The 72,089-nt window shown below is 45.5% G+C and overlaps 1 protein-coding gene across 1 annotated transcript; it reads right to left on the bottom strand.

The window, feature by feature from the left end:
* Positions 1 to 11,836: 11,836 nt before the first annotated feature.
* On the bottom strand, positions 11,837 to 44,195 carry LOC138569502 (myosin-4-like). Its single transcript, XM_069647534.1, has 40 exons — positions 44,132 to 44,195; positions 37,262 to 37,477; positions 37,008 to 37,151; positions 34,965 to 35,121; positions 34,851 to 34,878; positions 34,628 to 34,742; positions 34,447 to 34,539; positions 34,287 to 34,350; positions 34,098 to 34,196; positions 33,564 to 33,667; positions 32,614 to 32,752; positions 31,911 to 32,029; positions 31,358 to 31,507; positions 31,095 to 31,265; positions 30,695 to 31,001; positions 30,509 to 30,585; positions 29,587 to 29,674; positions 29,366 to 29,483; positions 28,947 to 29,070; positions 28,715 to 28,851; positions 28,372 to 28,627; positions 28,042 to 28,284; positions 27,761 to 27,937; positions 26,758 to 26,903; positions 26,157 to 26,247; positions 25,680 to 26,069; positions 25,466 to 25,592; positions 23,905 to 24,023; positions 18,808 to 19,004; positions 18,537 to 18,720; positions 18,279 to 18,444; positions 17,715 to 17,839; positions 17,301 to 17,609; positions 16,888 to 17,091; positions 15,951 to 16,076; positions 14,968 to 15,138; positions 14,775 to 14,879; positions 14,457 to 14,552; positions 13,096 to 13,230; positions 11,837 to 11,992 (listed from the first exon to the last, which is right to left on the bottom strand). Exons 2-40 carry the CDS (start codon positions 37,460 to 37,462, stop codon positions 11,975 to 11,977), a joined length of 5,820 nt encoding a protein of 1,939 aa, XP_069503635.1. The 5' UTR covers positions 37,463 to 37,477; positions 44,132 to 44,195; the 3' UTR covers positions 11,837 to 11,974.
* Positions 44,196 to 72,089: the final 27,894 nt, after the last annotated feature.

The raw sequence follows: 72,089 nt of genomic DNA, 5'->3' as shown, positions 1-72,089 counted from the left end.
GCTGGCTCCCGCCTCCCGGTTGCAGCCATTGGCTTAAGGGGCCAAGGCAACCAATGGGAGGGGGGGCAGGGGCTGGCCCACAACAGGAAACAACATTGCATTCACAATATTACGACAAAGGCCATCTTGGAGGGCCTGCAAGCATGGACAAAACGTAGCAGATGAAAATCAACCCAAGTGGGTAGTGCGCAGAGCGCAACATGCTGGCCACGCCATGCCAAGGAAGTGCCAGCACGATGTATTTGTGCAGTTTACAGGCACACACAAGGTCGCACACCATAATAGAAATGAAGTCAAACAAAAGTCTTGATCCTTACCCCCAGCAATGCGCAATAAGGTGGTAGTCGAGCGTGATGTTATCCGATGCTGGGGAGCAGATACAAGGGGCTCCGTCTGGGTGAGGGAAGGAAGGAAAGAAGAAGAATGGAGGCGGGTCCCATTGTGGGCCTTAGATGGTGTGGCCGGCTCCCGCCTCCCGGTTTCAGCCATTGGCTTAAGGTGCCAAGGCAACCAATGAGAGGGTGACAGGGGCTGGCCCACAGCAGGAAACAACATTGCATTCAGTCAGAAGCAATTTCTTTTTGATAGAACAAACAATCTGAACCTGTTGCCAGTGTATCCTGGATCTTTTTTCATTTTCTTTTTTTTTTGGGAATGGACAAAGCAAAACAGCATTTATTGCCTGGTTGCAACCATTATAAACTGATAGTATCCTATCACCCCACTGCCCAAACTAATATCACCGCTCATCTCCAGTTTGCCTTTCCTTCTGTCCCATCAGTCTTGTCTTGTCCCCTTAGATTGCTCATACATCTTTTTAAGTATCCCACCCCCTTTTATGACAATAGAACACATTGTAAACAATCATAGTCCTTCTTCAGTTTCTGTCTGTCCACCTGAGACGCATGGTTCTTCACTTCCGGGACAGTTGCTCTAGTCTGAGGATATCCAGTGTTGTCGTCCACAGGTGAGGGGTGTGGGGCTGATACCCCTGACACACATCTGATCGAGAATAGTACCCCATTATCCAAGCAGGTTTAGGCCAGTAGAATCCAAGATGGAGATACAGTTGGCCTTCACCCAGTGCACCCGAGAGCCTCTTAAAGCGCTGCCTCAGTATTACTAACAGCCAATAGGCGGGGGGTGTTGCTATCCAATGTCCATTTATTTTTATTTTTTTAAACTTAATGTTTTCTGCTGACAGGTAAATAGCATTAACAACAGTATGTAAATGTTACAGATCATTAGGTGTGATAGCAAGGCAGGTAGTAGTTTTAAGAACACGTAGAGGATTGTGGGCTGCCTCTGGGATCTCTGATTACTCCGCTGTTACAGAATCTTGGGTCGCTGAGTTCAGGCATTGCCAGAGGGGGGCACAGTTGTCTTTAGGTCGGCTCATAGGTGTTATACCTCTTGCCTAGCTTTCTTCACAATAATATACATCGATCAGATCCCGAAAACAGGCATGATTTGTGGGGGCTACCTTCGCCTTCCAGTTTCTGAGAATATTACGTTTGGCCACTGCCATTGCAAATGAGAAAAGCCTTTGTATCTTAATGGGAGCCTTTCCAATGTCTCCCAGGAGGTATTTTAGAGGTGCAGCCAGTATTTAAATTTCGAGAATGGTGCTGAGGTTAGAGGCCACTTCTTCCCAAAATTGTCTTGTATGTGGGCATTCCCAGTACATGTGGAAGTAGTTGTCGTCTGGGAGTCTGCATTTGGTGCACAAGGATTGTGTGGAGCGGTCGATTTGGCGATTTTTCGCGGGGTGATATGCAGGTGATTGAGAATTTTGTATTGTACTAGCCTAAAGTTGGCATTAAGAGATATGGTTTTGGTATATTGGCATTATCTGGCCCTTTGTGTGTTCTCGATTACTACTTCCAGGTCCCTTTCCCATTTGGATTTCATTGTGTTCTGGGAGGGGGTATGGGACTAGAACGTGCTATATATCTTTGAGATGCTTCCTTTGAACCCGTCTTGATCCATAATGTTCAGTATGAATGAATGAGGTGGTGGCTCCATGGGGAACGATGGCCATTTGTGTTTAAGTGCTGCTTTTAAGCAGTCGTATTGTAGGGTTACTGTGAGCCCCTGTCCATCTCCTTTGAGCTTTGTCTAGTGTTAAGAATTCCCCATCGGGAAACAGGTCCCCCAGTTTCAGATGTTTCCCAGGGTCCCAGTTCCTTTGCATCCTCGTGTCTAGTGTGGGGGTAATGCCCAGATAGTGCCATAATGGGATGGGGGCCCAGTAAGGATGTGTGCAGCCCACTGTGCGGTATAGTGCCGCCCATGCCCAAGTTGTGCAGGACACTGGGTCCAAACCGCCCATATTTCCGTGCTTTTTGGTGAATATCATGGACCGTATGTCGACCAGGGCAACGGCATGTTTCTCCACTTGTATGTGGGCATACGCTTCCATGTCATGGAACCAATATTTGGCATAGTGGGCTTGTGCTGCGTGGTAATATTGGGTGAAGTCCGGTGCGCCCGTTCCCCATGTATCAAATTTCTTACTTAGTTTGGCCCAGTTCTACCTGACCGTTCCCCCGCCCCATACGAAATTGGATGCCATTTTTTGCAGCTTCTCGAAAAGCGCTTTGCCCGGCCATATAGGGATATTACTAAATAGGTAGAGTAACTTGGGGACCACTACCATCTTAAGTAGTGCTATGCTGCCATATATTGAAATGGGGAGTTTGTTCCATAGTGTTAGTTCGTTCTCTAGCTGTGAAATGTAGGGACCATAGTTGGCATCATAGAGCGTATTTCTATCGGTAGCTATGACTATTCCAAGCGAGCTGAGTTTGGCGACCAGCGGAATTGTGTTATGGTGACTGATTTCGTGGGGCTCGGTGTCAAGGGGATAATTTCCGATTTAGCTTGATTGATTTTATAGCCCAAGAATTTGGCAAACTCTGTAATGTCTTGCATGACCGGTATCAGATTAATTTCTGGGTTTAGTAGGTACAGTAGGGTGTCGTCTGCATGTAGCGAGGTGAGCTGAGGGGGACCACAGATCTGAATACCCCGATTTGAGTGCTTGTGGCGTAGATGTGCTGCCATCCCCTCTATTGTGAGGGCAAAGATTAGGGGAGATAGGGAGCTATCCTGACGTGTGCCTCTTTGTAGAGTGAAAGGAGGGGACAGAGTGTGGTTAGTCTGAATTTTAGCTTTGGGATCTTTATAATAGCCGGATAAAGCTTTGGAAGTGTGGGCCAAAGCCCATATAGTTCAGTATGGCATACATATATCCCCAGGACACTGAGTCAAAAGCTTTTTCAGCGTCGAGCGAGACCGCCACTGCTTCAGCGTCCAGGTCAAGTTGTGATATTTTCTCGAAAAACCTCAGCAGGTTTAAAGATGTGGATCTAGTTGGTATGAACCCTGATTGATCAGGATGTATCAATTTGTTCATATGTGGTAGGAGCCTATTCGCCATGACCTTCACTTATATTTTGGTGTCAGTGTTGATTAACGAGAGGGGGTGATATGTTTTGGGATCTTGTGGGGGTTTTGCGGTTGAAATAGAACGGTTATATTGGCCTCCCTCATGGATTCCGGAAGTGTGCCGACGATAGGGCTTCTTCCCAAAGCTCTAGTATTTTGGGGGATAGCTCGGTTGAGTAGCATTTGTAAAGGTCCGCTGGGAGGCCGTGCGGGCCTGGGGCTTTCCCAGCTGTCAGATCTTTAATTGCCTGACCGATTTCCTCCAGCATAAAGGGTTTTTCAAGCATTTCCCTATCCATCTGTTCTAACGTGGGAAGTGGAACTGAGGATATGTATTGGTCAAGTTCTTGTGCCGTTACCTGGTCAGTGTTTTTGTACAATTCAGAGTAGAAGTCTAAGAAGACTTTGTTGATCATGTCGGCCTTTGTGTGGACTGTTCCATCTGCCCCCATGATGGACGTGATCGGCTTGATTCCCTGTTCGGACTTTATTAGGGTTGCCAGCATCTTCCTGGCTTTGTTACCCTCCCCATATCGTCTGGCTGGTTATGCAATGTATTTTATTTCTCGTTCTGCCAGGTCTCTGTATCTCTCCAGCTGTTCCTTCAGTGGCTTAAGGGTCTTGTTGCCTGGCGCGTGTGCATGTGCATTTTCCAAGTAACGGAGGGTGACTTCTGACTGGTTCAAGTCATTCCTGATGGCTTTTAGTGTGCCCAATGTTTTGGATAGGAGGTGCCCTCTTGTCCAGACTTTGAATGTTTCCCAGATTGTGGCTGTCGAGGCCACCGTGCCCTCATTGAGTTCAAAGAATTTGTTGATTTCTGCTCTCAGGTATTCTATGATTGTTTCATCTCGCAGAAGGGCCGGCGGCATCGGCCATGTGCGTTGTGTTTTTTTCTGCACTGACCATATTTATTTCCACTAACACCGGTGAATGATCCGATAATGTGCGTGGGAGGATGGAGCATCTGCCCACCTGTGGGATGATTTCTGGTGAGAGTAACCAATAGTCTATACGTGAGCTGGAGACGTGCACTGTTGAGTGGAACGTGAATTCCTCCAATGTCGGGTGGAGTTCTCTCCACACATCCACCACCGGTATCTCAGACATGCCCTGTATTATTGTCCCGGTGGCTTTGGCGTAGGATCTAGGGGGTCTGGATGATCTGTCTTTTTGGAGATCTAGAATTGTATTCAAGTCTCCCCACTATATAACCCTGGCATCCCTGGGGGGGGGGGGGGTATTTGTGACATGACGTGTATGTAGAATTCCGGGGTGTCGATGTTTGGGCCATATGTATTTATTAGGATTACTTCCTGGTTCTGTAGTGTGTCCCATATGATCACAAATCTCCCCTATGTGTCTGTTGCCGATCTTGTTAGTTGGAAGCCCTTGCAGTGATGTATGATGGTTAGCACCCCTCTGGACTGCGAGGAGTATTCTGTACCAATTCTCAGGGGTCCCCAGTCTCGGGCAAAAGATTGCACAACCTTACCACGGCATTTATTTCTTGCAAGTAGAGGATGTCAATCTTGTGTCGTCTGGCGTAAGCCAGTATTTTCCTGGCCTTTATGGGGTTTGTCGGCCCTCTTACATTCCATGATAGGAGGTTCACTCTGTTCGTTGGACCTGTTGTCGCCATGTGTGGTTGAAGAGTATCATAGTGATGCGCCTGTTGCCAATCTTATGTGTGTCGTTCTTGATGCTGCTGTCAGCTTTTTTCGTTGTATCCCAACTCCCTTGTCCCCCTCCCTTCCCTCCGTCACCATCGCTCCAACTAGACAGTGTATTTCCCTTTTTCAATTTAACAGTCTGACATAGTGGGTGGCATTGTGTGGCCACTCCTGGAAACCTTAGAACATGCTGCTCATGGGAGTTGTAACCTCTAGTTGAAGCGCAATGGGTGTATCGTCATTCTGCTTTTGATGCAAGGCTTTTACTTATGTTTGAGTAGTAGGCCCTGCACCTTGGTTTTTATACGTCATCCATTATTCAGTGCATCAGGGAGGTGTTGTTCAATATAGGACATGGCCTCTTCAGGTGTTTCGAAAAAGTGGGCTCTGCCCGCGTGTTGTCGTCGAGGTTTTGCAGGAAACAGCATAGCATACAGTATTTTCCTTTCCCTTAGTGTTTTTTTAACTTGGTCAAATGCTTGTCTGGTCGCTTGGACTCCGTTGGAGAAATCTGGGTAGATATATATTCGGTTGCAGTCGTAGGAGAGGGACCCTTTCTTTCGTGATGAGCGAAGAATCAGATCGTGGTTGTTGAGCAGGCAGGCTATTATCGTGCGTGGTAGAGCACCTGGTTTGGGAGGTGGGGCGAGTGATCTGTGCGCCCTTTCCACCAGGAATTGTTGCAAGAATTGGGCTTCTGGGAACACTGAGCGGAGGACTTCCTCTAGGAACTGCTCAATTGGTACATGCATGGTTCTTTCCGCCACACCCACTACTCTAATGTTATTGCGAAATGATCTGGATTTGAGATCCTCACATTTATCTCGGATTGACTTTACGTTTTTTTGGATCTCCTCTATTGCTTTGCTGTGTGTGGTCGATGTATCTTCCAGGGTGCTCACCCTGTCCTCTGCCTCCGAGACCCTAGCATTAACTTTTGTATGCCCGATCTAATGGAGGCTATGCTGTTTCCGATGTCATCCAATTTGTTGTTGACAGCAGAGAATCCATCCTGGAGCGCAGTCATGTACCGATCCATGTCACAGTTTCTGGTTGGGGGATCTCTGGGGAAGAGTGGTTAGAAACCTGGGAGGCCTCTATCTTAGCCGCGCTAGTATAGGCGTCCATAGGGCCTTTCTTGTTGCCCTGGCGTCCCTTGTCATGCCAGCGTTGAGTACGCGGCGTACTTCGTGTGGTTTGGGGGTGCGATTTACACTCGTGTGCTGCTTGCTTTGGCAATTGTGATGTGTTTGATCTATATGGTCAAAGTTGAGGACCTGTGATGACTGATTGGTTCTTGGTCGGGTGTTAGGTTCCTCAGGTTATTTTCCCTTTGTATTTGCCCCAGGGAGCTCTCTTAGGTGTTACTTCTTAGCCCCTATCTTCCTGGGTTTTTGACCACTCTGTTCCGGGAGCCGAGTACTGCTGCTTTAGTCTGTTTGCCTTTTCGCCTTAGCTTGTAGATTGCTGCACTAGAACTGTTGTGTTGGCGTATCCGCTGGGTGTGTGCTGGGTACCAGATTGTTATACTGGTCTGTTTGATTGCCTTTCTTGGCCCCTGGGATTCAGTTTAGCACTTACTTGAGGCAGATGACTATTTTAGTGCGTTGTCTGCCCAGGTGCCCTTTTCATGAGAAGTTTTGTGGGGCTTCTAGGTCTCTCCAACCCAGTTTGCATGTTCGCGTCACTAGGGAGGGTCTCCAGCCCCCTGGGGGTTCTTACAGGTCGACTGAGTCGGTGTAGGCGTGGGGCTCAGTTTATATTGCTGCCCTTTTGTGCCTACGATGGAGGATTTCTATGCGCCCTCAGGGTTTCTGGTCGATGTGGGGTGGGGTGGTGTGAAGTGCTTGGTGCCCCAAGGGGTGGCCAGTCATTAATTAATTAGATCCCACAATGGATGTAAGGGAGGTCACAGTGCTGGCTGGTTACCCCGTGGTCTTAGTGGGGCTCTGGGACGGTACGGTAGCGGACCGTTCCTGCCCTTGGTGAACAGGGGGTCTCCTCCCTATACCAGTGAGGACACGTACATTCGCCGGCGGGGTCCTGCCAGCAGCTCCGATTACTCCTCCTCTGCTCCGCTGGTTGTTGTCCGGATGGGCTTGTTGGGTACAACACTGACCCGCTGTCTTTTCAGCTCACCACAGCACCTCGTACCGCCAGCCCTCAGCAGCCCTGGGGCAGCTGCGAGGAGCGGGTTAGTTTTGGAGCAGAGAGCGCTCACCGAATTGACAGCTGCTACAAGTCCGCTCCGCTGCAGATATCAGGAGGCAAAGTTTTCTTTCTGGGTTCTGCTACAGGTGCCCTGTCGGGTGCAGCGCGCCTCGTACCAGTTCTAATCTGCCCTTGGTGTGCAGTGGCTTCTTGTGTTGGCCGGTGCGGTCATTTATCTTCACCGGTGGGGTTCCACCGTCGTCTTCGCCTTCTCCTCCTCTGCACCGCATGTCACTGCTGGGAGGCTCATCTGATTCGATCTCTGTACCTCCTCAATATTACCTCTCTCTGGCTTTTTGCATCACCATCAGCCAGCGGCCTGGTATATTCTCTGAGGAGCATGCTAGTTTTGGCACGCAGAGCGCACAACGATCTTTCAGCTGCCCGCTACCACTCGGTCTACCACAGGTGCTAGGGGGCACGGTTTTCTTTCAGATTTACACCAAAGGTGCCTGAACAGCTGTTGCTCACCTCCTTGTGTGTACAAGCATCAATTTGGACTGTACGCCGCAGGATATTAATAGAAGGATATTGTGAGTTAGGGAGCTCTCACATCAGGCGGCCATCTTCGCTGGCGCACAACAGCGCCCCCACCCCGTATCTTGCTTTTTAATCTATCTATAAACCATGGTTCCTTTTCTGATTGCTCTGAGCCTGTTAGAATACTGTGTAGCATCCCCAGATCCTTCTCCTACTAATTACCCCCATTTCCCTTTTTACCACTCTTAGTAAGCTTCTTGAAGCAGTGGACTTTCATTCAATCGCTATTGAGCAGTGATTAGAACTGGCTCTCTAAAATTTAAACGTGTCACCTTCACAAGCATGTATGCGACTAATCAGGATCACTCAACTTTATTCCAGAAACTGATGTATGAATTATTTGGTTTTGAAACTGGAAAATTCATAATAGAGAGAGACTGTAAAACGCCTAAAAACCATCTTTGGATAAATCCTCCTGTAGACGCATCAGGAGCCGGAGAAAAGTTGTCCACTATTGAATAATCATTGAAGGTGTCAAATGTATCAATAATTTGAGGTTAATACACTGATTCTCTTCTAAAAATGTATAACATGTCTCAGGAGTGTTCTCTTATTTATTTCTGCACAAAGTAAAGTATTTATGATAAACCCCCATTTCAGAAAACGCATAAAGTTATATCAGATAAGAAAGTAATATAGCTTTCGATAGCTGGCAATCACATAAGATGGAAAGAAAGACTCAAAGATGGGCTTTGGTCATGCACTAGCGGAGCATATCAAGCAAACTAATACAAATGTTGTGACTTGTAATCGAGTAACATGTCTCCAAAATTATTGGGGACAGCTTAAAGACTTATATAAAAGGCATAACGGCTCACTAAATTATAGAATACCATAACAAAGCAAAGTGATTTGGAGTAAAGAGAATAGGATATTTTATTTTGTGGCGTGTCCTACCAAATGCTCTGAAATATGAAGTTTAGTTTTGGAATCTGGAACCTATACCTTACACAATAATTATCTTTTATAAGTCCAGAACCTTTGGAAACATGCCTGCCATGGTTCTTGGTGAGGAATGCAAAAGTATTCTATTTCAAACTGCCGTTGCGCTTAGATTTTTGTGCCATGGGAGTTACGGAAGGGGTCTCCATTTGCTCCCTGTGCCCTATTGACCTCCACTGACGAATCTGTGACACCTTTGGTGCCCCCACACATAATTTCCTCAATTCCTTCTTCAGAACTGTAAGGCCTTGTTGCAGTTTATAAGTCTCTATACCATATCATACCATACCAACGTCTACCCTCCTCTCCTGGCTGCCCATGTCATTATCCGGGAGACGCCCACGGAACCTCCACTGTGCCCCCCTCTCTCTCCTCCACTCCCTGCTCCCCCTTTCCTCTCCACTCCACAGTCTGTTTGTCCCCCACCTGACCATCACTACCCGCTCCCTATCTACTGCTCCTCCTCCAACACTGGCCCAGCCCTTTAACTTGTTGGCACTGCACAATGAACATTACACACTTATATGAGCATTATAAACATATTTCCATAGTTCTTTCATACTCTGCACTAACGAACATGATAATAATACAATAGGCTCTTTATTGTTCAAAATGGGATATTTTATGGGATGTGAAATGTTTATCTTTGTCATATTCTTCACCCAAGCTGTATGTCTCATTGGATATTGTGCTTTACCGAAGATTGCAATTGATAGAGTGCGATGTAATGTAATATGAATTGTTCTTATATAGCAACCTACTGCCAATAATGTTGGCTTCACTGTGCACGGCTCTGTAAGAAATCACCAGAATCAAACAACTACACAGCAGCCTAAATAACTTATCAGTCGGGGTTCCGTCCAAAGTGTAACATTGAGATGGACACAATGCAGGTGGTGGGTGATGCCCTCCACATCATGGGTAACCCTTTGGTTGCATTTGACACATTCAACCACTGCATCCTCCTCTCCCTCCTCGCCGATAGGATGGAATTCTCTGGCACTGTTCTGAAATAGTTTACCTCCTCATTCTTGGGCAGACAACAGGCCATCCAGATGAACACGTTCAATTCTAATGGACTCCGAGTCTCCTGAAGAGTACCCCAAGGGTCCGTTCTCGGTCTAGCCCACTTTCGCTGAATACATTTTCACCAATTTCTTTTGCACCTTTTTCGGGTGGCAAAATGCAGATGGTAAGTAGGGTTGGAGTATGTATTGGGGTGGAGATTGGCGGTGGCAATGTAGGGTGCAGGGGTCTCCCTCCATTTTACCTCAAAAAAGTGCAAAATTTGACAAAAGTGCATTCAGCGAAAAAAATACAGCAATAGTTCATAGAACCCAATTCTCCTTAAACGTTAATCCTTTTTAATCTTTACATGAAGTCTCTAGGTGCACTCCTCAACGACCCCATTATAGCAATCATCCAATATGCGGACGATACTCAGTTGTACATGAGTAAAAAGCATGTAGGACATCGTTTGTCTCTGCGATTACCTAGTCATTATCCAGTGCTGGATGTTGACTGCCTACCTCAAACTTAATCTTAATCCAGCCAACACCAAATTCTTCCTTGGACCCCCCCCCCACCTCCTCTAAAGAACAACTGGTCCAACAATGGCTCAGTGATGTGCACCTACAAGGATTTGATCTGCAACTCTTGGATTCAGCCAAATCCTTCACCATTGACAGCAGCCTGTAATTCCAGAAACACAAAGCCAAAAAGCCGGCTCCAAATCTCCACCCATCGCAAAATCAAACCCTTCATCCCACCTCAGGACTTCATGACAGTAGTGCAGGTCTTTGTGGTCTCACACATCGATGGGGGAAATGCCTCCCTGATATGGCTCCCGGCTGCTCACTTTTCTCCTCTAAAAGCAGTACCCTACACTGCAGCACGTCTTCTCCAGTCCAGGATACTGTTCAAGACTGTATTTATCATCTACAAAGCATTCATGAGTTGCACACCAGCATACCTGGCAGCTACGCACCAGATACCTGGTGGCACATGCTCCTTGCACAGCAAATCAACCAACAAGCTCGATTCACAATTAGTCTGCAAAGAGAGGACCCTCAAACAATCCTTCTCTTGTCACGCACCTACCCTCTGGAACTTGATCTCAATATCAGCTTAGAATGCCCCCACAATTCTTCAATTTCACAAATCGCTCAAAACATGAATTTTTCAACAGAACCCGACCATGGAGTAATCCCAATGGACACACAGACCACAACTCACTGTACTACAGTACTGTTAAAGCATCGCCCAATCTCTGTCCAAACTCTGGCTACCCACTCCCTGTACAGATCTCAGCTAGGTACACGCTTTAAACAATGAAATAAAGAATACAATAAAATATTGCAGTCCTGTAAAACTGGCACTGGCAGCAATTACATTACTGACACTTTTTTAACACAGTTGTGACATTAGTAATATGGCCCTTTGTGTCATATTCTTGCCCTTCCGTCAGTAGGCACCATTAATTCTGAAGCGAACAGTTAAGTATATTTGCACCTTCATCTAGAAAAATGGTCTTTGTATATGACTGTAAAAAAAGAACATTGAAAATGTTTTTCAGTACAAGTCTTTGGGCTAAGCAAGCATAAATAGCATAAATGTTGCACATTGTGCATTATGCAGTATCACAGCAGGCCATTGGATCAAATGAGGGAGCTAACATGTCAATGGCTGCCAATAACCAACGGATTGTGGATTACATGGCTCTGCTTTTGAACTGCGTCCAGTGAACTGTGCCATCCAGGGCAGTAGGCGTAATCTTGTCACTAGTAAATGATCCTCACTGCTGTTCACTTCAATACACATATTACACTGCCCCACTTAGCCACCACTCATTGCAAATTCTCACTCAGTCAATCACCCATAAGGCTTTGGGCGGAAGCATTGGAGAAAAGGATCAGCGGGGAGCTTCCTCCACATGCTTAATTGTAGCCAGCTCATTGGAGGTACCCCTTAACAAGCAAAGGCCATTGTAGCAGGCAAACTTCGATGAAGGGTCGAACCAGTTATGCAGTATGCTAATGCTTTTATTGTGACAGAGGTAGACATAAGAAAACGCATACGTATAAAAAGAGTTCCAAGGAAGTACCACATTTACATTTTGCAACTTTCTGATTCTTCACTTGTTGAGAGGAGCACGGCCACTATTCGCTTTCTGTTTTCTAGGGGGAAATCACATGTATGACAACAATTAGCACCAATTCGACATTGAAAAAGGTGACTCAGTCAAAATAATTAGCGATTCCACTGCTGAACCTCCTCCTGAAACTGAAGTGATAGGCCTGAATGCAGCGAATAACCAGACACCCCATAAGCCACAGTATTCTGTATATGATGTTTACTCTTTGCTGAAGGATATGTCAGCGTTTCACTGTGAGACCTAAACAGGTAAAGTCAGAAAATACCAAGATATGCATGGTCTTCCCAGACTTAGGATTATCAGTAGTCTTATTTGACTAAGGCGGAAAGCTGAAACTTAAGGGCCTCATTCTGAGTGTAATGATAAAGGTAGAAACTCGTGGTTTTTTAACTACCTCCTATTTTCTCATGACCTTCTCGTGGGGCACCTGAGCAGGCATGGAACCTGGAACCTCTGAGGAGTGTGTGCATTGTGGTGAGGTTCCAGGTTCTGCTGGGATCAGTTGGAGGTGGATGGCTAACAGAGAGGTCGCTGTAATATCCAAGCTCAATAAAGAAGTCTCTGCAAGGTTATACCTTGTGCCAAGCTTACTTACATAACAGCCACCTAATGATACGTTGGGATAGCATGGGATATTTACTGCACTGGTTACCTATAAAGTACTGGATGGGGGAGAATATTGGTGTTTTGCCCTATACAGTACTTTCTATGTACCTCATGCTGTAATTATTCCACGCAATCCTAACTCCCAATTTGATGGTTATTCAAAACTGGTAAGCATTTGAAATACTAAATGATCATAATGAGGCCCACATGGGATTGGGAATTCCAATGAAGATCTAGCTTTCACGCATGCATGTGATAAAAGTGCATGCATTTATCTGTTAATAGTATTCTTTGACAGCACATTAGGGATTCCCTTCCTCTTTCCTTCTCCATGAGTCTGCTACCGTTTGTGAGGCACAGTCTTTTGATAGCAGACGCAATGCTGTTAGTTCAGATAGAGGCAACACTCATTTCATCTAAACTGCATTGCATTTCAGGTGAACATGAAAATTGACAGTTTCAGCTTCGGGAATCATGCAGATGTGAGGTAAAACATAGCAGCAATTTGATTTCTCTCACCTTGATGCCAGCATCGCGACTCTTGGTCCTCAATTTATTCACTTGTGACTCTGCAATGTCGGCCCTTTCCTCTGCTTCTTCAAGCTCGTGTTGAACTTTCCTGAATCGGGACAGATGTGAGTTGGCTTGCTCCTCCTAATGCGAGGAAAACAACATCTCAGAATGGATTTGCATTTAACAGCAGTTGTGGTGCCTCTTTGAAGTAAACATGGCAAACTGAACTGAAATCATCTAGCATTCAACACTCTCTAGTTATGTCCACACCTGTCACCCTCTGATGCAGTGGCACAGGCATCTTTGTATGCCTTTGCGGCACCTTGGCACTGTGTCAAATTTCTAGTCTAATGATCATACCAGTGAATTCCTTTGCAGATGAGATAACATCAGAAGGTCTGATGGGACGTTAAAAGTGACAAAGGCATACATTGAGTGAAGGCACAGCATTTTCGACTTGTTGACAGGGTCCAGTGGGATATCATGGACCCTAAACTGAAATGTGAACTGGTGGAAAATGACAAGTAGAATGATCACACACCCTTAGACACGCAAAGGAGCCCTGGTTTTTTGTGTACATTTTATTTTCCCCAAAACTACTTTTGACCATAATTTGCTCTCAACCACTGTGTTGCTATCTTCTGCAGCACTTATACTAACCATATTTTTTTGTTTTAAACATTGACCTTTACAATTGTTCTGGGGTTAGTCCCATAGGAGTGCATCATGGGTCACCTGTTGGAGACAATGGGTTTATTCTTTTCATTGTCCTTTTCGGGTTCCGTATGGTCAGGGGACCTTACCCTATTTCATCTGAAATATATTTCATTATTTAATTATGTAATGCATATCTAATTACATTTTGTTGACGTAGTAGTGTACCACACCACCATTGTGCTTTCTATCTTCTGCAATACCATGTTAGTATCCCTGTATAGCCAGAAACCTTAGTGGACAACCCTTGATTAGCATTGATTAACATCATGCCCACTGTTGCTTTATTGCAAACGTTCCAAAGGTTGAATATCTTCTGCTAGATTAACATCACAATGTTCCAACAATGCAAATGGGAGCAGCACCTCAAAATGTCCATAATCTGAAGCCCTTCCTACTTCCATTAAGGTATATTGTAAGAAACGTCAGTAAGTAAAGCATTTTCTTCGCATGGGCATAATGGTGATCCTGTTATGTCTTTTTCAGTTTACTTTGCTAGACTGTTTTTAACACAATTGGAATTGCTGTATATCTTGACCTGTTAATTGGCAGTGTAAATAACATTCTGGTTATGACTCTCTACCAGAAGGCACTGGGGGAAGGTTGCTGGGATGAATAATAGTGAGATGTGGGCAATAGCAGGATATACTTACAGTTTCCTCAGCTTGTCTCTTGTAGGCCTTAACCTTCAACTGAAGCTTATCTGTCAGGTCCTGTAGTCTCAGGACATTCTTCTTATCTTCCTCAGACTAGGAGTAAATAAAAGGATTATACTGTTTTTATAATATTAATTATTAGTCTCCTGGCTTAAAAGGCACACTAACACTTTGCACTCTTATAAACTCCTACATTATCATGCTAAAACATTGCTCAGTTAGACCATACTTGAAATAGTAAAGTACATTTTTAGCATTTACGTGTCTGTTAATTTGTAATTAAAAGGTATACCTAATACGAAAAAATATATCTACCTGGTATGTGAGTTCCTTGACTCTTCTTTCATATTTGCGAACACCCTTGATGGCTTCTACTCCACGTTTCTGTTCAGCTTCTAACTCATTCTCCAATTCATGTACCTGGGGGTTAATATGAATATAGTGTTACATTGCTGGTAAACACACACGTTGAGACGCTGTCCGTGTAAAACTCTAGAGTGTAACTCACTCTGCTCTCCAGTTTCTGGAGCTGCTTCTTGCCTCCCTTCATTGCGAGCTGCTCCGCCTCATCCAGACGATGCTGCAGGTCCTTCACAGTCTGCTCCAGGTTCTTCTTCATCCTCTCAAGATGGGCGCTTGTGTCCTGCTCCTTCTTCAGTTCTTCAGCCATCAAAGCAGCCTTGATGAAAGCATTACAGTGAAACTTAGTATTGAACAAAACATATGCTCTACACTCAGCCTTACAAAAGTTATTTGGGAAAAGGTTGTCTCTCCATGCTATTTCTAGTGCAATGCTCTACTATGCAGTAGAACATCTAACGCGTTGAAAATGATTTTAGGAGCAGTGTCCCTTTTTGTAAATGTGTAAAAGCATCCAAAATTAATTCAAAGGTTTCTTGATAAGAAGCAAAATGTGGTAAAAACGGTAAAAGAAACGGGGAAAAGCAGTGAAGACGGAAATGGAGTTAGAGCTAAAATGTTTTAGGTTTTTAGTTTTTAAGGTTGACAGAATAACAAAGAGGAAAAGAGAGCAATAGAGTGCAACTGAGGAGATAGTGACAACGGGGAAGTACGAAGTGAAGTTAAAAAAGAGGTTATGGTGGTTCTTCATAAAATGAAGCAAGGAAGGCAAAAAGATGTGTTTAATATAAAACTTCAGCCAAAGTGGCAGACCTTTGTTCAGAATGAACAAAAGGAAACTACAGTTTCGGACGAGCCATTCCAAGTATTGATGGTCAATCTTTAGGCTGACATTCAATTTCTTTTGCAAAACTACCTTGTATAAAAAGGTTATGATGACTAATAACCCCTCATTTCATTTTCACTTTATGCTTAAGGCCGTTTATGGAGGCTGTTAAAGGCAGTACATATGCTGTGAAATTAATTCAATTGTAATGCCAAGTATAAAAATGCTTTGAGCAATTTGTGCATCCTCTGCCAATTTATTGCAAATATGTGTGTTACTGTAAAATTTTTCACTAAGAAACATACGTCAGTGATGGCCTTCTTGGCCTTTTCTTCAGCATTCCGGGCTTCCTGGATAGCTTCCTCGACTTCACTCTGGAGCTGGGAGCTGTCACTCTCAAGCTTCTTTTTGGTATTAATGAGACTTGTGTTCTGAAAATAAAGACAGATATGAGAAATGTATTACACAAATCATGACACAGTTACCCTTGGTTTATCGTGTATTGCAATCACATCTTGCCTGCATTGAGGTCCTTACATTGGCTACCTCTAAAAGAAAGAATTGACTTCAAGATTCCATGCACCATACACAATAGAATATAATAACAGAAGGCCCATCTTCCTCAGTTCATACATCTCTACATACTACCCCATCTAGATCTTGAGATCAACCTCAGTAAAAAACATGTGCATCACCACTTTCATAAAAAAGAAGTTGGGGCTCAGGGCCATCAGCTCGAGAGGCTCTACCCTTTGGAACATCTTCCCAACGATTATCAAAGTGTCAGAAAACCTCCCAAAATTCAGAAAGCTATTCAAGGGCCACCTCTTAAAGCAGGCCAAGCCTGACATTAAACTGGGTTCCGAGACACAGGAGATCACCTTTCTGCTCTTGTAGAAGTCGGAATATAGAATTTGCTATGCTTGCAGCTCTTAAAAAAGCTCCTTCCGAAAGCACTGTGTGTCTCTTTTACATTAGAGGTTTCAATTCTGGTTGCTAGGTACATGCTGATTCCTCTCTTCACATCAACTGCGGTGCTTTTCTGGACTTTGCTCTTATCCTCCTATATTTGTCCCCAGATATGAATGCTCCAAGAGCTGTGAATGAACTTTCATGTTTCCCTATACACCCCTTGTCTTGATCAACCCCCTGTTGTTTTCTTTGGCTACCACAAAACATTCTTCATATTGTGATTGACGCGTTTTAAATAGAGAACAATGTTATGCTTAAAGAGATTATTACCTGAGAATGTAGCAGTTGCAAACGCTCACTTGCATCAAGAAGCTCATGTTCAGCAACTTTGCGAGATCTTTCTGTCTGTTCAAGGGCGGCCCTCATTTCTTCAATTTCCGCCTGCTGCAGGTTGCTCCTGCGTTCAATGACAGCCACCTGTTCTTTCAAGTCCTCTTGTCCGCGAGTAGCATCATCAAGATGAAGTTGGGCATCCTGTTCAGAAAACAAACACATTATAGCATTGTAATGTTTAGTCTTAAGAAAAAGTGAGAATTACTAAATAGTATGTTAAAATTAGGACTAACCGAGGGTACAAGAGGCCGATGACATTAAAGAGAAGCCACACCATAACAGAAAGGATTGTATTTAAATGAAATAGAGAAATATGGAAGAAAAAGATGCCAGGGTCCAGATAACGGTACCTTGAGTTGAGCTTGCACATTTCTAAGCTGCTTCTGAGATTCAGCGGCTTGACGGTTTGCATGGCTGAGCTGAATCTCTATTTCATTCAGATCTCCCTCCATTTTCTTCTTCAGCCTCAGAGCATCATTTCTGCTTCTGATCTCAGAATCTAGAGTGCTCTGCAGGGAATCCACAGCTCTTTGGTTGTTCCTCTTGAGCTGTTCAATTTCCTCATCTTTTTCTGCAATCTTTCTATCTACCTCAGACTTGACCTGGTTCAGCTCAAGCTGGATGCGCAGGATCTTGGCCTCTTCATGTTCCAATGATCCCTTTTAATACATAAATATGCACAAGTTAAGGAAGCTGTCAATCACAAGTAGAAGTGATGTTTAACTTAATAACAGGGACTTTTTCAAAATGTCTCCTTCACTTACTTCAGCTTCCTCCAATGCTGCCTGGAGTTCACCCTTCTCTTGTTCAACCTGTTTCTTGGCTTTTTCCAGTTCATGAATTGATTTTCCAGTTTCCCCAATTTGTTCAGTAAGATCTGAGATCTCCTCTGTAAAGAAATTACATACAGCAAATGAAAGCACCCTCTTTCTCCAATTTGAATTGTTCAAGGTTAGAAAAATCCAAGAAAATGGTCTGCATTTATTGATCACTGTTAATAAGAGAGGTGGTTATTTTTTTTTAAAGCATCTGGGAAAAGGCACCCTATAATGTGACCAGTAATGTAAAAATTATATAAGCTAACATCATTTGGTTACACTGGGAAATTGTGCCTCTCTTTGTGCGCAAAATACTGTCAGTGGCATACTTGTCTCATCTGATTTTGAGATCATCATTTATATTATGAAATTCAAAATCATATTTTTTTACATTGTCGTTTTTATCACAATTAAACATAGTTCATTGCCTGAGAATACTAACGGCTTCATGTATCATTCTTACTGATATACTATAAACTGGCCACCATTAGCATATATCAAGAAACGTACGTTGCAGGTTCTTGTTTTCACGCTTCAGGGTTTCAAGATGGTCCAGAGACTCTTCATATGCATTCTTCATCTTAAAGAGCTCAGTGCTCAGGGAACGGGAATCCTTAAGAGCTGCCTCGAGTTCAGCCTGGCCTTCCTCAAACTTCTGCTTCCAGTCTGCAAGGACCTGATCAAAACATTGATGTTTTCAGCCTGAAACACTTGTGAGCGGCATGATATATATATAGTTGATATGATTTTGTTTGCTAATCCTTTTACCTTATCAAAGTTCCTTTGTTTTTTGTCGAGAGCCGCTGCAGCACTGTTGGCTCGCTCAACATCAATCATGAAGTCCTCCACTTCACATTGTAGTCTCTGCTTGGTTTTTTCCAGCGATGCACACTTGGAATTCACTGCCTCCACCTGTTCTTCAGCTTCTTGTAGCCTTTGGGCTAGCTTTTTTCTAAACAATTGGAACGATACAGAGTATTCTTAATTGTTAAATTCACTTTACTCAGCATAATGCACTGCCTTATTGAACACAACATACTTGGCCTCTTCCAGTTCCTCTGTGCGCTGAATTGCATCTGTTTCATACTTGGTCCTCCACTGAGCAACTTCTCCATTGGCTTTGGAGAGAGAACGCTGGAGCTCGGCCTTGGCTTCTTGTTCCTCCTCATATTGCTCACGGAGCAAATCACAGTCATGTCGGGCTGATTGCAAGGCATGTGCCAGGGCATTCTTTGCCTGTAAAACAATCAAATATGCTTGCATCATTACACCTTCACATGTGTCTCCTGTTTTAATTCAAAACTAATAAAAAGCCTCACAGCTGAAACCAGAGATAAAAAGGGTCTCAGTGTCTTTAAACAGAATGTAATTAAAATGAAAATGACAAAAAATGTAAAATAACTATTTTGTAAATGTCCTTCCTACCTCAGTCAGGCCCACCGCTCAACTCAGTAGCGCATTATGTCCATCTTTTGACCTAATACATGTATGAGCATGCAGTCAGTATTTGTAAATCTTTCACATTTGATCGTTTGTCACATGAGCACTGCATTTGTAATCCTAAAGTGATTTGTGCAGCTTAAGCATTGCCCTCTAGGCCTATACCAAGCAAATGTATTACAATTGCGAGTACGCACATTGGCACAATCATCTGCCGCAATAAAATAATCATTCCCCATGAACATCATCAAACCTCCCAAAGGTTACCCAAACTGCAGTGAATTTAATATATGTTGGTATTTGTCTTCTTTGTGTTGTTGTTTCTCCAATTATTTATATTATTGCCTCAGTGGAAATGAAAGTGGCTGGTTGTTTAGCATCTCATAGCCATGGGGGGTCAGAGGGATGTGAGTATGGCAGAAATAAAAAACAAAGGGGGGTCTGGGAATCTCTCTACCAGCACGAACACAGCCCAATGACTTGTTCTTGGGTGAATAACCCCTGGGAGAGACTCTACCAAGTCTTTAGCTCACTGTCCCTTTCACAGAGAAGAAATTTCCCTGCATATCAGCCTTTGTCCTGCCCAGGGGCAGTCCAGCGCCGAAATGCTAGGCAATTCTCCTCTGAACAAGAGTACCATCAGTAACCCCATACACGTGTTTCAGCCTTGTTGGGCATCATCAGTGAGGTGAAACTGTTGCCTCTCTAAGAACAGTGAGCAAGGGGTCCACGTCTGGATCGCCCTGTTAACTTAGGGTGAAACCCAAAGTTAATTTATTCAAAACAAAGGGGGGTCTGGGAATCTCTCTACCAGCACGAACACAGCCCAATGACTTGTTCTTGGGTGAATAACCCCCGGGAGAGACTCTACCAAGTCTTTAGCTCACTGTCCCTTTCACAGAGAAGAAATTTCCCTGCATATCAGCCTTTGTCCTGCCCAGGGGCAGTCCAGCGCCGAAATGCTAGGCAATTCTCCTCTGAACAAGAGTACCATCAGTAACCCCATACACGTGTTTCAGCCTTGTTGGGCATCATCAGTGAGGTGAAACTGTTGCCTCTCTAAGAACAGTGAGCAAGGGGTCCACGTCTGGATCGCCCTGTTAACTTAGGGTGAAACCCAAAGTTAATTTATTCAAAACAAAGGGGGGTCTGGGAATCTCTCTACCAGCACGAACACAGCCCAATGACTTGTTCTTGGGTGAATAACCCCCGGGAGAGACTCTACCAAGTCTTTAGCTCACTGTCCCTTTCACAGAGAAGAAATTTCCCTGCATATCAGCCTTTGTCCTGCCCAGGGGCAGTCCAGCGCCGAAATGCTAGGCAATTCTCCTCTGAACAAGAGTACCATCAGTAACCCCATACACGTGTTTCAGCCTTGTTGGGCATCATCAGTGAGGTGAAACTGTTGCCTCTCTAAGAACTTTGAGCAAGGGGTCCACGTCTGGATCGCCCTGTTAACTTAGGGTGAAACCCAAAGTTAATTTATTCAAAACAAAGGGGGGTCTGGGAATCTCTCTACCAGCATGGCAGAAATAATCCCCAAATTCTTTATAATCTGTTACTCTTTCTATTTATTATGATTTTGAAGCCTCCAGTCATGATTCTTTGAGGTTACCCCTTCACTTTGAAACATGTGAACAGCTCCAGGTCATGAGCTGGTGCTATTGAAGCCTTCTACGCATGCATACACATTGGGCCTCATTCCGAGTACGGCGCTAAACAATGGAGCTATTAACGCCTTGGTTGACGCCGTACCCGGACCGGCAGCGCCTTGGTGGATGGCGGAATTACCGCCCCATTCCAAGGTTGGCGGGGCGGTAATTCCCCATTCGCCAAGGCTCTTCCCCATTCCCAAATGAGCCCCCATAGTGCTCAATGGGAATGGTGAAGATGCAAATAACGGTGACCGTTCATTACGGTCACCGTTATTGGCTTGGAGGCCCCTTTGCGCCCTCGACTTTTAACACCTGCTCAAAGCAGGCGTTAAGGGCGAGGGCGCAAAGGGAACTCGGAGTATGGCGGTAAGGGATCACCGCCACCGGTCTCGTTACCGGTGGCCGCTATCCCTTACCGCCATACTCGGAATGAGGCCCATAGACAGCAGTACTTATCCCTGTCAATAAGCTGAATATTGTCTTATCCCTGCTTTGACCCTGGACTTCGACATGCACAGCTTCTTCTGTCAGCTGTGGCTTCTCTTAAGACTGTTACCTAATCTCTCTTAACCTGTCATGGTCCCATGGACCAATACCGCTCTGTCACATTGACCCTAGAACCTTACATTCTGGTTTGCCCCCAAGGCGTTGCTATGCAGGGAGCGCGTAGTCTGTGTTTTAGTCAGTGGTCAGTAACTGCAGATCTAAAATGGATTAATGACAATATATGGGTTGCCTTTGGGTTCTGCTAATTTGGATATTCCTACCAGAGGTTGTGGATCCTTGAACAGTTGTAAACCAGCGGTCACCTGATACACAGAGTTATAAGATTAAAGTTCCATTATTTATCAATGGCTTGTAGATAAAGGCTGCATGAAAGGGACAGTCATTCCAGATCCCGCACCTTGACTGTCACTCCAGACGCAGACCCTTTGCTGTTCCATGTGCTGCGCTATCACCAAATGAAAGGAACACATTCTCTGTGATAATATCTCATTTGAGGAACAGGTTCTTTCTTTTATTTAGGGTGAGTGAAGAGCAATGGCATCGACATTTAAGGAAAAGTTAACAATCTCAATGTTCAGACCTCCTTTGGATTTCCAATCCTGTTTTTCTTCCATGATATGATATGATATGATATGATATGGCATTTATAACGCTCCTATACACAAGTGTTTCAAGGCGTGACGAGGCAAGGGAGGGGAACAGAGGGAAGACGAGATAATGATCCTACGAGGCCAGGTGACAATCAGATCGCGCAAGTGCATGGGAAGGGGGAAAGGGTAAGAGTGGGGGGAAGGAGGGAGGGGACAGTGTAGTCAAAGGGATAAATAGAATAAATAACAAGAATAAATAACAATAAGTAAACGTATGGCCGGCTGGTGGCAAGTGCAAGGGTAAGTGCAGACATCAGGAGTCAGATGCTGGTAGTGGGACTGTAGGGATACAGAAAACAGTCTTCAAGTGCGGGGGTTGCCAGGAAGGCAGTGCTGGTGTGTGACTAGCAGGAGAGGGGACCTGGGCCTGAGATCAGAGGGTGGCCAGGTAACCGGTGCAGTTTCAATTTCAGCAGGAAAATCAGCAGGGGAGAGGAGGAGAGAAAGCAGAAGCAAAGAGAAAGGTTTTTAGATGCTTTCGGAACCGGAGATGATTCTCGTCAAGTTTCAGAGAGGCTGTTCCAGAGGGAGGCCTGAGCCGAAGAAAGAGATCTACCACCAACTCGTTGCTTGGAGAAGCGACTGACTCTGAGGGAGTTGGAGGCGGATAAGCGAAGAGCTCAAGAGGGAAGATATTTAGGAAGAGAGAGTTCAAGGTATTGAGGCCCCAGGCCCCAGAAGGCCTTGTGGACAATGCAGAGGGTCTTGAACTTAATCCTCGCAGCCACTGGAAGCCAGTGCAGGGATTTCAGTCCTGGAGAGATACGATCCCTGGGCTTGAGGCCAAGGACAAGTCTTGGAGTCCTGTTCTGGATGAGTTGCAGAGGGCGGAGAGTAGAAGCAGGCAGATTTAGAAAGAGGCTGTTGCAATAGTCCAGACTAAAGAGAACCAGAGCTCTAGAGACAGTGAGCTTCTGGGGGAAGAAGAGGAACAGAAGAATACCTCTGAGGAGATGCAGTTGGTAGTGTGACTTCTTACAGACATCAGAGATGTGTGGAGAGAAGGAGAGCGTGGAGTCGACCGTGTGTATGCATCTTTTCCCCCATGTACTTATAGTCTCAGTTTTTAATTTACAGGAAAGCCCTCTGAAGTCATGTTTGGCACTATATGTAAGTCCCCAACTATGAGCAACTTACTCACACATTCTATTTTGGGTATACTGCCCCCAGTGGCTGGGTCCCAGCTCACGTTGCATGTCTTTCTGGCTGCTCTGCTGTCAATATCAAAAAGAGAGCTCTTAGTAATAAGTTGGTTGTTGTTGTTAACAACATGACACCTGTCCGCACAGAAGTGGTACCATAAAGCTCAGTTTGAAAAGCCATACCATTGTCAATGTCTTCATGGAATTATTACATGCTAACTCCATCAATTCAATGATAAAATGTGGTCATATTGGTTCCAAGGCCTGCTGCTCACTTTGAACCTGCTCTGATATTGAGATAGGGATAATTATATTTTTGATATTTTCACACTCTGAAACACTTGTGTACGAGCACAATACAAATAAATTATCATATCATATTAGAGACACTTTTTTTATGCCTCAGTGCTCTGTTACAGTGGTTTAATACAAGGTGAAGGAGGGCTGCTAAATGTTGGGAGTGATCCCCAGATTCATCCATCCATAAATATATGTCCGCGTCGTTGCATGAGGGGGTGTAAATAGGGGCTCCCCTGCATCTTGCTGTCTGTAGGGACCCACGTGGTTTGCCCGCTCTATTATTCTTGTGTCTTGGCTCACCCTAGGCTTTCTCTATCAAAGGGTGAAGTTACAATGATCTGCAGTGCTGTCACCATCAGGCAACGAAGCTCAGGAGCACGTGTTGGTGACAATCTGCAATGCTTAGCTAAAATGGCACTCAGAGAATGCATGTGCTAGATACCTTTGTCTCCTCTTCAAGCTGCCTCTTCAGTTCTTCTGTCTGCTGGGTGAAGGCTTGTTTGCCTCGTGACAGTTGGGAAATCAAAGACTCTTTTTCTTCCAGCTGACGTGCAAACTCACCTTTAAGAAAAAGGTCAAACAAACTTCAAATATTTAAAATATTTAATGAGAATGTTAATTTGATTACATTTCCATATAATTAAACAGTGTTTTGTTCAGGAAAACAGCAGGAAACAGAAAGGCCTGTTGTGCTTAGATGGCCACTGGGGGTGTCTTTGCAAATAACTGAGGTTGGGTTGGGGTTTTAAAAGGACGTTCAAACTATACAGATATCATCATATGTAAATTCTGAGAAGCTGACTGGATTCTAATATTCGAGGACTGGCATGGCTAGTGCTATTTGTCAAGCACTAACAGGCCAATGTGTTATTATCTATTTCTATTTCTAAATCCCACCTCTATGACCATTACCATGTCTATGTTCCAAATAAATAACATGAAGGGCCTCATTATAACCTGTGTTTTCCCTCATAGAAAACTATACTTCAACAATGGAGAAAATTGCCGGCCAAAATGAGATATATTCATGAGCTGGCCTTGAAAAGGGTGCACCCTATAACCAAATGACGTATTACAAAGTGTGATCTATATCTAGTCACTAAACACTTTGGTAATGATGCTGGCGTGTACTGGACTGAGGTGACTCTATGCCGGACTCTGAAATATGGTGAAAGCATGTGAATCATTGAGCATTAGGTATAAGGGAAGTTAGTTCCTTTAATATAAGACTGATGGGTAGTTTGTCCGGTTGCATATTTTTGCTGTTGGGGATAGATTTTTGAGCCCATGCAGCTTTTTGCTTTGTTATTGGAATCAAATAAATGGATTTTACCATTGATAATTCCAAATTGCTGGCAGTAGTACAGGGTTGCAATACGAGCAGCCTGTTGCCATCAATTACAATTCTGATCCAATCTCATAATGATACGTAGTGAACCTGAGTTAGCGATGTCCTGCTGAGCTATTGGTCTACAGAGGTATTTGTATCGCCTGGACAGTTGACTATATCACCTCTCAACAGAGAGAGGGGATATGCTGGCCCATAAGCCTTGGCGCGTCCATCTGTTTAAGGGGAAGAAAAAAATGCTCAAGTCCTTGGAGAAGAATAGGTGTATCTGTGTCTTTCGCAGGGGGTTGGGTAGTGAAATAGGTTGTGCTGCCAGAATGAAAAAGGCCTGCCATCTTTGCTGGTATGGCCAGCTAGTGGGCTGTAAGTAGCATAAATTTGGCAAGCTGGAGGCAGCAGTAGTTGCAGAGTTAGGGATGTGCAGTCCCTCAGAATGGCCTCTGTACCATGGCAAATGATTTAAAATTATGATGTACTTATTGGGAACTAGTGTAATGTCTTTGGTGGCCCCTTCTCACTGCCAGGTTTGATCTCCTGCACAACATCCCACTGCACAGATTTAAATCTTTCTTAGTTTGCACAGGATCTGTGCAAATGTACTTTACATGCATATGCTTTAGATTTCTACTTCAAAAGATTTAATTGTAAGCCGTACCATTTTCAGTCTGGAAGCGTGCCTTCTGGGTGGTGAGGTCATTAATGAGACGCTGATGTTCGTCATGCTTTGCTTTAACCTCCCCGAGTTGGTCCTCCAATAAGCGACTCACTTTCTCCAGGTTGGCCTTTAGGACAAAACGGGTTGCTTAGTGTAAGCCGACATTACACTAAAAGAAATCTGCAGATCAGAATATTGCTTTATAGCTGCTTACCTTGGACTTGGAAACATTCTCCATGTTGCTGGCAAGGTCATCGATTTCCATCTTGAATTCGCTTTTCTCTTTCTCCAGCTTCTGTTTGACCCGTTGTAGGTTATCAATCTGTTCCCCAAGTTCTGCGACGCTGTCAGCATGCTTCTTACGGAGGGCAGCAGCGGTAGCTTCATGCTGCAGAGTGGACTCTTCCAAGTCCCTTCTCAATTTCTGGAACTCTGCCTCACGCTTCTTGTTCATTTCAATCTGGGCTGAAGTGGCTCCACCAGCTTCTTCCAGCCTTTCACTGATTTCTTCCAGTTCCCTGGAGAGATCGGACCTCTGTTTCTCAACCTTAGCACGAGCTGCACGCTCAGCTTCAATTTCTTCTTCAAGTTCTTCAATGCGAGCCTAAAAGATCACATTATTACATTCTATAAAAAACATTTTGATCTTCTCATAACTTAATTGAGCAATGTGATTTCAACTCATCAATACCTGAAGTTCTTTGATTTTCTTCTGCAGCTGGGCTCCGAGGGACTGCTCATCCTCAATCTTGCTCTGATATTGACTTAATTCAAAATCTTTCCTATTTTCAGAAAGCAAATGTATTACTATGTTTAATTGTGTTTCTATAACCAAGTTCATTGAGCACTCATAATTATTTTGCCCTGTTAAGAACATATAAAATAATAGTTTTGAGAAGTTGACAGTCATATAATTAATTGTATATTAAACAAGTAGTTTTCCCTTTCTGACACCAAGATCTGCTATTGGATGAAAAGGCAGCACATGTTTGCTGTAAAAGTTGCTACAAGGCCAGAAGACACATGTAGAGTTTATAAGATTGAACCATTCACTGCAGCAAAGGGTTTGAATATAAAAAACGTAAGCTATGTTTCCGGGAAGGAAGCTCAGTGATCCAATGGATCGACTACACAGACCTATAAAGCCGTCGGGTCACAGTTTCGTCCTCGTGAAGTCTATTTAGTTTATACCAATTTAATGTCCACAAGGCACCATAGTAATGATCAATAACATGATGAAATAATAATATCTGCAGATCAGTGTTCCCCTGAGTAGTACACCGAATACTCACTTTTTCAGTTTTTCATCACTTTGCTGTTTATCGTTTTCTAGATCCATCACGCTTTCCTGGGAGAGCTTGAGATCACCTTCAAGCTTCCTCTTCGATCTCTCAAGGTCCATGCGAAGCTTCTTCTCTTGTTCCAAGGAGCCTTCAAGCTGTGTATTGTAAAAAAAAATGTATTTAATAAGATGACATAGAAAGTTGGTCTTCATTAATTATAAACACTGTCAGATTCTTCCAATGAGTGCCTGCCTACTGTCCTACGGGGCATGTGACTGTTGTGTAACATTTGGATCAAATATATTGGTTTGAAGTGGATAGGGTTTCTGATCTTTGCTAGCGTATGCAGAAAATGATTTATGAATGCAATGGTTTGTTTTCCTTGTATTACTTTAATATAGCAGTCCATCAACCACACACAACTTGGTGGATCTGCACACCAAGAAACTGCTCCCCACTGTGTAACAGAAGACCAGGAAAAGGGCAAGGCAGCCACAGGGCCAGTTCATGGGTTTCTGTTGCCTCAGACAAAGTGGCTGTCTGCTGCCCGCACACCCCTGGAATTGGGAATCAACCCGGTACATTTGGTGTCCCCTGGGCAGCCGGGCAGCTAACTAGGGTGACCTTGTCACAGGGCTAGTCCTGGTTTGAGGGCTCTCTAAACCATGTTTTTTATTATGAAGCAATGAACCACACCAGGCTGAAATCAGCATTAATCAGAATATTTCACGTGTAAAGCCATTTAGACGTGGACATTGACTTTTCATTTACCACTGATATTTTCATGCAAATTTGGCAGATGTGAGACGATAATAAGGCTTGGTAAAAGTGGGACTAAAACCAATATTTCTATTTGCATTCTTCACCATTCACACTGCAGAATCACAGAATTATTGTACAATGTCAGTGACTCATGACCTGAGGTTTACATTGGATTATAGTTTATATTATATACACACACACAAATGCACATATATGCACACAAACATATGTATTTTACAATTATACTTACATCATCCACTTGCTGTTCCAGCTTAGTTTTGGCTTTTGTCAGGGTGCTGACTTTGTCTTCCTCTGCTTGGAGGTCATCCAGGGTTTGCTGGTGAGCCTCCTGGAGAGCTTTCTTCTCCTTAGAAACCTTTGCAATGTTCTCATCGAGAACTGCCATTTCCTCAGTAAGGTTTTTAACCTGGAAACATACAAATGGATTGAAGATAAATCGGTTGTCCTTGGATGTTCACTGTATTTGTACCAATAGAACAATGTACATATGTTTAATTTCGACCTGTTTACCTTGTTTTCCGTGGCATGCTTTTCCTTCTCTACTTTGGCTAGAGTGAGCTCAAGGTCATCAATATCTTTCTTCAGCTCAGAGCACTCATCCTCCAGTTTCCTCTTCTTGGCCGTCAGCTCAGCGTTACTTTCCTCCTCATCTTCAAGTCTTTCCGTCAGCTCCTTCACTTTAGCCTCCAGCTGAATTTTATTCTTGATGAGACCTTCACATCTTTCTTCTGCATCAGCTATGTTTTCACTTTCCTAGTAACACATAGAAATGTATTTAGTTATATTTTCCTATGGGAACGTTAAGTTGTTCATAGTTTATATGTGTTATTTTGTACACACCGATTGGACTTGTAAAGCAAGATCATTCTTCTCCTGAAGAAGAGCCACCATCTTCTCCTCTAGCTCCTTCTTTCTTGCTTCAGACTTTGCCAAAGCTTCCTTTGTCTTTTCAAACTCCTCTTTCATGTTGGCCATCTCCTTCTCTGTCTCCGCACTCTGCAGGAGAGGCTTAATCTTAAAGTAAAGCTTCATCCATGGCCACGTTTTGACATTCATGAAGGACCTGACATTGTACTGGATGGAAAATATGGCTTCTCTGTTGAGGGACACATCAGAAATAGGTTAACTTAAAGCAGTGGGCATAGTAGTTAAGTGAGAGTCCCTCAAGTATGTCAGTTAATACCTTCTCTCCATCATCTTCTTGAATTCTACTCTCATGAGGAACCCTCTGCAAGCAGCCTGCGTGCGGGTGATGAGCTCTGCCAGCTTTTCATCGCGCATCTCCTCTAGAGTACCCAGGAGGCCAGCTTTGAAGAACACCTTCAATAAATAAGGGGAGGATAAATACATTCCCCCCAGCAACATTCCAAATCTGCATGTCTATTAATTAGATTAATTAGGAGATGATATGTTACCTTTGTGTGTCCAAATTTATACTGAGTATGATCAACATCGATGGAACCTAGCAACTTCTCGCTCGCCTTCTTGCTGTCAATAAATTGTCCTTCTGGAATAGCGCTTGCATTGAGCACTTTGTACCTTAAAAATATTCTCAATGTTAATTCCATGTTAAGAACAAATCCTTCTGTAAATATTGGTTTAATTAAATAAATGGCAAAACGGCAAAAATGGCAGCTTATTACTTCAATTGTTTTTTGAATGCGAACACTGAAAGAGTGCCATAACATATTACACACGTTCCAGAGCATTGCACATTGGCATCCCCTTTGCTTTTGTGTAAACTTGTGATTTCAAAGTACTCAACATAATTATGTAAAGTTGTTGACCAGTTTTATTCTCAGTTTTGAATTGTATTCATATGCAGAATGTTTACCTCTGCTTAAAGTCACCGTAAAGGATCCTGCTTGGAAACCCCTTTCTGCAAATTCTGATGCCCTCTAACACACCATTACATCTCAGCTGGTGGATCAGCAGGTGGTTGTCCATTACACCTAGAAGCAGAAGGTAAAGTCTCATCAGTTCATTACATTCTGCTGAGCTGCAAAGCAATTTTGCAATTATGTATATCACACAACCACTTCAGAGTCGTTCTACCTGGGGTTTTTGTCTCATTTGGAATCAGGCAACGCACAAAGTGGGGGTGAGTGCTCCTCAGGTTAGTCATCAGCTTGCCCAAGTTTTCCTGTAGTAATGAGAATATAATTGTCTTCAAACAGAGCAGCACAAACTAGGACTATATGCCTTAAACATTCGGATCAGAAACATTATTTTGAAGTTGGTATTTTGTGTTTTCTGTCGGGAACTTGGAGGGTGTGCAAAATGTGCATCACATTGAATAACATATATGTTTCACTGTAATTTGCACAGGTTTACTTTTGTGAAAGCACTGTTGGTTCACTTTAGACAAATGCCACACTTCAATCAGCCTGCCATTGGGCAACAGGCTTCAGGAGAGCTGCAGAGGCCCCACCACAGGCCGAGCCCCTGGCCTATTGCCCGTGCCAGCCTTTCACTTTATTTCCATCTATACTTCTCTTATTTTCGTTGCTATCTCAAAGAAAGTAAGAACAAGAGAATGAAAGGAGGGATATATTATAGAACAAAAGGAAAGAAATACAGAATGGACAGTGTGGGAAATAGAGATGAATTGAAGAAACTAATGAGTGAAGGAAAGGAAAGTCTGGCACTGACTCAGGACTTCAGGCTAAATCAGTGGTGCAAACTTTATGTACACATTAAAAAGAACATCTTTGGGCAGAAATGTGAGAAAATCCTATCCCACTAACACTGTTGTGTGCAGAATGCGAGTACCTGTAGTGTTAAATTAGCACTGCCTAAGCATTCTTATGGGCAAGCGTTATGTTTCTGAACGCTGCCAATCCAGACAAAATGTATATGCTAATTACCACCATTTTCTGCACATTTTAAGGGGTCAGGCCCCTGTTGTACTGAAGAACTCTGAATTTTACTGTAGGACGAAATATAACATTCATGTAGGTGTATCTGCAAAACTCACTCTGAACAAAGCAGACACAGTCTGGAAGGAACCACCCTTCTTCTTCTTTCCACTCTTTCCACCAGCAGCAGCGGCCTCTGGGATTTGAAAGTAACACATATAATCCATGCATCAGAAATTCTGCAAAATCTACATACTTTGTGAATGGTGCCTAATTTTTAAAATGCATGAGAATGGAATATTTACCAACTTCAGCAGCAGTAGCTGTGTAAAGCATGGCCAGCAGTTTAACTGAGGACTTCTGATACAGCTGAATAACAGAGTCATTCAATGGATCCTTGTTCTTCTCCAGCCAGCCGGTGATGTTGTAATCCACAGTGCCAGCGTAGTGCACCAGGGAGAAATGAGCTTCAGCCTTTCCTTTGCCTGGCTTGGGTTTCTCAAAGCACTTACACTTGCCAAGATGCTGGTCATACAGCTTGTTCTTGAAGGAGGTGTCTGTAGACTTGGGGAACATGCACTCCTCTTCAAGGATGGAGAAGATCCCCATAGGCTAAAATATAGAAGATATCTGTGAGCCATGGGCGTAGTTTTGAAGGATACATATAAATATAAACCCCCAGCCATTCATTAGAAAGGGACCCACCTTCTCAATAAGCTCAATGCAAGCAGCCAGATCCATCCCAAAGTCAATGAACTCCCACTCAATGCCTTCCTTCTTGTATTCCTCTTGCTCCAGGACGAACATGTGGTGGTTGAAAAACTGTTGCAGTTTCTCATTGGTGAAGTTGATACAAAGCTGTTCTAAGGTGTTAAACTGCAAAGTAATGCAAACGCGTCATGTCATTGGCTATCCATTGTTATCCCAATTCTACCAGTACCTCATCTAGCTCAAGATTCCAAACTTACATCAAAGATCTCAAAGCCGGCAATATCCAGGACACCAATGTAGTACTGTCGGGCTTGTTTGGTGTCCAGCTGTTGATTGATACGAATCACCATCCACAAGAAGAGTTTCTCATAGACAGACTTGGAGAGGGCACCAATGGAGTTATAGACCTGGTGTAGGAATGGTTACAGCTGTGAGCATCACACAGAGCACAGTCTAAACAGTAACACATGTTTATGTTTAGATTTATTTTTATTTGTAAAGCGCAACCAAGCTTAAAGGCATATGGGCGCTATTTAGACAGGTTACAAACATAATAATAAAAATAAAGATCAGTAATAATGCGTGTCAATGTTACATACAAAAATTTACAAATATACATCAGTCACATTACAAAATAGGCAGGGTTACATATATAAAAAGGGAGGTGATTGTGTTCAATTGGTGTAATTATTTATACGACCAAGTTGAGGTCTTGCTCATGGAGCCAGACTTTAACCTTTTTTCGGAATATATTTTTATTTAATAAGCACTGTGTTATCAAACATATGGGGAGAAGTGATGTAGATATACCTGATTAACAGTTTGTCCCTTGGTGACAAATTCATTGCCGACCTTCACTCTTGGGTAGCACAGCGCTTTCAACAAGTCAGCTGAGTTCAGACCCATCAGATAAGCAATTTTGTCAGCAACTACAAGTAGAAAAGAGGTTGTATAGTATATCATGGCTGTTCCTCGCATTTTTCAACTGAATATTCCATTATACCCTTCTGCCAATTTTACTTTGGATTCGGGGTATTTGTGAAGGAAGAGTGTGTGCCATTTTGATGCTGGTGTATGCAGATGTTTACCATTTAGTAGTTATTAAGAACAACTGGCGGTACATTTTGAAAATTAGTTAATACCATACAACTGGCTGGCCACTAACTGCATGGACATATTATACGGTAATTGCCACATTGACAAGACATTGGAATGAAGAGCTGTGCCTTTGTTCTCCTGTGCAATGACAATATCCTCAATGCCTCTATAAATTATCTGAGCACGCGTTCACTCTGCTAAATTGCTTTTTAGTCCCATCGGCATCAGGGAATCAACTGCTCTCAATGCAAGTCACTCTGATTCTTGAGTACTGCTATCTTTCTCCCTCAATTATGCCTCCACTTTTGTCAGTGTGTTTATTTAGACAAGTTAAAAAGTATCTTGGTAATTAGAATCATCATGAAATTACTGTCTGCAATCTGTTTCTCTACATTAGCACCACTGGGGACCTCACCATCTGTGCCATCAGGCTCAGCCTGCTCCTCACGCTGCTTCTGCTTGAATTTCATGTTTCCGTGGTGCATCACTGCGCCGGTCATCTTGTAGATGCCGATCTTTTCATCTTGGTTGAAACCCAGGATATCGATGGCACTCTGTGGAGAAACCAGGCACATGCTATTTTGCCTATTCCCAAATGAACATGTTTCAGGCAACTGATTTGTGTTGTTACTTTGCACTTTTTTTTAAAATGTATTTTGTTTGTAATGGGCGAATGGAGCACCAAGCGTATGTGCGATGTACCCAGATAACATGTACAGTTAAACAGAGAAAACAGAATAAAACCATGAAGATTATAATATTAAACCTTCATAAAACTATTTCATTTACAGATAAAATATCACATACAAGAATATTAGCCCCAAACAAAAATGCACCACCTAAAAAACCTGAGCTAACAGCCAAGTCTTCAGAACCTCGCGAACGTCTAGTAAATCCAGTCAATGAGGTAAAGCGGCTTGCAGGGCATGTAAGTAGATAACATCAGCCCCTACAAATAATGCTATTAGTGAGGAGGACCAGCGAAACCGGGAGACCTCGAACCAGAACACATACCATCTCCACAGTCCTAAACGTCTGCAGTGACCAACCTACTTGCCAAAGAATTTGGGGTTCACTATGCACTACATTGTAGCCCAAAATGAGCAAATATTTGCTCCCAATGGAAGCAGGTGGAGCTGTATGAGGCTAGAGTAAATGTGACTGATCTTCCTTGCCCTAGCGACCAAACTTCCGGCAGTATGAGGGACGGTCTTCAGGTGAAGTTCTCACGAATATCCCTGATTTTCTTACAAGAGAAATTGACAAACCCTGTGCAATTTACAAGAGAGGTTTCAGAGACGCTGGTTGAGCGAAGGGAGCACTGTTACTTTCAATGTTTCTTATGCACTAAGGCATATAACTTACATCTGTTGCCATGAGCTCCTCTTGGTCATCGATACTCTTCACCACAATCTCCCCCTGACTGATGGTTGGGAAGTCGTATGGGTTGGTGGTGATGAGAAGCATTTCTGTGAAGGGGAAACCATTGAGTGAGTGGATTCCTGCAGTACGATCCTGACCATGAGTTACAATGAATGGTCCATATGCAAACCACATATTCCACCTTTAATCATGTAGCATAAACATTGCAGCTATCCAGAATCATTGCAGATCACCATCCCCCTTTTGTGCATTGTGTTGGTGGTGGGAATAATTGTGCAACTCCAGCTTTTTGCACATTTCCTATTTATTAGGGCTCAAAACCTAGTCAATATGAATTATACTATCTACCCATCAGTTCGCCACCACTTTTTACTCTGGCCCAATTGTAGCAGAGAGCAGAGCTCCACATGTAGTGAGCACAAGTGCATCTTCTTTGTTGTTCACACTAAAATTACGTTCACTTGACACACAGTGATACAGGCGACATGGAGCTGGAAATCCATGCCATGAACTTACCAACAAGCTCTGGCTTTTTGTTGGTCATGACTTGATAGAAGATGTGGTAGCTCCTCTCGGCTGACAGCTGGAATGTTACTCTGGATTTTTCCAGGAGGTCTGTTAAATGATAGAAAGTTCAAACACATTGTTATACTTTTCTTGGAGATTTATTCAAACATATCTGAGGATTTTACTTTCAACTCTTACATGTTTCAATGTCTGCAGAAGCCAGTTTCCCTGTAGTTCCAAAATGGATTCGGATAAATTTACCCTAGAGAGTAAAAAGGGACAGTGTCTTCAGAGATATAAACAGGAGATAGTCAATGTGTTTTCAAAAGTAAGACAGAAATAAACCTGGAAGACTTACAAAACGAGATGAGTTGTCATTCCTCACAGTCTTGGCATTACCAAAGGCTTCCAGCAGTGGGTTGGCCTGGATGATTTGATCCTCCAGAGTTCCCTATTTGAAGGAAAATGCAAAGTAAATGGCCTATTCTAACACATACATTATTAGAAGCTGTAAATATTCATTATGGAGAATCACAAACCTGCATCTTTCCGCTTGTGGCGGCTTCCTTTTTCTTCTCGCCAGACACTGCAATTGTTGCAAAGTACTGGATGACACGCTTGGTGTTTACAGTCTTTCCTGCACCGGATTCTCCACTGGAGATACAAGCAGAAAAATGATTTTAACATAACGAGGATCACCAGCATAGAACATGTCCTGCACTTCAGGCACAAAGATATTCTAGTAGTAAATGTTTAACTCACGTAATCAGGACAGACTGGTTTTCACGATCTGTTTGAATGAAATAGATTAAGAAATGTAAGTGTTGGGTAATAAAGATACACATCAAAAAGAGAGACACAAGGTTAAAGCTTTACCTGTCAACATGAACTGATAGGCGTTATCAGAGATGGAGAAGATGTGAGGTGGGGCCTCCTGACGCTTCTTGCCTCTGTAGGCTGCGACCACCTCGGGGTTGTACACTGGCAGCCACTTGTAGGGGTTCACAGTGGCACAGAACAGGCCAGAGTAGGTCTGAAATGGAAGAAGGCAATATTAGAAAAAAATGAGGCAAACCAAATTTTCTAACTTATGTTATAGCTATACAGCTTTTCTTTACTTTGTTTAAAATGGTTCATCGGTGTGCCGCCTGTGGCCACCATCATAAACATTATTCAATGTCTGGCATTTGCCAATGCTCTATATTGGAAACATTATCTCTTGGTTGTGACACTTTGAAAATTAAGTGCAGGATCACTTTGCTCTTATTATCATAATAATTACTACTTTTCACGTGAATTCCATGCGCTCTGTCCTGCTGCAGCTCTTCTCCAAATTAAGTCTTATTAGGCTTCTTCTCTTCATTTGTGCTTTTGATTTGGATCATCAATCTTGAGCTTCGCTAGTATTCCTTGGTCTGAATTAAGTCTCATCCCTGTGTTCGGTAATGTTCACTGTCACTCACAGTTGCTTGTGCTTAGGACAGCTGCCTTAGCGGGTGACACCAGCTCCTATAAAGTACTCAGAGCATTGCAACAAGCTGATAGTATCCAAAGCATTCTCATCCCTCAACCTTTTGGAACCCTCCATCTCTTTTTCCTCTGTAAGTAAGGTTTTCTGCTAAAAAGGCAAGCTCTCTGGCACACAAGAAATTAATGTGTTTTTAAGTGTATGGGTGCTAGACGAAACTATAGTGTCTTTGGTTACAACCATATCATATACAAAGGTCATATTGAAAGATTGCAATAAGTGTTTTCAATTTGGACACAAGAATATTTGATGAATTCTGAGATACACTAATGAGAAAATTGGCTGTCAGTGCATGCTCTTAGATCGATGGTTGTCGACCAAGGAAGCAGGGAGGACTTACATTGTCTGGTCTCTTACTAGACTGTTGCAACAATCAGAGGAAATTGATTTACAGAGCTTTTTCCAATGGAATTGTACCATTGGAAAACACTTTTGTATATCCGGCCCATAATGCAGTATTTCTACAGCCCTCCAGTTGCAGTCTTACTATCAGTCTGTCAGAATCAGAATTATCCTTGTTTTTCACCCAGACTTAACAGTGGCAGCCAGGAGAAACCCACGAAAGGTGGGTGTCAGCAGGTACTTTCCCAGGATCAGAAAACAAACACACAGCGCGTGTGGGGAATCCGACAATCTAAAGGCAGAGTACCTACATGTGCCAAATGGCCATACATGCATGATTCTCTTGCAAATGGTTCTGAAATGTAATGGTGGTAAAGCTGAAGTTGGCGGATCTTTAAACTTAAAGCATAGTCAGGAGAAAGAGTTCTGGGATCAAAGCATAGTGAGAAGAAAGGGTTCTGGGATCATGAATCCAGCAAGCAGAAATAGGGACGAGTTACAGAGAAACAAGCACATGTTTCATCCAATACATGGAGTGATTTGAAGAGGCTAAGCCACTATTTCACTTTGTGATGTCAGAAGCCTACTGGTACATGAAAAACATGTTGTGACAAATCAACATATAAGTTATTCTGTTTTACCCTTTCACTAAACCTGAAGAGGGTTATTCAGTTCATAAAGAAGTTACTATTACCTTCTATGTGAATTGAATTGCTCTCCCTATATTCAAGTTAGGAGTTAGTCAGTGATACTAAAAGTAACTTCTTTGTGAATCAGCCCTATCAGTGTTAACAAAAATGGGTAGGACTCCCCTCCATATGGGCTGAGGACGGCTCTGTTTTCTGAGAACATGATCGGGTGTCCTTGAAATCACAAAAGATTGGCATATCAGATATTTCAGACACAGCTCTCTGCCAGACAGTGCAAAGTCTTGTATTATGTTTGGCACTTTTCAGTTGGTAATAAGTTGTAAAGTAGGAGAGGTACAGTGTGTGCCGATAGCTAGGGATGCGCCTGGCTGTCATCTATGGGTTTGTCATCATACTTACATAGATCATCCAGGCCGCGTATCGCTCAGCGAGGTTATATAGCACAGAGGGCTCATTCAGATGGGTCATTATGACCATGTCTTCAATCTTATCGTACTTGGGAGGATTCTGAGGGTAGACCTGAGTGTCTTTGACTGTTACAGTCTGAAAAGAAGCAAATACGAGCAAAGTTAATAGTGGGGACAGGCAGTGCCTTGTGAGTGTATCATGGCATGCACGTTTCTCAGTTATCATTCATGTGATATGTTCATTACCCTGCCATCATCGGTCTTGACGGTGACTTTGCCACCCTCTCGGGCCGTGATCATTCCCTTTACAAAGAGTTCTTTTTCATCATCCACGTAACAGCTGTTCTTGGCATCAAATGGCCTGTTCTGGGCTTCTATACGCTCCTTGTCAGTCTTACGCAGGTATTGCGCAGCCTCCCCAAAGACCGCCATTTCTGAGTCCCCCATGGCTGCCGACTGTTACTACAGAGATTAGAAACAAAATTGGGCTAATTAAATATTAGTAGATTTTATTTTCTAAATTGATCCACTTTTACAATAAAATCTCAGAGGATAACTAAAATGAGTGCATGTGATTGATTAGTGGGTTGTTAAACATTTCCAAACATTGCATGCTGCCACTGTACACCTCAGTGCATCTCAAGTTACTACAATCTCAGGGGTATGGTGCCTTTTAACATTAACCTGCTTTTTAATCTGACTCTCGTCAGGAAAGTACGCATTTGTTGCGATGTGCCCATATGTTCAGGGGCCTGTGTGTCTTTTGTTGCTCTTCTCAGTCGGGTTCCCTCTTGGCAGGTCGCGATTTCACTAAATGACCAGCACATTGGCAGTAACTCCATGATGCCTTACTTGTGTATCTCTGCAGAGTGGCCAGGATTGATGGTGCAGGGAGAGGCTGAACGGCCATCTCCAATGAGCTGGTGTTATTTTTATTGCTGGGCAACAGAGAGTAGTTTGCTTTATGCCAATGACGTCGACACCCAAAGCTTTAAATTCAGTGCCGTTCACAGGCATTAAATCCACCCAAAATGTCATATATGCTCTAAAAGTATTATTTCCCAGTGTATATTTTACAGAAAAACACCACCTTTATGTTTTGTTATCCAATATGTATACTGTGCCCATCACCAGAGTAGGGGTTTTACGGCGCCTGCACCTTTCCTGAGGGTGTGTATAGTGTCTTTTCCCGGGTCTCACAGACCTCAGTTTGTGGAGTGAGGAAGCAGGTTGAGAGGGGATAAGAAGGGATAGGCCAGTAGACAAACCACTTCAGTAAGGCAAAAAAGTGTCGTAAAAGGAGAGGTGATTTGGTGTAGTTATGGATGCATGTTTTACATGAGATTATCAATATTGTGGAGATCGTTCTAAAGTAAAGGCTTTTATGTGATGGCAAAATATAGATGTCTGATACAAGAAGAGGTTGATGCCTGGCTGCCTTATCCAAAACGAATGGACTAGTGTTCATTTAGGAGGGAGATGTAATGTAAGTGGGCACATAAAGCTCGTGGCCGTTGCTTGGTTATTTATCCACCCATTGACTAGCGATGGTCATGCTAAACCTTACACCCATTCCCAACCATCACTACCTGTCCATCACCTCCCAAAACACATCCTCCTGAGATCTCGTTGAGCCATTTTTATCAGGGCCTGCTAGCGTTATTTCTAACCAGTATTCTGAGAGGTAATGGATTAATTACAGCTGTAAATGTGCTATTGGTGCAATAATGGACTTAACCAGGTGCGCGTTCAGCCACTTTAATCATATGCAGTATATGCCCCCCCCCCTTCTTGCACTGCAGTCCTATTGAATAAAGCATCGGCAATGCCAACAGTTGGTGCTTCGGTATAGGTATTAGACATTTGCCAGGAAATGCTTTCATTTACCAAGACACACACTATTTTCCAGTACCATTAGGGCAGTGCCTGGGAAATGTCTTCCCCATGCCTACACAAAAGCCATAACTATTGGCTTTGTCAATGTATGCTTTTAAAGAAATCTAGAATATTCATGAAGGGAAAATTGATAAAGCGTGTGTTTGAGCAAAATTCGCGTGCACACGTAATGCGTACATGCTGGCAGTCTACACCCTGTTACTATGGGCGATTCATGCATTTTACTAGGGACCTCCAGATGCCATGGTGAAACATGCTTCTCTGTTTCCTACCTATGCAAATCACTAGGGACCAGCCACAGTAACACAAGGACTGAGAATTTGTCAGCAGTTTAATTAGTATGAGTTGAAGATCTCCACAAATGCTCCTACAGATTGAATGTGCATCACGTGTTGTACAATTGCGCATCATGAACATGCTTATTAGACAGCGCACATGCTGAGGTTATGCATATTGAGGTTGGCTGCTTGAGCAAGGCACACAGGCAACGTAGGTACAGAGGCCCTCTGAGTGCATCAATGTACAGTCCCTTCCACAGTGACTGCCATACATTGAGTCCTTGGTGATGGTGGAAAGGCAAGTGCACTGGCCTTTTAAGAACATCAATCTACAATCCCTTCCACAATCATCTTCCATAGCGACTGCCATGCTGTGGTTCCTTGGTTACAGGAGCAAGGTGAGTAGACAGATTTCTAAGAACATCAATCCACAGTCCCTTCCACAGTGACTGAGATACAGTGGATACTTGGACACGTGGGCAAGGTGTGTACACAGACTACTAAGAACATCAATCTACAGCCCCTTCCATAGTCACCTTCCATAGCGACTGCCATGCTGTGGTTCCTTGGTTACAGGAGCAAGGTGAGTAGACAGATTTCTAAGAACATCAATCCACAGTCCCTTCCACAGTGACTGAGATACAGTGGATACTTGGACACGTGGGCAAGGTGTGTACACAGACTACTAAGAACATCAATCTACAGCCCCTTCCATAGTCACCTTCCACAGTGACTGCCATACAGTGGATGCTTGGTCTTGGGGCAAGGTGGGCACACTGGCCTTTTAAGGACATCAATCTACAGTCCCTTCTACAGTCACCTTCCACAGTGACTTCCATACAGTGTTTGCTTGGTCATGGAGGGCAGGTGGATATGGAGGCCTTTTAAGGGCATCAATCTACTGCCTTTGCCACCGTGAAGGCCATAACATGGCTTTGCTGTAGATGCTCTTCCAGCTTTGCTGATGGACCTGCTAGTTACCTGATATATGCATATGAGGTGTGTGCATGCATTTTCATGATGTGGTAACACATGACCTGCACAGCTTGCCTCTTCTACTCACGAATTTTCTGATTGACATTATGGGTTATAGGACAGACGCAACGGAGCGGCCATTTTGCTATATAGTGGTTTGAACTAGTAGATACAGGTTTAGACTCTTAATATACTAATTTGGAAGCGGTCCTTTGTGATGAGAATGGTGAACCTTTTTAGAATTAGTTGGTCTGTGGAATTGCAATACATTTTTGGCTAATGTATTAGTTCTATGGTTATTGGTTAAATTGAATTTGATGGTTTCTTATAATTTTAGAACTCTGATGGTATATGGTCAATCCATCGAACACCCAAGCATCTAATACCAAACCATCGAATTATATGCAACGAAATTCCATTCCACCGAATAGCCATTTCGTTGTATATAATTCGATGGCTCCATCAAACTTAGTGGGGTGTGGGCTAGGGGTTAAGGTTGGGGCTAGGGTTAGATTAGGGTTAGGGTTAGTGTTGGGGCTAGGGTGGGTTAGATTAAGTGTTAGATTAAGGGTTAGATTAGGGTTAGGGTTGGGGGCTAGGGTTGGGGCTAGGGTTAGATTATGGGTTACATTAAGGTTAGGGTTGGGGCTGGGGTTAGATTAAGGGTTACTTCAGGGCAGTGCCCCAGATATAATTTTGAGATGGGAGTATTTTACTCTCTGAGAGTAAATGTGATTTTAAGAGAGCAAAAATTACTTTTCTCCTTCACAAGAGAGTAAAATGTATGCGACATCCAGCCCACATGTGGAAAAACTGTATGGACATCATTACTATGAAGAGTAGTTGATGTAACCCCTCTAGTACTGTTTCACTGCTGTTAAATCAGACATTCCTTAAACCCAGAGTTTCAAACATGGAAGAGCGGCTCTACCCACCACCTAGTTCAAAAATAAGCTTCCTGACTCTGGCCATGTGAAGACAAAGTTCCATTTCACAGGCATTCTTACTCTCTACAAATTCAAAACTAGTCGCACAGTGTGTATGTCAAACATCTGTTTCTTCTAAAGAGTTGTACGACAACTGCTGGAGGAAGGGACCCACGCCGTCCTAATATCTTGCCAAACAAAATGTGATCTTCCAGGCAAATGAAATTCTCTAATGGCACACCAAGCATCTAGCAGTCATTAGGAGGGTGCACATGGAGCGCAGGGTTATGTGAAACTGTGTGCACGGGAGACTGTGCTCTACTGGTGTGCAGTAGGAATGCAAGTGACACGTATATTGAGTATCTCTGGTTTCATCTTTTGTTTATTTATTGTCTAGTTGTGTGAAGTGGGACTGAACTATAAATACATCAATAAGAATTGGATGTATGTAAGTGACAGTAGAGTTAAAGGAAAAGTGGAGGAAGGGGCTGTAGGGGTTCCTTGCAGGGAGGGAGTAGTGTTTGCTAGCCCTGATTCCTAGTACATAGCTGGAGTGGAGGGTGGAGGGGTGGAGCCAGCTGCTATTGTTGTAGGAAAGGGGACGTTACAGGCTGACTGTAAAGGGCGTTCTGAGAGACGGTGCAATGCCCCCTATGTACCACAAAGTCTCTAATGTCCCACATTGCCATTTACCACCATATATGCCGGGGACATTTCAATATGACCCTGTTTTGCCACTCAACAGTAATCTGCATGTGAAGTGGCTTAATACAACTGCAAAGTATAACTATTCAAAAGCTAGCAATGCCGACAAACCAGGGCCTGGTTTCTCACCTAACATTACTAGAGAGAAGCAAATGGTGACGAAACCGCTCATATTCTGTAGTCCCAGTTTAGCTCACCTTGGGCATGTTTGTACAGCACGTGGAAGTTTGTTCACATTATAAATGCAGTACTACAAGTACCATAATGCAATGTGAAGAAAGCCGAACACTGTGAACTGGCACATTATGTTACATCTAATAGGAGACAACTTGAGAAGGCCCTACAATGCCCTATGGGTTATACTACTTTTAAGACTTAATTACAGAAGAGCCTCTGTGATTAAGTCACTATTTTAATTAATAATATGGCACATGCTTGTTACTTATTGCCATTATGTGACAGTACACAGTGCCACAAAAAGTGGTTTATTTTATGATTCCATTTGCTTTGCGTGTAGAAAATTCAAACCCCAACTTGGGCTTTAAAATTCATGTCTGAATAGCATTGCAAAGTACCAAACATTAGCCTGCAGAGAAGACGTGTTGAGAGAATAGGGTCCCTCCCACACTATATCATAACTCATTAGGGTCTCTGCTGCAGCAGCCCCTTATTAGAAAAGCGCTTCTTAAAGCACTGTTTGTGTGGGAAAGACCCCACTATTGTTGTTCCTACGGTCCGGGTAGACGCAATTTGACAATAATTGTGTTGACATTATTGGAGGGCTTCAGCCCTGCTAGCCATTGGCTTGGTAGTGAGGGGGTGTAATGGGTGGAAGGAAAGTAGGAATGGAAAAGAGGGATACAAATACGCTATCAGTAAGTAACCAGAGTATGAGGACAGTAGAGGTAGACATGCACTGTTGAGGGTTTGTGTTGATCCAACTGACAAGTGCAGTGATGCAGCCGTAAATCAATATGGCTTCGCATGCATAAAGGCATTCACGGTGATGTCGAATGCAGGTGTTAAAGGACTATGTAGAGTAAGAGAAGTGTATAAACAGGGAAGGGTCGGCTTTGTATGCTAGCTCTGAGGCTATTTAAGGTAACGTTCTGTGACCTCGCGCACTTGTTTGAAATGTTACTGTTCGCGCCACTCGTCCTACTGATCAGTCATTTTCTTGAAGCCAGCTATGTTAAGTTTTGGCTTTTCGCTGGTGCCATATCTAAGGCAAAACTATTGCATCGGAGTACAGATAGAAGGGAGATACAATGTGAGATGGGGCACCCAGTTTATGGCTGTGTTTTTAACGTTTTACTCACTCATTGACGGCCCATGGCCAAGCTAAAACGTATAGCCGGTCCCACCCAACCTCCCTGCCCAAAAAACACCCTCTTTGGGTCTCTTTGAGCTACCTCTATCAGGCAGTAACATCAACGTTGTGCCGTATAGGGCATGCCAGTGTTAAGCAGCCTGCTAAGAAATAAAAACGCAATTGCAGCCGCAAATGAATGTTAAAAAAATGTCTTAACCAAGTGTGTATTCCCCCCTTCATTTATGAGCAATTTGTCTCCTCACATTTGTTCCTTCGCTAAAGTCGTGTTTCAATCATGTTTTGCTATTAGACCTCATCTCAGTAATGTGGTACAAATTACTGAGATGCGGTCTATTAGCATGATTATGCTTGTTGGTTCATGAAAGTCCAGGTTATCTGTGCCCCACTATCAATGCTGTCATTGCTTCAGTCACTTTGGACCGTGTCGGTCACCATTACAGGGTGTCCCAAAAAACAAAAAAAAGGAAGTAACTATGAGACACGTATCCTTCTTACCCACGAAGGCGTTAGACACGTTCTGTTGTTCTGTTAAACCGCAGTGGGCCCATGCACCAAATGATGAATTCTAAAGTATCACTAAATAATTTGGCGGCGATGAGACCATGCCTGTCCGGTTGGCCTCGCCGCGGGACGTCTCTTCTTGCACGGCCTTCCCTTTGCGCTACGCTCCGGGCCTGCGAGGCATGAACTGGGCTGTGGCCTTTGATGAGCTCACCCTGCTGCAGCTGTGCATTAATGCGATATATGAAGATCCGCTCGTATCGTGTGAATGTATTTATAACGGAGCATCCCGAGACCAGCAGATATATGTCTGTGCAACCATCAGCCCTTCCTACACGTCCCTATGAAACGCACTTATAAATCCGTCCCGCCACGTGTAATGCTTAATTAAAGGCTTTGCATTTGCATCAGATCTAGTGCATGATGTCCGCCGCTCTGTTGTGTCATTATTGATGACCGAAAGCTTTGCTATCATTTCCCCTTTTAAAAAAACACGTCTTACCTGACAGTGCCACTCCGTGAAGATGAAAAGCCGGCCCCGTACCCCTGGAAAGAGGAGCAAAGAATAGAAGTCAATTAGAAAGCTTGCCAGAAAAAGTCAGGATTTCTTCTTACGTTTCTACTACTTTCAACCATTTCTATTTTTCGTTAAATTATCTATTTTTTTGCAGAAGGTTTCTGAGGGAGTGAGTTAGTGAGTACGTGAACATGAACACGAGAGGTCGATGGCAAAGGATGGATGGCGGCACAGGACACATGTATTTACACTGGATGTAAAAAAACAACAGCAGTTAATGAAGGTTTGCATGGAGAGTGTCTGCACTTACCGAACTTCTGAAGCTTCTGTAATGTGGAACTCGGCCCTCCCTTCTTTTATAGGCGTTTCATCTGCTGGCTCAGCACCCGTGCTCTTTCACTCATGGAATTTAGGCGCATGCCAGTATATGTTGCAGAAGCCTAATGCAGTAATATCTACTGTTCTATCTATAAATAACCGGTATAATTAAACATGATCGTTGGTGCCAAGAGACGGCCTGCTACAGCGGTAGCCCATTCGCACATTGGAGGTTCTCAAGTGATGTGATGCACGGTATAGTTGTCATTAGAGAGCATGTGCTTAAGCCTGGGATCCCGGCGGGCAGAGCATCGTTTACAATGAAGATTCCCCCTGCTAATAGCGCAGGGAGCTCTTGATTCTATTAAAGACAAGGAGGCGAGCATTATGCTTCATCTTCTTATTTATTTGCTCTCCAGCAGTTTCAACACAACAAATAAAATGTCCATCTATCCGATGGCACAAACACATTTTTTTTTTTTTTCAAAAACTTCATTTCCCATCAGCCTAGGCCCTGAACCCAGTGTCCTGGTCATGTGACCTAGTCCTTCCTCTTCCTGTAAACCTCCTCTTCTTTGACTGTATTCCAACCAACATTGCAAACATCTCCTGAACTGACAACTTGATCCGGGAGGTCTTTGAACTGTAGAACTGTGAAACGAAATCTCGCCTCCAAACTTGCGATCACGATCGATGCTTTCCGATCAGCTCACGTGCTTACTCAGCCGTTCTTCTGATCTTCTCCTAAGACGGCAAAAAACAACAGTACAAATTAGGGCGGCGGATACACACCCTATTTCTGAGGAAAAAATGCACTTGTTATTTACTCCGTACATATCTTACTATTACAATATCCTCTTTTATTCTTCCCTCGTGTATCTCGGGTGGGAAATTAATGCTCGCCTCCTTGTCTTTAATAGAATCAAGAGCTCCCTGCGCTATTAGCAGGGGGAATCTTCATTCTATGTCAAGACGGAGGCGAGCATTATGCTTGTTCAAAGCTTCTTACCATAGCTTCTGCCAGTGCATTAATTGGCTTAAAATAAAACGTTCTGAACGTGCTATCACTCGCCCAATCGGCTGCTTTCAAAATATCCTGCAATGTCGCTCCTTAACGGAGTGCTTTGGATGCCCCCGCTCCTCTTACAGAGTGTGCTCCAAACTTCGCCATGTCTATCCCTGCTAGACTCATGACTTCTCTAACCCACCTTGCTATGGTGGCTGTCGCTACGCCTTTATGCGGTTTCCTGCGCGCTATCAACAATTGCGTCGTCCCCGCTGATCTCAGCTCAGCTGTTCTATTTACATATTCTCTTATGCATGCGGCTACGCACCATTTAGGATGATCTTGCATATATGGATACGTTATTGACGAGGAGTCTGTCTTTGTCCTCCTGGCCAGATGAAAAGTCACTCCGTCTGGCCCGTATATCAATCTGTCTACCTCTAAAGCTCTGACGTCTGCCACTCTCCTGCAGGAGATCATGCATAGAAGCATCGCTAATTTCTCCGACAGTCTTCCCAGTGTTAGGTACCTATTACTGGGCCAGTCGGCTAATAGTCGAAGCACTACTGTAACGTCCCATAGAGATTTATACCTCGGTTGCGGAGGCTTTCTGTATTTTATCCCCTTCAGGAGTCTAATTACTGCCACGTTCTCACCCACTGGTACTCCTTCAATAGGCATATGGCCTGTCGATATTGCGGATCGATATACCCCTATCGTACGGTAGGCTTTACCGTCCTGCAGAAGTTCTGCCAGGAAATTCACGATCTCTACTAGAGGGGCCGAAATGGGATGAAAACCTCTCGCCTTGCACCATCCTGACCACTTGTACCAAGCTGCATCGTAGCTCCTTCTAGTCGATGGAGCCCATGACTCTGCGATGAGGCTCGCAGCCTGAGACGAAATTCCCGGGAGATTCCAACGTCTCCTGCTATCTTGCACGCCATTAGCGGCATCGTCCCCTTCACTCTCAGAGGGTGATACGACCCAGCTGGGTCCGTGAGGAGATCTTCCTCTTGCGGCAACACTCGGGGATAGTCCGCCAACAGTTCCATTAACGCCGGAAACCAGACTTGGGACTTCCATATCGGTACTACTATGATCAGATTGGCTTCCTCCTTGCGGACTTTTGTTAGAACTCTGCTTATCATTATAAATGGGGGGAAAGCATATAGCGTTTGCCCTCTCCAATCTTGCAGAAAAGCATCTGTCCCTGCTGCTACTGGGTCCAGCCTCCAGCTGAAAAACCTGCCCATTTGAGCGTTCAGTCTGGACGCAAATAGATCTACGTGAAACGGTCCCCAGAGCTTCTCTATCCGCTGGAATGTCGCTCTGTGCAGCATCCAGTCGCTGGTGTCTGTGAGATGTCTGGAGTTCCAGTCTGCCACCACGTTCTGGGCTCCTGGTAGATATTCTGCCGTCACTGCTGTTCCCGACTCCAGACAAGAGTGCCAGAAGTCCTTGGTTATCTCTGCTAGCAATCTGGACTTCGTCCCACCTAAGTGATTTATGTATTTGACTGCTGAGATGTTGTCCATCTTCAGAAGTATACAAGAGTTCACTCTGTCCTTGGTGAAGGCTCTGATAGCAAAAGAGCCGGCCAGGAGCTCCAGGCAGTTTATGTGAAGCTTGAGCTCCTCCGAGCTCCATCTGCCTCCCGTTTGCAGTTCTCCGCATCGGGCACCCCAGCCTGCTCTGCTGGCGTCCGATTCTATTACCATGTCCGGGCGGTCGCCAAAAATGGCTCTGCCGTTCCATGCCTCCATGTTCTGGAGCCACCACTCCAGCTCCGTTCGGGCTTCTTGGTCTAGTTGGACTAGCTGGTGATAGCCGAGCCCTTGCTGTAGGTGTCTTATTTTCAACCTCTGGAGCGCTCGGTAATGAAGAGGCCCTGGGAATATCGCTTGGATTGACGCCGCCAGCAGACCCACAATTCTTGCGATTGTTCGCAGCGATGTGGTCGGTCTGGCGAGGCAGGTCCTTATTTCCCTTCGAATATCTCTGATCTTCCTGTTCGGCAGCTCCAGGGTCGCCGACCTGGTATCTATAATGAAACCTAGGAATTCTATCCTCCTGGCTGGTACAGTTTCTGATTTCTCTTGGTTCACTAGGAATCCCAAAGAGGTTAATAGATTCGCTACCCATCTGGTCTGATATCGCAGCGCCTCTTCGCTGCTTGCCATTATTAGGATATCGTCTAGGTAGATGATGATCCGGATGCCCTTCTCTCTGATTGCTGCCGCTACTGGTCTCATCATTTTCGTAAAAGCCCAGGGAGCGGACGCTAGTCCGAAAGGCATCGTGGCGAACTGCCATACTCGCCCGTCCCAGTTGAAGGCCAGGAAGGGTCGGTATTCCTGATCTACTGGGATCGTGAGATACGCGTCTTTCAGGTCTATCCTCGTGAGCCAGTCGCCCTGTCTGAGCGTGTCTCGCAGTTGGTGGGTCCCTTCCATCTTGAAGTGGTTGTAAACTACCCACTCGTTCAAGTCCTTCAGATTTATTACTGGCCTCACTTTCTCTTTCCTGTGGACCAGGAACATATTGCTTATAAATTTCGGAGCTATGCAAGGCTCGATGGCCCGTTTCTCCGCTAAACTCTGAAGTTCTGTTCGCAACAGGGCTGCTTCTGTTCGCGCTGTCACTATCAACCTGGGGGTTCTGTATTGGACTGGGGTCTGAGTGAATTGTATGTGTAGGCCTCTGACTGACTGAAGCACCCAAGCGTCGCAGGAAAGCGCGCGCCAGTTCTCCCAGTACGTCACTGTCCTCCCCCCTACTGCAGGGTAAGCGGATACTCTCACCTGTGGGAACGTATTGACCTCTTCCCTGTCCTCTGCCTCGTCTTCCTCTGGGGAAATGGCCTCTGGGTTGGAAGAAGGTGTCTGGCTTCTTATCTTCCCCATATTGCGCTCTGTTCGATTGAGGCCTTCTGGCTGACTGATAACGACCGGACGCTCGGCCTCTGTAGCGACCGGTCCCTCCAAAAACCCTTCCGGGGAAGATTTTTCGAATGGAGGCTTGCGCCTTCTCCAATGAGGTGTAGGTCCCTACGAACCTCCCCATCTCCTTTCCGAAGGTTTCGCCGAACAGCAGTCCTTGCGCGGCCTCTCCTGCTTCGTAGGAAGACAGGTCTCCTAGCTTTTGGTCTATCTTCAGAAGCAGTCCCCTCCTACGCTCTGAGGATATGGCGCAGTTCGCGTTACCCAATAGGCATACGGCTCTTTGGGCCCAGTTCGCTAGTACATCCGGGTCAATTTCTTCGCCTGTGTCTTTCGCTCTCTCTGCCAGGTCCATGATCTTGGCTAGTGGGCCTGCTAGATCCAGGACTTTCTCCTGGCAACTCCTCCAGGAGCGGTCGATCCCTTTCCTAGGGTCTCTATTCGATTTCGCCACAAACGCTAACATTTTAGGGTCTAATTCTGGCGCTTCTGCTACCTTCCCTGGGAGTTCCGGTCTGGGGCATTCCGCCCTCATTCTTTGCTTCACTTCCTTCTCTAAGGCCTTGCGCAGCCTCTGCGTCATGTATCGTGCCACTCTCGGGGAGGGCACCCATTCCGAAGATCTCGGGTTCCTAATCTCCTCGGGTTGGAACATGTCTGAGGTTTCCACTTCTAGGTGGTTCAGTTTTCTCAGTCTCTTTTTCGGAGGCGGCAGGCTCCCTTCGTCTCCGTCTTTATCTTCCTCCTCCTGTGAGGATGTCGGAGATTCTGCGAATTCCTCTTCTCGAGGGGCCTCCTCTCCTGAGTCTCCCATATTCTCTTCCCCTGGGTAGGGGGTCATGAGGCTCGGCACCTCCGACTTGGCCATAAAGGCTTCTCTGAGCCTATTGAAAGCGTCGGATGCCTCCAGGGCCTTTGGATTCGCCCCTTCAGGTTGGCCCGGGGGGTCAGAAGAGTTCGCGCTCTTCCGGGCCTTCGTACACCCCTGAGGGCTCTCTGGCGTGGCCCTGGTGGACGTGCTTGTCGATGGTACGGTGCTTCTGTCCTTTTGGCTTAGGACAGTCTCGATAGTTAGCAGGCGGTCCTGCAGGGGTCTGACTCCTAGAGCCACTGCCTCTATGAGTGAGTTACCCAGCACGTCCTTGAAGCTCTGAGCCAGATCTTCCGAGTACGTGGCTTCTTGCTCCTCCTCACTCCACTCAAAATCGGCCATGATACGTGCTGGTAGGTGCCTGATAGTACCTGCAAAGGTGTAGGGGCACGTCCACTTCTCACTCCTTTATCTAGAGGCTGCACCTGACTGCAAAGCAGCTTCTTTACTTTTTTCAGTGTAGGCACTGAGTTCACCAATTCGCTCGAATGAGCGCACTCCGGTAAAGATTACAGATCTGTTCCTCGGCGAAGCCCCGCCTCCGCGAGGGCGGGGGAGCTGGGGAAAGACGTATCTCCTCCGGCGTCGCCCGCGATGGGCGTTAACTCTGTTTCTCGCGCCTCCCTCACGAAGGTGGAGGTCTCGCTCCCTCACTGTCGGCGCGAGTGTGGTGTCCTAGGCCGGCCCCTGAGGTGCTGATACTGCAGCACGGGGCCAGGCTAAAAACGAATTAAAGTAAAGGATTGTCGAATCCTCCCTACGCTGCGCGACTCCTGCGCGCTGCACTAATGATAGGTCATGAGAAAAACGCTATATATCATCGCTACAACTGATAACCCAAGACAAAAAGCTGACAGAAATGCGCAGCTAAGTGAAAGGGTACTTATCTCTTTGGAGAGCAGGAAAAGAAGAGGAGGTTTACAGGAAGAGGAAGGACTAGGTCACATGACCAGGACACTGGGTTCAGGGCCTAGGCTGATGGGAAATGAAGTTTTTGAAAAAAAAAAAAAAAAAATGTGTTTGTGCCATCGGATAGATGGACATTTTATTTGTTGTGTTGAAACTGCTGGAGAGCAAATAAATAAGAAGATGAAGCATAATGCTCGCCTCCGTCTTGACATAGAATCGTAAAATGCCAGACTACTATTTAATGCTGCAAAGGAATCTCACCCTATGTCTTGCTGCATGCCGGGGACCATTCATCTAATGAGACATGCATGTAGGCGAAATATAACTGTTTTTTTTTGGTACCTGCTCTCAGGGTGGGCCTGTTTTTTTAAAATTTTTGTTAAAAAGACTGCACTTGCTATCCATTTGAGGGACCTAAAAGGTGACCTTCTAGCAGTCTTGATGCCCTTCCCCATATGGTAGAGTATATGCAGTGGTGGAAATAGAAAAAATGTGGTGGGGGATCCCTCAAGGTCTGGGTGCGGGCAGAGTTTGGAGGGGCGGTGCCCGAGGAGGAGGGGTGGGGCGCGGAGCTGGCAGTTGACCTCCGATCAAAGGAAATGTCTAAAATAATAGTTTAAAACAGCGCAATTTCTTTATATATCAATTCGACTTGTATCACTTCCATGGCACTGGTGAGGAGTTACTTCACTGTGCACATAAGAGTTTTGACCAGTGTTGCTGAGTAAATATTATTTAAAATACACAATTTGCATCCCATTTTGTAAAAAAAAAACAAAAAAACTCCTCATTGGGTACTATTCAAACGTGGTGATTTCTGTTCGCCATAAGCAATGTTTTCTTTTACTTGAAGCACACCCGGCAAGGCTCCTGTAGCTCCCCTCTGAAAGCAGTTGGGTGGCTGCATCGTGTGTAATTGTTTCAATGTTAATAGGGCTATTTATTTATTCATGCAATGTTTGTGGATACTTGTAAATTTATTTATGCAAGGTTTGTCGGATACAGGTATCCGACAAACCTTGCATAAATAAATAAATAATGTGGGTCCATGGATCAGACAAACATTACGTAAATAAATAAATAAACTGGGTCCTGGCTGAGGACTGTAACTTCCACTGGTGACCCCTCGCACAAGGTCACCAGAGGAAGTTACAGTTTGCTTGTTCTGCAGCTGTGACCTGAATCAAAGTCCTGTAGGGGGGCGGAGCAGCTCAGCAGCTCCTTGCTGCCATGAGCGCTCTGCCGCCACAGGCGTTTTCTTTTTTTCAATGTAACCCAGCGCAGAGCCAGCCCAATGACCAGCACTGAGTATATGGAGGGTTCAGGTTTGTACTCTTGCTGCCAATGGACCCTCTAGAAATGAAAGGTTCACTAGCCACCTTATATTTTTATTGCAGGATTCCAGACTATAGTTAGTCCTTTTAAACTCAGCTTGTTTTCCGGTTGTAACGCCACAGTTATTGGAGAGGCACCTTAGTACATGAAACTACTCACATTGTTTTTACAGATTGTATTGTATTATATTTTAGCTATAACCCCTTCTCTGTGTCTTAAGTAATCTTACAAGCTCACTTTGGACCTCACGAACAAAATGGACGGAGCTTTATTTTCTGGGGTAGGCAAACACTCCAACAGTTCATACCATTGTCATATTTTCAGCGTAGAGTTTGTAACGGGACCTTAATTCCTCTCTACCCCCTAACTCGCCTCCTCGCCGAACATCTGAAAATACAAATGCATTTCCTTCTGCATCACATTTCTTTGCAGGCGCATATTAATGTAGCCCAATGGATTTGGCTATTTTTAGCATCTTTAAAAAACAGGATGAATCCATTGTGATTGCTGCTGTCCCCCATTCACGTACAAACAAGCATTGACAATGCCAACACTTTCGGCTTTTGTTTAGGCATGGGAAAGGCACTTGCCAGGCACAGCCACGGTGGTATTAACTACCCATTGTTGGTTGCAGGTGATTCATTGGTGCGAGTACCTTGGCATTTAATAGCAGTGCCTAGCAAAAGTTTAAAACGTATGCACAAGCCAAAACTTTTGGCTTTGCCAATGCTTTTTTTAAGCAGGACTACAGTGGCTTTGCCAATGGTTGGTTTTTTTTACAGGATTTCAGTATAGGACATGCAGAGTGCTTATAAATCTAGTGGCTGAAGGTAGGCCTGGTAAGACATTTTTATTACACCAGTGGCAACTCTCAGAAGACGGCTTTGAACAAGCTCTGGTAGGCATTTTGAATCCAAAGCCTTATGGTAGGGCTTGATTAAACCGAGCTCAGAGTTCCCATGAGGCATTGTTTTGGGCGGTGTGAAGGCATCATGAAGCAGACACAGACAACAGGTTAAAGTTAGGGACATCTGAGAACTACTGCAAGATGTTTAAAATGAATTATAGAAAGACAACGGGTTAGAGACACCTCCAGACATACAAGGAAACATACCACATTTGGAGGGTGCAGGTGTGGAGGAACATGCATACCCAGTCAGAATAATTCCTGCATCCAAGGGGTTCCAACCTGTGCCGTACGGAGTGGCCTGGACACCTGATCTGGTAAAGTCTTTTAAGGACACATTGCCACCACTTTGCACAAACCCTAAAAAGTTTGTCAGGGAACTAGAAAATGATTCCCACAAACCTATTACCGCTGGGTTTCTTATACAAGTACTCACGGCGGAGCAGCTTTAATCCGCCTGGTCCCAAAATTGTAAGGACCGGTAAATGTGAGAGGAGGAAGGCATGAAGATTAGACATGGAGGGGAGTATGATAAAAAATGACTGCAATATTGAAGGTAGTAAAAGAACTAGCAAAGTCTAAGACAGATTGGTGAAAGTGGTGTCTTCAAGGTAGATTAAAGAAGACCACCCGGACGACTTCCCATCTAGGGTGATAGCCACCTTGTAAGATCACTCTAACATAGATAACGTTACCCTACAGACCCACACAATACTTTGTGGGCGGCTTTCTCCGAGCAATTAAATGATGTTGAGAAGGCAGCCGTTGACTGGAAGTGTAAGGAGATGTCAGAAATAATGGAAATTGTTGTACACATGTACAGCTTACATTAATAGAAGACAGATCAGGAAACAAACTGCTTACCCTACAGTTAGCCCAATTTGGCCAACCACAGAGACAAACCTCTGCAATAACACACAAGGAGCAAGGAGGAGGGTGTCCAACAGACCCTAGAGGAATGTTGCCCCCTTCAGACTGCCATACCAAACCCTGCAATGGTCTCAGCTGTTACTGTCAAGGGTTTAGACACTGGAAGGCACAGTAACCCAATAGGGTTACATCATACTTGCCAAAGGCCCTTCTCAATGCTTACGGATTGGCTAACCAGACCCAACTGACACCCTGGTACCCAACCCACCAGTACAGCAGCAAGCACTAAAAGGACCCCCTATTAATAATATTAATATGCAACAGCAGCCCCAACACCAGACAAGCCAATTAAACCCACAAGTAAATCCCTATCCAACAGGAAACTCATATTTCGCATACTGACATAAGGGAGCCCCAGGACCACGCATAATTGCGCCCATATTTCAATTAGATATGACAAACCCATCGTAACCTGCTAAAATGCTGGGGCGACACACAAACCTAGTGGATTTCGGGAGCCTGTACGAGTACCCTTAAACACAAGGTTTTCCCCTACCACATTCAGGTAATGCCGTAGCCACAATGGGGGTGGAGGGTGTCACTACACGTCGACCTTTAACTATCCCAACCGTGTTAAGCCTGGGGCACCTCACCACTAGACTGGCATTCATGCACAGCACAACTACCACTGGGGATCTCCTGGATATGGACTAACTCAGCGCAATGGGCATGATAAGTTATTGCAGACCACACAGCTCATCTATTCACCTACCTCAACTACCGCCTTTGCGGTAAATCTTCCCATAGCAGTAAAAGCTCATACCCTAGCCTACCATAGTGAATTGCTTGCAACTTCACAAACACTTTTGCCTGATTGGCTTCACGATGTTCCAAAACAGTTATGGGTGACTAGCTCAAATGATGCTGGACTCATTACCGCCTCTGAACCAGTAGTGATACCTTCAAAGGAGAATGTCGCCTTCCCTAAAGTAAAACAGTACCCTCCTACACTGCAAGCTATACAAGGAGATGAACCCATAATTCATGACCTGTTGACCCCAAGGCATACTTGTTTTGTACTGTCTCTTCCTGAAACACACCCATTTCCCAGTGCATAAGGGTGGGGTAACAATAGAAGTGAAATGGAGACTAGTGCAAGACTTGAGGGCAATTCATGAGATTGTAGCCCCATGGCCTCAGTAGTGCCCAATTCACACACTCTGCTCTCAATTCTCTCGACCACCACTATCTACAGCATAGTGGATTTATGTTCAGCTTTTTACTCTGTGCTAGTTGCACATGAGGCTCACTTCCTTTTTGCCTTCTCCTTTTAATGAGGGGCCAAATAGCAAAACTGTCAAATTGCCTGGACTAGCCTCCACCAGGGATTCATACTCTCCCTAGAATTCTTCATGCCAACACTGCATCGCTTTCTTTCCCGGGAGACTCAACGATCATTCAGCAAGTCAACCATCTCTTACTTTGTTCCCTTGCTCAGGCAACAGCACAAAAGGATGTTCATTATTTGTTGTGCAGTCTAGCCAACCCAGGCTTAAGGTGGCCCCATCTAAGATGCAGTTGTGTCAACCTGAAGTGAAATATTTGGGGCACATCTTAACGCCTGGTCATCGGGCCTTAGATCCGTCCAGAGTAAATGTAATAAAGAACATGGCGGTCATTACATGCTTTACAGTGTAGGAGAAATGCTGGTAATTCCATTACCGACACTTTTACCGCACCACCAAACTACAAGTTTGCCGGTGAGGTTTACCTGATTTATCTCCAGCCAAGATCTGGAGGTAAATCAGGCCCCCACTGGCAAAAAACTGCCAGTATTAACGGCACCGATAATACAGCACCAGTAATAGCAGCATTCCACTCCATAGAGACCTATGCGACTCGATGGAATGGGAAAGACCGCCGTTGCCGGCACCTACAGTATCCTGGTAATACCGGGATATCAGGCACCAGTTACAGTAGGTCAGTTTACCGGTATCACGCCGGAATAACTGACAGGATATCGGCAAACACATAATGACCCTTTATGCCTCCACCACACACAAAAGCTGAATTAAGATTGTTTTTAGTAATAGTACGTTATGTGCCGGCCATGGATTATGCTACTTCAGCACAGCATTTTTAAAGTGCATTTAAGGGAGACACACCAAATGAGATTGTCTAGTCACTGGTGTTAAGGGAGGATTTTGATCAAATTAAAACTGCACTATGTACCACTCCTGTATTGGGCTTACCATCTTATGAGAAACCTTTTGTTCTTTATTGTCACAAGAGTTTAGGTGTCGCGCCTGGAGTACTCACAGAAGAGCATGGGGGCAAGTCATGCCCCAGTGCATATTTTTCTACCCCTCTAGGTACAGTGGCTCAGGGCTTGCCAGCTTGTTTAAGAGCAGTATCAGCAACTGTGCTGCTCACCAAAAAAGTGGCTGCAGTTGTTTTAAGATCACCTTTAATGGTTAGGGTCCCACACGCTGTGCATTCCTTGCTGTTGCAAAGTTAGACACTTAACACATCTGCGCTTGCTGCGCTATGAAGACACACTCTTTAGTGACCCTTCCATCACATTGGAGCATGTGAGCCCTTTTGTTGTTGCCAGCAGCTGCGCTGCCTGCAGATGATTTGCATGATTGTGTTACTGTGTTTTCACAAATGTTCTACTGTCAGGCCTGATAATACAGGAGGTTCTCTTACAGGAAGGGTGCTTTATTTTTTGTGGACGTATCCTCCCTGCACCTTCCCTCTTTAGGGGCACGCTCGTCTGCATATGCTGTTATTGAGTTGTTGAATGATGAATGTGTTGCTTTGTTAGCTCAAGTGACACATGTTCCCACTTTTGCGCAGGTCGCTGAGCTTATTGCGTTATCATCTGCATGCCAGCATGCATCCGCGCACTCCGTCACCATATGCTCAGACAGTAGATATGCAGGGGTGTAGCTCCTGATTTCAGCCAAATCTTGAAAGAACAAGGTTTTCTAACCTCAGGAGGCTGACCAGTCCTCAATGGCCCATACATTGCAGCCCTCCTTAATGCAATCCCACTACCCAAAAGCATTGCCATTGTGAAATGCTCTGTACATGCAAAGGGGCAGGACATGGTGTCCAGAGGTTATCAAGTAGCTGACGACACAGCACAGGGGGGTCCTATGGATTATCCCATCAACATGTAGCACCCTGTGCACTCCACCTCCCATATCTGGCATATATGTGAGTGACAGTGAGGTCAGGTACCCCACTGGCAAAAAACAGCCAGTATTACCGGTGTTGGTATTGCCAGTGCCGGTAATACTGACAATTCCCCATGGAGTTCTATGGGACTCCATGGAATAGGGATTTACATGCCCTTACTGGCACTTGTAATCTGCCGGTTATTTCTGCAAGATCAGGCGCCGGTAATGGTATTACCCTCTGGTGGTATCCCGCTGGATGTACCAGAGGATACCACCAGACATTTAATAAAGCCCTATGCCTGGGATTTGGAATTAACTTGTCATTACAATTTGAGAAGCAACAGATAGATGGACATTGGAGGGCAGCAGTACCCAGTAGACTTAGAACAATCCACAAGTTTCAGAGCCATTAGAAAGTTGTTAGCAGCACATTGGTGGGAAAGGACAGCATGCAAGTATTCCCACCAAGAGGTAGATGTAGATAGCAGTAATGAGAGTGATGAGGCCTCTTTAAAGTTTCCTCTTAAGCACAACATTCACCACGTCCCACAGAAGATTGTACCTGCGCACTACCAATGTGCAACATATATTGCATGTTCTCCATGTGAAATATGACCCTAAAGCTATCAACATCGGCACGCGTTAGCTAAAAGGTCACTGCATGAATGTTATTGGGATTGTGAAAGTTTCCTCAGCGAATGCTCTGAATTGTTCTAGCCTTAGCAGTTCCCAGGGACGGCCCCTTCTGGGAATTTCTGGCAGCTTGGAGAATGGGGGTGGAAAGGAGAACTATAGACACACAAATTGCTCCAGAAGACACATCAAAGCTTACAATATTCACAGGAGACACCAATTTCACCACAATAACTAAATACATTAGATGGGAATGAGCATTTCCAGATAACTTTACCCTTTATCATCACAAAATTATCTATTACTGTCATATTTTAAGGTTCTCACTGCGCATGACTGCACTGCACTGTGCCAGCTATGCGGCCGGGCGCTTCATGGGGACAACACTGGGTTGATCACAAGAGACCTTATCCACAGTTTGTGTCATTCAATCTCATCACTTATTGTCTACCTTTCTCATATATGTAAAGGAGGAAAGATATAAGGAATAAATATACTCAGACCCAGGAGAATATTTCTCCACTGTCGCTGCAGACCCTGGCACAACTGCACTTGTAGGGTTCCTGCATGCTCTCCTGGTAACCCTGTGTCAAGAACAGGTAAGGATCTATGTCACCGCTTTACCATTGAGCTTGTAGGGGCAGGGAGAGCAGAGGCTTCCATACGAGATCATGGTTGTTATGTGGGTTACAACGATAGGATTTACCTGCCTCCTGTACGCACCAAGAAGCGAGTCCATATTCAAGCCCGTGTATCTGCGGCAACTAACAACTCGGCCAAACTCTTTAAAATCTGCAAGGAGCGGGCCAACCCTGATGCAGTATCCACCCCCTCCTCTTGCCTCTCAGGCTCTTTGGCGCTTCACAAGTGTTTCCTAAGTGACTGTTGGCTGTGAAGGCTGGAGGTGCTGTGCTGTGGCATTTCCTGCCAATTTGGTCTTCGCTCTACGCGACTGTGACCTGGTGATTTTTTCAAGCCAATCTTATTGGGTGGCTGGCACTTCCTGCTCCTGCCCCCTTTCCCAGCCTGCCTACAACTACCTTGTGAACGTGCTTCAGCACGCGCTTCACAAGTGATTCCTAAGTGACTGTTGGCTGTGAAGGCTGGAGGTGCTGTGCTGTGGCGTTTCATGCCAATTTGGTCTTTACTCTACGCGACTGCGACCTGATGATTTTTTCAAGCCAATCTTATTGGTATGCCCTCCTCCAAGCGACCCTATGACAAACTTTCTGCTGCTACCTTGACAAACTTTCTGATTGTTACCAGCGGCTAACCCATTGCCTTTTGTTTCCTTCATAGGGTGGCTGGCGCTTTCTGGTCCCGCCCCCTTTCCCAGCCTGCCTACAAATACCTTGTGAACGCGGTTCAGCGCGCGCTTCACAAGTGATTCCTAAATGATTGTTGGCTGTTCGCTGTACAGCGTTCAGCGTTTACCGTCACTAATTATTTTAATGGCTATTCCTATTATTGTCAAACCCACTCGAATTTAACCTTCTCCAGCATGGGGTCTGGCATGGATTCACATGCTCATGAATATTCCCCGTCGTCATGCTGGGAATCCTCGGTAAAGAAAAAATCAGTATCAGTTTCGTTTCTGATCTGTCTTTCTTAGTAGTAACCAATCACTGATCTCTGGGTCATACTGCCCCCAGCCAATGACTGCCCTCTCCCTAAGCCCCGCCTCTGGCAGCCATCCTCAGATTTTTACCGCACGCTCAAGTGTTGGGAGTCCTCGTGCTTTAGCTCTCGAGTTTTTGCTGCGCTTTTTCAGGAGATTTTCTCATTTTTTCGGTTTAATCGAGCCTCAAGCTCCACCGTTTCTACTTCCGATAACGGTGACCCGTTTTGGAATTCTTTTACACCCCTCAAGGGTGAGGTTTTCGTCGTGTTTACGCTTCTTGGAGGATTCCGGAAGATCTGCGGCCTACCTCAACGGACATGGCCAGGACAAGGGAAGCTCGACGCCCGGATCCAAGCTGTTCAGGTGCTGCCCTGGATGCGGATTACAAAACGTTTTCAAGGAGGACGAGCATTCGCAATGTCTCTACTGCCTTCATGAGGACAAGACGCACGTGGAGAAGGACTGTGCGTTCTGCAAGAACCTTTCGGAACGGACCAAACAAGATCGTCGTTCCCGCCTCGCCGCCTGGCTGGAGAAGGGCACAGCAGGTGAGAAGGCGAAGAAAAAGTCTGAGCGGGCTTCTAAGTCCTGTGAGGGCGCCCCGGCGACTGGGGCCCAACAGAAGGCCAAGCACTGCAAGTCCGCGGGCACCGGGAGCGCCGAAAGGTCGGGCTCTTTGGCTGCCAGGCAGGGCGCGACTTCCCCGGCACGTTCAACCACAAGCCAGCGCTCTGGTTCGGGGAAGAGAAAGTCTGAGAACCCGGGTAAGCTGCTGGAGCGGCCCCGGTCGATCTCTATGGGGGAGCGAGGCGCTGACCCTCCCCCCAAGGCGAAGGCCCAGGACGCACCTAAGGTGGTGAGGGCTTTGATCCAGCCGGTAAAAGCCTCTATCGAAGTGGTCGCTGCGACCCTGGCGAAGCCGGCCGAGACTACGCCAGTGGAATCGGCCTCTGGGCCCAGAGTATCCCTGCCACCGCGGAGGGAATCCTCTTTCCAGCCCATCGTTAAGACCCCCGTGAAGTCCCCGGCGGAAAAAGAGGGGGGGCGGTGGCCATTACAGACTCGGAATCAGCCTCTGGGGAGGAGCTGGTGGAAACCGAGAAGGGCCTCAACGAGAGGTTCATAGGCCTCAACGAGAGGTTCGAGAAGGTTCGATCCCAGGGGGTGGTCCCCGCTGACGTGATCGAAGATAGCGACGATGGCGACGAAGAGGGCCCAGTGGTTCGGCCATCCCGTCCGTTGCAGCCATTACCCGAGCCCCAGGATAGCTCGGCGGCCATTTTGTTAGCGATCCAATCCTTATGTACCGAGATAAGGACGAGATTACCACGGACCCCGACGGAGGATCCAGAACCGGGCCTGTCGGGAAACCCTCCGAACAAGCGGAGGAGAGTCCACCCCGCTCCGCCCTTCGTGCCCGCGAGGCTTGTGGACCCCTCATCCCCCTCGCCGGACCCTAGAGAGGATACGGCGACGGATACAGCGACGGGGACGGACGACGACGGCGGCGATGACACAGCGGACATCCCTTCGTCACCCCCCCTTGGGCTTCTCCAGCCGACGAAATTGGCTCCTTTCACGCCATGATAACCAGGGCATCCGAGCTCTTCCAGCTCTGCCCTGAAGAACAGGACGTCCAGACCAGAGTGTTGGATATGCCGTTCGACCTTTTTGGTAAGGCTGTGGACGATTCTCTCCAGGCCATTAACACTGACTCGGAGACGGCTCGGGCCCTAGGGGTACTTCAACAACGACGGCCCTTTCGGAGCTCCGGAGGCAGACAGGGTGCCTCCAAAGGATCCAGCGGTGGCTCTTCCACTTACCGCCAGGCGGCCCGCTCCTCTTCCCAGGAGGCTTACAGAGGTCACGGCAAGCAAGGGGGATCCCGCCATCGTCGCCAAGGAGGCCAAGGCGGCAAGGCCGCCTCCAAGCAAGACTGACCCGGCCGTGTCGTCGGGCCCCCCCCAAAGCACCCCGGTGGGAGGCCGGCTGACGAAGTTCGTCAGCGTGTGGGAGTCCATCTCCACCGACCGTTGGGTGCTGAACACCCTGGCCAACGGGCACTCGTTGGAATTCCAAAAGAAGGGCCCTCACATACCTCCCGTAGCCAGGAAGGAGAATCATGTCCCTGAACTGCTGTTGTGGAGGTAAGGGCGATGCTCAAGAAAGGTGCCATCGAGCACGTCCCCAGGAGGCTCCGGGGCTCCGGAGTATACTCAAGGTACTTCCTCGTCAGAAAGAAGACAGGCGGTTGGCGACCCATCCTGGACCTGCGTCTGTTAAACAAATACATCAAGGCGCAGAAATTCAGGATGGTCACCCTCCAGCACGTGCTGGGACAGCTGGAGGAGGGCGACTTCCTATCGTCGTTGGACCTGGAGGATGCTTACTTCCATATCCCCATTCTAAAAGGGCACAGGAAGTTTCTCAGGTTCGTGGTTCAGGGACGCCACTACCAATTCAGAGACCTGCCCTTCTGATTAAAGTCGGCACCCAGGGTATTCACCAAGTGCCTGGTACCAGTGGCGGCGCGGCTGCGCCTGCAGGGGATCCACGTCTACCCCTACCTGGACGACTGGCTAATCGGGGCAAGGAAAGAGAACTTGCCGTCGAACACACAGCGAGGACCGTCAGGCTGCTCTCGGAACTGGGGTTCGCCATCAACTACCCCAAATCCCACCTGGTTCCGTCGCGAGTAGCACTGTTTCTGGGAGCGAAGCTCGATACAGTGGGTCAATTGGCCTCTCCGTCAGAGGAGAGGAGGAAGACCATCCTGGGCAAGGTGTGGCGCCTGCTAGCCACGGACGTGGCCAGGGGAGGTCCATAAAGTCCCTCCTCGGGATGATGTCCTCATGCATCTATCTGGTACCCCTTTGCAGACTTCGGATGCGTCTGCTACAGGAGTTCCTCGACGCCCGCTGGTTTCAGGCGATGGGCTGCTTCGAGGACAGGATCCCTCTCGACGAGGAGTTCCGTCGGGCGATTCTATGGTGGGGTACACGTGCTCACCTCTCTACAGGCACGGACTTTCAAACCCCGGCGTTTCAGGAGACGGTGACAACGGACGCCTCTCTGGAGGGTTGGGGGCCCACACCTGAGATCTCCACGCAAGAGGCCTTTGGCTCCCAGAGGAGAGGTCCCTCCACATCAACATTCTGGAGCTCCGAGCAGTGTTCTGGGTGCTCAAGTTGTTCCTTCCGTCCCTCAAGGACAAAGTGGTGAGGATCTTCACTGACAACTCCACCATGATGTTCTACATACGGAAGCAGGGGGGCACCAGATCACCAGCCCTATCCAAGGAGGCCCAGGATCTGTGGCACTGGGCCGTTGCCCAGGGGATGTTTCTGGTTCCCTTCCACTTGGCAGGAATAAAAAACACCATCGCCGACTCACTCAGCAGGGAGCTGCCCTCTTGCCACGAGTGGGAACTATGTCAGGACCAGATGAATTGGCTCTTTCGACGATGGGGCAAACCCCGGATCGACCTTTTCGCGACAGCGACGAACTCCAAGTGCCAGAGGTTCGCCAGCAGGTTCCCGCAGCCGAGGAGCATGGGCGATGCTTTCTTGTTCCCCTGGGACGGCCTGTTTCTATATGCGTTCCCTCCGTTGCCGTTGCTGCTACGCCTCATCAACCAGCTCAAGAAGTCCAGGTGCAGAATGATCCTCGTCGCACCGGCGTGGCCGGGGCAGATCTGGTTCCCGGACCTTCTGGACTTGTCAACGTCCCCACTAGTCAAGCTGCCGGCGGGCGCGGATCTTCTCTCCAGAGAAGGAGGCGCCATTCTCCATCGCGACCCACAGTCGCTGAACTTGCAGGCCTGGCTCCTGCAACACTAGAGTTTGGAGGGTACGATATCCCGGCTGACTGCAGAGAGGTTCTTGCAAAAGCCAAGGCGTCCTCAACTCTTAAGTGTTACGGTCATAAGTGGAAGAGGTTCTCTGTCTGGTGCCGTGCACAGAAGATTAACCCTCTGCGGATTACGGCCCCTCAAGTACTGCCGTACCTACTGTCGCTGGCCAAAGCTGGTCTGGCTCACGCCTCCATCAAAATACATCTGGCTGCCATCTCCCGATATACCAGGACTACGGGACGGGCGCCCTTGTGGTCTCATCGCTTGGTGAAGCAATTTATGAAGGGACTATTCTGATCGTTCCCGCCGGTGAAGGCTCCTGCCCCGGCGTGGGAGCTTAATGTGGTGCTGACCAGGCTCATGGGGGCCCCATCCGAGCCTATGCATTCGGCGCCTTTGAAGTTCCTGTCATGGAAGACAGCGTTCCTCGTGGCCATCACCTCCGCACGACGAGTGGGAGAGATCCAGGCCCTATCTTGCAAGCCTCCATACTTGACTTTTCATGACACGAGGGTGGTGCTGAGGATGCACCCCTCCTTCATGCCCAAGGTGCCGTCGGACTTCCACCTCAACGAGCCCTTGGTGTTACCAGTTTTCTTCCCGTCGCCTTCGATGCCGGCCGAGAGGACTTTGCACTCGCTGGATGTAGCTAGAGCGCTGAAGTTCTACGTGGACCGCACAAAGAGTTTTCGGAAGACGTCACAACTGTTTGTGAACTTTGAGTCTGTGAATCAAGGGAAGGCTCTCTCGAAGACTTCCATTTCCAGATGGCTCTCCGGCTGCATCATGCACTGTCACCGGTTGGCAAACCGACCGCTGACCGGCCGTCCGAGAGCCCATTCGACCAGAGCGATCGCTGCTACCACGGCGTTCCTGTCTGGTGTGCCCCTGCTGGACATCTGCAGGGCTGCTACGTGGAGGTCGACGCACACATTCACAAGATTCTACTGCGTCGATCGGGACTCCAGGGAGGAGTCCAGGGTCGGCCAAGCAGTGCTGCGCAACCTGTTGGCCTGCGGTGAGCCTGGTGAGGAGGTAAGAATTGCTTAATGTTGAGTTTTGGATGTAATGCTTAATGTTGAGCCTTTGCCACCTCCCGTGGTTGTGCATGTGTATACTGCTATGTATTCTCTTATTCATGAGCATGTGAATCCATGCCAGACCCCATGCTGGAGAAGGAACAAGTTACTTACCTGTAACTGTTGTTCTTCAGCATGGGTCTGGCATGGATTCACATGCGAATCCTCCCACCTACTCCTCTTACGGCTCTTCACTTGGTCATACTGCCACTTGGCGTGCTACCAAATCTGAGGATGGCTGCCAGAGGCGGGGCTTAGGGAGAGGGCAGTCATTGGCTGGGGGCAGTATGACCCAGAGATCAGTGATTGGTTATTACTAAGAAAGACAGATCAGAAACGAAACTGATACTGATTTTTTCTTTACTGAGGATTCCCAGCCTGACGACGGGGAATATTCATGAGCATGTGAATCCATGCCAGACCCTTGCCAGAGAACAACAGTTACAGGTAAGTAACTTGTTCCTAATTCAACACGAGAAATCGTAAAATGAGACGGGGCACGTATAACCTAAATAGATATTTAAGATATACCTCACCTGAGCCGCTGTCTCCAACATCTATCAATCTCAAAAGAAAATAAATGGGCAGCATGCCACACCCACGCTTCTCCTCTATCTTGCGAGTGGCAAAATACAACAGTCCTAATGCGAAGGTAATGGCTCGTGATATTCAGCAGATGCTGCTTTCTTTAGGCTCTTACTACACAATACCTAGCACGATTCCTTCTCTAAGCTGTGGAACTGTTCCAAACACTGTACAACCGATTTTGCCTATTTCTACACTGCCTATCTCTGATGTAACCATACTTAAAGGGAGTGAAACTTTATTGTTAGCAAATATTGAGAATCAACATCAGCCCTTAACCCCTATTTGTGAGTTGGGGGATCCCCCGAGTGCTGCAATGTTGCCTGTAAAACTACCGATTCTCTGAATGTTCCCTGTCCCCCAATACCGATTATACCGGCATTGCTGCCACCGGTTCCAACTACGGTTGGCTCGACAAATGATCAAGCTGTGATTGAACTCCACTCTAATTCGTCTTTTCTGGATGGCGACGACCAGTGTGAATCCAATTAAAACTTGCTGGAAGTTTCACACATTTTTTCTGATAGAAATTCGATGTCAGTCTCTTCCTATACTGACCCTACCCCGCGTCATCCACCACCTGGCCCAATTCCAGTCATTGTCCCCCCTCAATCCTTCCTTCCTCCCCCCTCTTTCTCTTACTGAGGCTGTATCGTCCAGCATCTTAGTTGAAACTACGCTGCATGCTATGAACCTTGCTATTGCTTCCTTGTTTATATAATATGAAACCCTGAACACCAAGTTGTTGAAACAGGACAAGCAGCTTGCTAAATAAACTAGATGGCAAACTCAATTATTTTCTCATTTGTAAAAAACTGCTCAGGAGACTGATCCGATTTTTAACCACTATCGGCAGATATCCAGTTTTGAGCCTGCCTCCCCAGTTTCAAATGGACTTCCTTTTTTTCCTCAAGTAATTCAGGATGTTGGCTCTCTTGGGACGAACTCTGTTGTCAAGTACCCCCCAGTGGTTCCATATGCTACCAACTGCCCTGAGGTGTGCCCGACCCTGCCAAAAGAACTTTACATAATATTCTCTGGTAAACCCCCAACCAACCAAGATACTGCCACAAATCCACCCTGTGTGAAAATCGAGAAGAAACCTAAAAACCAAGCAAACCTACGGATTCCCCCGTCTATTGCCAAATCTTTCATAAAAGCAGTAAAGTTACCGTCTTAACAAAAAAATCAAAATGGCTGCAAAAGCGGTCCAAAACAAATATGCTAAATTGGCAACTGAAAAGAAGCTAAAAGACACACTTCCATCGATATTGCCTGCACCATATGCCCCCTTGACTGAAATTGTGGCCCTATTTGGAAAAAAGTCTCCAATTTCTTCTAACCCGCATTTGTTGTGTAAATCACGTAAGTTAGAAATAAATGACTCAAAAGATTCTGAACTAAGTCGGAGACTTGCTGCCCTACGAAAAGAGATTAATTTGTATTTGTCTTCTCAACTTACCGATTCACCTCTGCTGACTGACCAGACTAAGAGCGCTGCCACTGACAACATTGGTGTTCCCAATGTGAGTGTAGCGCTCATACCATTCATCCCTCAATCTTCAAATGTTGCCCCTCTGCCAAATAAGATAGGAGCCACAGAAAACGATACTAAACCGATAGCTGACTCCAACCCTACGAATCACTGTATTGTTGGTACAACGATTCCTTCGCTTGATCATCTCTTATCCACGGCAATAGAGCAATACATGTTGAAACACAATTTATCTTTAGGATCTTCGGTTACCCAACACAACAACGCCCCAATAAAACAGCATGTAATAAATCTTGTCCAAACACAAAATGCTATCCCTCTGCCTCTGTTTGCAAGGCGCCCTGCGCACTTGCCCTCCTCTTCAAATTCTCCCCCCAATCATAACAATAGGCAGCTATTTTCACACTCTGCCCCTAAAAAACTCGCCCTTCACTCTTTGATCATTAAATGTATAACTTTGCCTTTCCCAAAATATGATCTGAATCATTCTAGTATTCTAGCAATCTTTGGAGAAATGTTTTCCCTTGAGGACATTACTACTACAGATATTGAGCAGGTAGAATTTCCTTCTATTCGTGATCTTTCTATCGCCAGAATCTGGCTACAATCAAGAGTTGTATTGAACACTTTATGGGCTGCTCTTTCTGAGCTAATCGAATAAGGATTCGAGCTTTTGACCGATAACCTGAGGTCAGTTGCAAACCCTAGTGTTCATTTCCTTTCATTACTGAACTAGAATACGAGGCGGTCCAGACATCTCTTTTTCCCCTCGATTATTAAATTGGTAGATCACAATATTATTCTTTTACAGGAAACCTGTTTAACCCAATGTCCCTCATGGGACGGTTACCATATTCTATTAAATCCAGCAATTCCCTCTATTAAAGGCTGTCCGATGTCTGGCCTAATGGTGCTTTTGAAAATCTGTCCACATATCTTTTTAACACTCCACGAAGCCCCAAATCCATACTTGCAGCTTGTTCAATTGACTATTACACAGCTGGCGATCTAAACTTACACTGTTTTGATCGTGGAAAATCCTCCTCCTTTGACAGGCTTCTGTGCTGGAACAGCTTTATCGATTCTAAAGATCTGGTCATGGTGAATGGCTCTTTTCCTGAGGACTGCCCGCCACATCCGATCTGGAAGAGAGGAAATTATACACCTGTTATTGATTTCATTATTGTAGCCGTCAGCTGTTTCAATCCTTGAAAGGTTTTCACGCCTCTCCCACTACCGATAGGCTTAAAGCCGCTTCTTCGGACCCTCGGTCTTCTATAGATCATGATTTTGATTATACAAAAAGCTCAATTTCGGAGAGAGAGAAAATTATCACTAACTTTACTGGTTGAGTCGCGATGGTCTTCTCTAAAAACTATTAAGACTCAATATAGGAATTGGAGAAGATCCTATCGGGCCCGCCTATTTCAGACTGATGGTGAGAGGATGTTGACCCAAGTGGCTTTGAAAAATTCTGCGGGTACGTGGGCTTTAATTACGAAAATCCACATTAACTCCCAATGTTCAATGCAGATTAATGACGTCTCAACGTCTGCTTGGCAAGCTCATTTCTCTCGTCTATATGCAGTGCCTTTTTCCAAATAGCGGACTATTCCGCCTAACCTTGAAGGAGTCTTCTCGTTGTTTTTCACCATTGAAGACATTCTTTATTACATCCAAAAGGCTAGTAGGTGTAGAGCGTCGGTCCCTGATGGCCTTTACAACTTTATGCTAAAGCAGCACCCTGAGCTATGGGCCGTTACTCTGTTTGAGATATTCTTGCATGTTGTATCTGTTCAAAAAACCTCTATCTCCTGGTGCAGTTCTCTAATCGTGCCGATATTTAAAAAGGGCGATAGGCAGAATCCAACTAACTATAGGCCTATCGCCCTTTTGGACGCACCAGGGAAATTTTTGCCTTCCTGATTTTGCGACACTTACACCAGTGGATTGATACAACCGATATGCACGATATGTTTCAGACAGGCTTTGTTGCTGGCAAAGGTACTGCAATTAACATTGTTACCCTTTCTTCTATCAAGGCTCTTTGTCATCAACGAAAGCAATCTCTATACATAGCTTTTGTTGATTTCAAGGAAGCCTTTGATTCCATTGACCGTTTATTAAGGCTACAAAAATTGATATCTATGGGCTGTCCTTCCTCAGTGGTTAAATTGATTTCTCTCCTTCATACAAACACTTCTATTCATGTTCTACTGAAATCACGTGCCTTTTGGGATCAGTTAGAGGCAAGTTCTGGAAAGCAATATTCAAACTACCTAATTGTGTACCTGTCTCTCTGATTAATTTTGAACTGGGTTTACTATCACTATATAGTATGGTTGCCTGGAAAATGATTGCATTCTGAAGAAAGTGCTTAATATCATTGCAGTACAACAATATCTCCTGTATTTTGGTACAATATATATTACACTCCGTACATCTCTATCCAAAAACCTTGCGAAATGTGGCTATAAATATTCTTACTGATGCCAATATTTCTATAGACACTTTACTTAATAATCCCAATCACGCAAAAGTCAAACTCTATCGAAGAGACTGGATCCATACCTTTGAAATATGTCAACATCTCAAAGATTGGAACACAGCACAATTTGGATATAAGAGGTTTAGAACTACAGAATCATACCTTATCAAATATCCGTCTTCCAAGTTTAGAGACAACTACATGAGAGTCTGCTTCAATTTATGACCCACTAAAGATATACTATGTAGATGAAAAATATTGGTGGCGAGTGAGAATGTCGGTAGATTCTGTAAAAACAATGAATTCACTGAAACTCTAAAACATGTTGTTGCTTATTGTCCTGCACTGTATGCACTTTGTTGTAAATACTTTGCACACTGTTTTACCTTTTATACAATGACAGTGAAGAATTATGGCTATTAATCTTTGGTGCAAGACGTATGTCGGTCAAACAGACCACTATGGGTTTTTAAATGAACTTGACCTAAAGCACAATTAGAACTACATTTCTTTTAAAGCCTTTTCCTGATAAAATGTGTCACACAGTTTATACCTTTTACATATATGTATCCTGTTTTGTAAAGCACTATGGAGACTATTTTCATGTATCCTTGTTTTAAAATTGAATGATGTACATTTTTAAAATTGAAAGGTTGTTTCTACAGCCAATCAATAAAAATAAATGATGACTTTGCCTCACACTTTATCTCTAAAACCCAGGACATCTTGTCCACACTCTCCTCCTCTCCCGCTCCTCTCCCCTCTCCTTCTCTGCTTGTTGACCCACCCTCAGCTACCCCCCTCCCTCTTTCTCTGCCTTTCCTCTTTTCTCCCCTGATGAGGTCGCTGGACAAAGCCGATATATGAAAGCCTCTTCAAGACAGGTCCATCCCTGCTCTTCCAAAACTATTAAGGACCACATCGATACCCTTTCTCCGGCCCTTGCCGATTTCTGCAACCTCTCCTTTGCCCCTGGACCTTTCCCCGCCCCTCTGAAGCACTCCCTTGTGCATCCTCTCCTCAAGAAACCCACAGCTGATCCCTCTTGTCCGGCTAACTATCGCCCAATTTCCATTGCTGCCTTTTTGGGTAAGCTCCTGGAAAAGCTTGCCATATCTCAGCTTAACCTTCCTTCTGACTCGGTTTTGGCTCTCTCCATGACCACCAATCTGGCTTAAGAGCTGGCAGAAGTACGGAAACTGCTCTCTTGAACATCCGTGAAGACCTGCTCTCCAACCTTGACTCTAACATTCCCTCTGTCCTCATCCTACTTGATCTCTCCTCTGCTTTTGACACAGTCAACCATACCACCGTGCTCAATTGTCTCTGTGACAACCTGGGTACCACCGATCAGGCTCTGGCCTGGCTGACCTCTTTTCTCTCTGATCGACCCTCCCAGGTACAACTTGGGTCCTTCCTATCCTCTATATCCCTCTCTACCTGTGGTGTTCCCCAGGGGTCTAACCTCTCACCCAGACTTTTCAACCAATACATGGCATCTCGCCTACTGCATTTCCATTTTCTCCTCAAAATTCCAGTGCTATGCTGACGACACCCAACTCATTTTCAGGCTTCCCTCAGCCACCTCTTCTCCTTCCCTTATCTCTGACTGCCTAATAGTCATTCAAAATTGGTGTGCCACAATTGATCTTTGTTTAAACGCCAACAAGACTGAGATCCTCCTCATTGGTACACCCCCTCCATCCTTTCCCCTCACTCTCTGGCCGGCCTCCCTTGGCCCTCCTCCTGCCCCTACCTGCGAAGCTAAGAACCTCAGGGTATTCTTTGACTCCACACTTTCCTTCTCCGCACACATCTCTGATGTCTCCAAAAAGTCAAACATCTTACTGCACCTCCTTAAAGGCACCCTTCCTTTCCTTTCCTTCCCTCAGAAGCTCCTTGTCTCCCAAGCTCTGATTCTCTCTAGGTTGGACTACTGTAACAGCCTCTTTCTGAATCTACCTGCCTCCACTCTCTGCCCTTTACAACTATTCCAGAACAGAACTGCGAGACTTGTCCTTGGCCTCAAGCCCTGGGATCGTATCTCTACAGTTCTGAAATCCCTTCATTGGCTCCCTGTGGTTGCAAGTATTCAATTTAAAACCCTCTGCATTGTCCACAAGGCTTTCTGGGGCCTGAGTCCAAATTACCTTCAACTATCCCTTCGTAAATACCTCCCCTCTAGAGCCCTTCGATCCTCTACCTCCAACTCCCCCACGGTCAGTTGTTTTTCAAAAAAACAAGCTGGTGGTAGATCTCTGTCTTCGGCGGGGTCCTCCCTCGGGAGCTGCCTACCTGCCACCTTGAAACTTGAGGAGAACCATCTACGGTTCCGGAAGCTCCTCAAGACTTTCCTCTTCGCCTCAACCTTTGCTCCTCTTCTTCCCTGCTGATCTGCTTTCTCTCGGATATGCTGCACCTGGCCACCCTCTGCCCTCCAGGCCCAGGTACCTGCTCACCCTGCCATCCTCCTGCACTGCCTCCTGGCCACCCACTGCACTGGGGCCTGTATCTGTACCCATACAGGCCCCCCTCCACTCGGCAATAATCAGATACTTCCTATCTGACTAACCTTGCACTTGGCCACTCACAGGCTGCACTACCACTGTTTTGGATCACCTTATTTATGTATTTACTTATTATTTATCTTGTCCTCTTTTATGCTCTGCACTTTCCAATTTCTCCTCCCTCCCATGCACTTTCCCCCTTTTCCCTTCCCCATGCACTTTCACGTTCTCAATGTCGCTGGGCCTAGTAAGATAGTTGTTTTTGTTTTCTCCCCTGTTCACCTCCCTTTGCCTGGTCACGCTCTGAAACACTTGTGTACGAGCGCGATATAAATAAAATATCATACCATATCCTTCCTTTTTGCGCATTTGGTTAACCCTAAGCTATCACCTTCACTAAAGGGAAATTTGTATATGAACATGGCATACATAACTGCTTCTGATTTGAAGATCAGTGATTGTTGGATGTGTTGCCACTTGCCACACAATTCAGAGAACACTTATCAACGTCTTGTTGTCTCTGACCTAGCACTATGGAATTAATGAAATCTAGTGCTGGGGCAAAAAAATGACCCCCTCAAAGGGCCAGAATAAATTAAGCAGAACTCTTAGAGTACGTCCCTCATACCGCTTCCCTTTTTGCATGGAGATAAAAGAAAGGGGTAATGTTGTGTAGCACATTGGGGTGCAACTTTACAGTAGAATTACTTGCTCATTCCAAGATGGCCGCCTGCTGAAGTGGACGCTCGTCTCCTGAGCTCCGCTCCGGCGGATACAGCTAAAGCTTTTAAAGGTGTCTAATAGCTGCAGTAATCATCAGTGGTGGTGTCGGAGACCGCTCGCAACAGCTGGCTCAGAGCAGGGGAAATAACGTGACCTGTTTCGGGGTGAAATTGCCCATAAACGTGGGGAGTACCTGCCCCTCCCCCCACACCTGGTGAGTTTCGGGCGGGCTCTGCCGGCCACCGCGCCATTACACGGCGCCTCCAGCCCCCCGCAGCAGAGACAGAGGTGCTGGATTGCGGACCCTTCCGTGCCTGGTGCGTGACTGCGGAGGGAGAATCCGCTGTGGAGCTGGATCAGCCTCGAACGTGGAGAGCGGCTGTCTCTCCCCCTCACCTGGGAGTCCCCGGCGGGCTCTGCCTGCTGCCTCGCCATCACACGGAGTCTGCGGGCGGCCGCTGGGAGGACGGTAGTCTGCGGCGAGGACGCCCGTCATGTTGCAGGGAGGAGCGGCCACTCCTACACCCCCTCGGCGGAGCGTTGGCAAGCTTCACCCGCTGCTGGTCAACTGCACAGAGCCTCCGGCCCCCACCACAAGTAAGAACGTGTGTTTTCC

Source organism: Ambystoma mexicanum, chromosome 2q (assembly GCF_040938575.1).
Source record: "Ambystoma mexicanum isolate Mex_15411 chromosome 2q, UKY_AmexF1_1, whole genome shotgun sequence".
In the NCBI taxonomy this organism is placed as follows: Eukaryota; Metazoa; Chordata; class Amphibia; order Caudata; family Ambystomatidae; genus Ambystoma; species Ambystoma mexicanum.
Note: the sequence above shows the minus strand (reverse complement) of the source record. Positions and strands in the feature narration are given on the sequence as shown.

Coding starts and splice junctions, on each gene's coding strand:
- LOC138569502 (XM_069647534.1), bottom strand. CDS start 37,462: ATGGGGGACTCAGAAATGGCGGTCTTTGGGGAGGCTGCGCAATACCTG. Junction 31,002..31,094: donor GCATTGAGCTTATTGAGAAG/GTGGGTCCCTTT, acceptor TCTATATTTTAG/CCTATGGGGATCTTCTCCAT. Junction 29,071..29,365: donor TACGGTGACTTTAAGCAGAG/GTAAACATTCTG, acceptor AATATTTTTAAG/GTACAAAGTGCTCAATGCAA.